Source organism: Mastigoproctus giganteus, chromosome 8 (assembly GCF_048544385.1).
Source record: "Mastigoproctus giganteus isolate SK-2022 chromosome 8, ASM4854438v1, whole genome shotgun sequence".
Taxonomy (NCBI): Eukaryota; Metazoa; Arthropoda; class Arachnida; order Uropygi; family Thelyphonidae; genus Mastigoproctus; species Mastigoproctus giganteus.
The window spans coordinates 152,309,707-152,381,795 of NC_143582.1; the positions used below are offsets into that span (position 1 = coordinate 152,309,707).

Here is a 72,089-nt window from a genome sequence, read left to right on the forward strand (position 1 = left end):
ATTAAGAACTCTTCTCGTATACTTTGACGACCCTGAAGAACAGTAAGCAGTCTGAACTGGATAATGCTCAAAACCCGGACAAGAGACAGCAAACCATAACTGAAATTATCAAAGAAGCTGCCAACACAGCTATCAGAAGGAAACGGCCATCCCAAGGCACTGTTCCATATATAGTGTACTGTATAGTGTGTTCGTGTATAACGGCACCAGGGGTTGCCCCCATCTCGCGTTGCTTTCATTGTGGGTGTAACAGTTCACTGTAAAGGCCAGAGATTTAAAAGTGTATGGATATTGTATGAGTGTAGTGTTCTGTATCGTTGTTCTTCTGGCCATTTAGTAGCTAGCTGGGGCCCAACGTTGTCCACACTATGCCTCGTGGAGGCAGACCAGGTCCACTAGTATTGAAACATTTACTCTGACAGTTCCTGCCACCTAATTTCCTGAGATTTCAGTAGCTAAGACCTAAAAAAAAAAAAAAAAAAAATATATATATATATATATATATATATATATATATATATAATAAAATAAAATAAAATTTTCGCTCAGTGGGGATTAAGAAAATTGAGTAGAAATGCCAAATGAGTTTAGTGTGAACGCAACTAAATTTAGTCATTATTAAATTTTAAGTTATGTGGGGTACACACTTGCATATTAGGTAGAGTGGGGGGAGACAGAAGGCTGGGGTGAAAAGACAGAAATATGGGGACGATACAGAAGGCGACCCCAGATAATCAGTGGGGCAGGCCCATGCCCCACCAGTCGAAGAGAAGAGTGGCAAGGAGGTGAGGGGACGGAAAATACCGTCTCCTCCCCCTGCCGGGAGAGAGGGGGAAAGATAGGACCATGCAAGGGAGCATGGGTTGAGAGCCAAGATGGCCAGCAGCAAGCTGCAGTTGGTCTTCAGTGGTATTGGTGTTCCCATTTGGGATATCACTCATGGGACCAGGTCCCGTCCAGTTTAGCCAAGTCAGTTCTTGTCCTTTATTAAGTAGATTCAGTTGTTATTCCTGGTTGTCATGTTCAGTTGTGCTCCATTGCAGCGAGCACTCGTCTTCTTGCGAAGAGCTCTTGGGCGTAGCAGGAGAAAGCCAGGTAGTCTTGTTTTGTATCCAGTATGTTGTGCTCCCGTCCTCTAGGACAATATAGAATCTTTGTTATTAGGATGTTGCGGAGGTCGTCATAAAGCTGGCAATCATACATTAGATGTTGCCAACTCTCCAGACCGCCACAAACACAGGTAGGGTCCTCTTCAATTCCCAAAAGGAAAAGTTTGGCATTGATGACGCCATGTCCGGTGAGAAGGTATGCCGCATGGAGTCTAGGTGAGAACCACGATGGGAACTTAGGGTAGACCCTGCCGACGTCAGGTATAAACTTTCTGGTTATCTCCCCTGTATGGGAGTTTGTCCATCTCTCTTGCCACACCTGCAGCAGGTGAGCGTAGAGCCTCTTTTTTTCAGCGGTGCGGTTATTTGCAGGACAGTTGTATGTCCGAGACAAGTCCTTGAAGTGCCCCTTGCCAGGTGGTAAAGTAATCCTTTGCCCACAATCTCCAGGTCAAGGGGGAGAGAACTCCGGTCAGACCTGTAAAGCGTGGGTAAATAGTAGTAAGTAAATAGAAGAATCGATCTTTGGGTTGAGTCGATGATACGTCGATTGACTGCAGTAGTAGCCTTGTGATACCACACGCCAGAGGCATATGTGATGATAGGTATGAATATGGCTTTGTAGAAGATATGTAGCGTACGCCGGCCAAGGGTCCAGTCCCTTCGAGCCACCCTAGCAACGAGGGCAGCATATTTCCTAATCTTGGTTCGGATGTTTTGTATGTGGTCTTTGAAGGATAGGTTGTGGTCTAGGATCACCCTAGATACTTGAGTTGTTTGGAGAATTTTATTGCCGTCTGGTTTATCTTAATTTGAGGAGGCCGTCGTAGGTCCAAGTTCCCTTTCAGAAAGGCTGAGTTGGTTTTTTCTGGTGATATTCTCAGGTGATTCTGTTTTGCCCAGTTCTGCAGTAGCTTCAAGGCCAGGTTCGCAGATTCTTCCAGTTTTGCCCTTGAGTTCGCCAAGACGGATAGAATGAGGTCATCGGCAAATGCTTGAGCATCCACTTCTCCGAGGTCCGAGACGAGGAAGCTGTCCAAGACGACGTTCCATAGGAATGGTCCCAGGACCGAACCCTGCGGGCAGCCCTGGTGGATGCTTCTAGAGAGGGTCTGATAGGGCGCATTCACTACTATGAATCTGTTGGGTAGGTAGTTCTGTAAGGTCTGATAGAGGCTGCTGGGAAGATTTGCCGCTGTAAGTCTGGCCAGGACGCTCAGCCACCAAAGTGTGTCGAACGCCCCAGCGAAGTCCACAGAGATCACCAAGAAATATTTTCTGTTGCAGTTGGTGGGTATCTATGGCAGAATGACCCTGTCGAAAGCCGAACTGGTTGGGCGTTGTTAGTCCTGCAGTATTGTAGTGACATTGGAGACGAGCATGTAATAGGCGCTCGAAGAGCTTGCTGACCACTGAGAGCAAGGCTATAGGCCTGTAAGAGTCTGGGAGGTTAGGCGACTTGGAAGTATTTTTTAGGATAAGTTTGACATTGGCAACTTACCAAGATGTTGGAAAGATTTAGCATCAGATCAGGGGCATCTTCCACTGTCTTTTTAACAATTTCTGGTTCTAGCAGGTCTGGCCCTGGGCATTTGTTTCCTCTGATAGTTGATGCTGCTGCAGTCAGCTCCTCCCTGGTGAAAGACATTTCCATTGCTTGGTTATTGTAGGTCACATTATCTTGGCACATTTTCTTCTGATCGTCAATCTGCGGTTCAGCCGGTGGTCGAAAGACCACGTCAAGAATATTGTTTATGGTGCACTGTTCCATGATGGAATGCAGACCTCCAGCGACAACGAAAGGAAGTCTAAGATAGACGAAAGGTCTTTCTGCGGGCCAGACGGACATGGCCGGCGAAGGAAGTTGACGTTCTCAGAAACCTGTATTGAGAGGCAAGAAATGCTTAGACCACGCTAATACGCAGAAGCAAAAAAGAATCCTGGGAACGACTGGTTACCACCACTGGAAATTCCGACCCTAGGGGTTGTATAAAGTGACCACCAACAAGCTCCCCAAGGGGAGGTCCTCGCATCCACTATCATTCCGCAGGGTTTTATGACCACCTCCTGGGAGCGTGTCAAAATCTTGGACTCCAAGTTCCAATCCCATGTGAGCCCACAAACTCAGGAGCAAATACAAATTTGTAAAGAAAACCAAACGGTAAACATCGAGCATCAATTCACCAGAGAACTTCTTGTGGCCGCGTCGCTCACCTGTGAAAGGAAGTGTCCGGGTCCGGACCTCCTCGAGCCGGAGATAATTAAAAACAGAAAAAATTGTGTACCGAGCACGCATAGCGGAAGTGAATTGATACTTCTTTAGGCAAACATTTATCACTTTACCGAGGATCCTGTATTGACCGTATGAATGCCGCAGGTGACGAATCTGCATGAATGGGAATCGCTTTGTTCTTGAGAGAGCCATGACAGCTGTTATTGGCCGACATTTGATTTACATCTTCATTTGGAAATGCTGCTTGAAGAAGAGCATGATCTCGAGCTGCTACAATCTTCACATCGTTCTTGAACCAAACACACGGAACCGAAATCATTATCCAGGAATATACGTTTAAACTGTGCGTGGATGTTTCGGTGTTTCTTAAAATCCTGTTGCTGCTCCAGCTGTGTAATACGGCCACTACGTGTTGAACGATTTGATGGAGTACTTCTGGCAGTCGGTTTTGGCTTCTTCGCTTTACGTTTACGACTGGGTTTCGAGGACTCTTCGTTGTTTTCATTTGCAGTATCAACTTCCATGACTCCTCCTTCCAAATTCATTTCTGGAGAGATGTAAGGCTCTGAAGATGTGGATGGACCTTCTCCGGCTTCTTCGTTCAACTCCATCGCATGCTGTAATTTCTTCCGCTGTCGAAATAGCTTAGATCTCTCCTCTGTACTATACGGAGGTAGTTTCTATATAGCACAATATGGAGGTGGTCGCATTGCACGTATACATGCTCTATACGCCTTACAACGCTCGCTACTAGTCTTCGACAAATTAAATTATAAATTTTTTTTCCGTCAAAATTTTTTATTAAATACGGTGGAGAATGACGAAAGAAATAGCATGGCACAATCCGTAGGGATACTGATTGGGTGATTTGTCGCTCGTACTTGGTACGGAGTGGTGGGGGATGAATCATTTCGTGTCGCATTTCCTTGGCGATTTTTGTCAATCCACGAACGCATTGCACGTGTACGTGCGCTATACGCCTTACAACGCTCACTACAGTTAACACCCCCCATTCTTTAGATTGGTTCACTGTACGATCAAGTCACTTTACGATGGACACTCCATAACAAAATACCGCTCACTATACGATATATAAGGCGCCTCCGTAGCCAGGAGCAGCAGTGAGTAGCACATGCTTCTTGATTAGACAGGGGTTCGAGCCCGTGACCACCAAATACGGAGGATGCGGAAAGGTCAGGGAATGACCCGCATATCCCCCCGGAGCAATATGGCCTTAGTTGTTAATGCTCCTAAAAACCAAATAATAACAACATCCGATATATAGTAAGCGCCGGTCATTGTGATCACGTTTACGAATTGAATTTTAATTCTATTAACGGCGATTCCAATACGCGAAAATAGGAGGAATATTTTCCACAGGTTAACAAAAGAAAGGAAGGCAAAAAGTCAACTACACCAGGCATTTACAGGTGATTACCCCCCTCCCAATTACTAACCATACCTAACGCTGCTGAACTTTTGTAATGGCACGAGAACTGGGGCATTTAACCTAGCACGATAGCTGGCTGCTTACAGTGGATGTAATGCGTTTGCTTATGGCAAGGGTCGCATTTTCGTTGCGTTTTTTGTCAATCCACGAACGCAAGTTACTATCATCTGAAAATTGCCTGGAGCGCGCCTAAAGAAGTTTTACTTCAAAATCTCGCACGTACTACCGTTCGAAGTTTGGTGGCATCGATAATCTCAGATTTAATATAGTTAACTATATTAAATTCAATTTGGAAAATTAAATGCACTAGGCATAATCCTTATGGGTTTTGATAATTAACTATATAATATCAGTGTAAATACACCATAGTTAACCCACAGATTTGAGCTACGATTGTAGCGTAGAAGGCATCGTTTTAATTGTATCTCATAATGTGGTTGCCTTCACAACAACATAATGTGGATATAACTTCGCAACTGAGATGGCTTGTTGTATTACCTGGGTACCTGCCCGCCCACTGATGACGAAGCCAAAAAGCTTCGAAACGATCGTCTGGGTGGTGGTGGTACCGCTGAAAATAAATAACAGTAGCCTTCTCTACTAGAGAAGCGTTATTTATTTGAAGTAATTCAATAGTAGCTATCTTGTTGTGAAGGCAACCACATTATGAGATACAATTAAAACGATGCCTTCTACGCTACAATCGTAGCTCAAATCTATGGGTTAACTATGGTGTATTTACACTGATATTATATAATTAAATTCAATATACAGTATATGGTGAACAGAATTATGGTATTGAGGAAGAAAAACACTTGCGAGAAGTCAGTCAGTATAGTGTTAGGTCATTGTGTGAGGCAAACAGCAATGTTGTTGTTGTTTGGTTTTTATGAGCATTAGCAACTAAGGCCATATTGCTCCGAGAATATGCGGTGGTCAATCCCTGACCTTTCCGCATCCTCCGTATTTGGTGGTGACGGGCTCGAACCCCGGTGTAATCAAGAAGCGTGTGCTACGCACTGCTGCTCCTTCCCACCTGACTACAGAGGCGCCTCAAACAGCAATGATTCGGAATCCACAAGACTGGGACCATCCTACAAAGATTTGGTATACCATTAGACGGGAAATTCACTAATTCATGTTGGCTGGACGGTGATTACGCATAATGTACCTTAGGCGCTGCTCCGGTAGCTCTCACAATTGTTCCATTTTTTTTTTTTTTTTTTTTTATGTGAACCCCAAACACGAGAGGTATTAGAACCTATAGTACTTAGTACCGTGCTTGGGTTGGAGGTTGAGAAGACGAAAGAAGATATTTGTTGACATTGGACTTGAACTTCTGTAGATTGTAATTTTCAGGAAATACGTATGAAGGAAGGTTGTTCCAGAAAACGGCAGTTGAATGAATAAATGAGGAAGATGAAAAGTTGGTTCTGTGGGTTTGAAGTTGGACAGTAAATGGATGTTGGCTGGTGGCGGCACGTGTTCGGACTGTTTTGAAAGAGAGAGCGGGAATTATAGAAGCCAATTCAGAAGAACAGTGCCCATGGAAATATCTGTAGAAGAGGCATGCAGCAGAAACAGTACGTCTATGAGAAAGCGAGTGGAGAGACTCCGTTAGAGATGAATCATTAATTAACCTAACTGCCCTCTTCTGAATGGAATCAAGAAGCCTGAGAGAGGTTTTGGGGGCACCACCCCAAATGTGGGAACAATATTCCATGGCAGGGCGGATTTGCGATTTATACAGAGTGAGCAGCTGTTTGGAAGAAAAGTAACGCTGAGAGCGAAAGAGAAAACCAAGTTTTTTAGATGCAGAGGAAGCAATATTTGTAATGTGCTTGTGCCAAGAGAGATTAGAAGTCAGGGTAATCCCCAAAAGAGATATATCCTTTTGCCTAGAAATTGGAGTGTCACTAAAGATAAGCATAGGAGCAGAAGAATCCTTTTTGCGAGATATAAGACAAGACTGAGTTTTAGAAGGGTTGAAATCAACTAAGTTGTCTTTGCCCCACTGGAGAATTACCTGAAGATCGGCATTTAAGGAATTGGTAGCAGATTTTCGAGAAGTTGAAGCTGATTGAGCAGGGCAAGGTTTCTCAAAATGGAAAGTTGAATGCAATGTGCTATCATCGGCAAAACTATGGATAGGATTTCCAGTCAATGGAAGAAGGCCCATTGATATACAAGAGGAAAAGAGTGGGGGAAAGAACTGAACCTTGGGGGACACCGGCATTAGTGGAGAAGTTAGAAGACAGAGAGCCATCTACCATCACCCTCAGTGAGCGATCAGAGAGAAAACTGGATAACCAATTACTAAAAACAGTTGGCAAACCATAAGATGGAAGCTTGTTTAGAAGACCTTTATGCCAAACACGATCGAAAGCCTTTGAGATGTCAAGAGCAACTGCTTGTGTTTCACCGAACCTTTCCATTGAAGTAGTCCATAAATGGGTAACATAAGCCAGAATATCACCAGTGGATCGACACCGACGGAATCCATACTGGCGATCGTTGATCAGACGGAAGGTTTCTAGGTAGTTTAAGAGTTGGCGGTTAATTGATTTCTCCATTACTTTAGAAAGAGTAGAAGTAATTGCAATGGGACGATAATTGGATGGGAGGGATTTGTCACCCTTTTTAGGAACTGGCTGGATATGAGCAAATTTCCAAGCAGAAGGAAAAACACCTTTGGAATAAGAAAGTGAAAAAAGGCGGCAAAGAATAGGAGTAAGTTCAGGAGCACAGATTTTGAGAACAAGTGGAGAAATACCATCAGGACCTGGAGCTTTCTTAGCATCAAGATTCATCAAAATCCTTCTGATATCCTTTTGACGGAAGACCACAGGAGGCATTGAATGGACCGTGTTGGGAATGGTGGGAGGTGTTTTACCAAGTTCATTAATACATGAGCTGGAAGAAAAATGGGATGCTAGCAGGTCAGCTTTATCCTTGGCTGAAGTGACAACAGAACCATCTGGTTTGGACAGAGGTGGAAGCAGAGATGGGCAAAAGTTGCGGCCAATAGCTTTGGCAAGAGACCAGAATGCTCGGCTACCATTAGGGCAAGAAGCAAGTTTTCTACTCTTAGCCTGTTCAAACTGTAGTTTGGACTGATTAATAACTGCTTTACAATTGTTGCGAGCTTTGGTGTAGGCAGAAAATGAAACTGAAGAATTAGAAACAAGCCAATTACGATATGCAACATTCTTCTCTTGAACAGCCTTAGCACATTTATTGGAAAACCAAGGTTTAGATAAAGGACGAGATTTTAAAGTGGAGTGTGGGATAAAGGATTCCATTCCTGCAAGAATAATTTCACTGACACGATCTGAGCAAACGTTGACATCAGGAGTTTTGAAACAGTAATCTGACCAAGGAAAAGAAGAAAAGAAGTCTCGCAGGTCATCCCATTTTGCATTCTTGTAATGCCAAACAACACGAGGTTGGGAATAGCCATGAGATAAAGGTTCCATTGGAGAAGAGACAATCACCAAGTTGTGATCTGAAGTGCCTAAAGGACCTCTCACTTCGACCGTGTACTTAGAAGGGTTGTTTGTGAGAAAAAGATCAAGCGTATTGGCTGTATGATTCGGATTGTCCGGTATTCTTGTAGGTAAATGAACAATCTGTGCTAGGTCATTAGTAATTGCAAAAGCCTCAGCATCTCGACCTGCTGGGTCGGTGTGACTAGAAAACGGAAGCCAGCTGGAGTTGTGAACATTAAAATCACCAAGGAAAATTACCTCACTGTTAGGAAAGTTGGACTGGAGAAAGTCAAGTTGCAACGAGAGGAAGTCAAAGAGCTCCAAGTGATTAGTGGAGTTGGGAGAACGGTAGAGACAACAGATGAATTTGACACAATGAGGTAGAGAGATTTTAAGCCAGAGAAGATCAAAGAGAGGAGATTCCAAATTGCCAAGTCTCTGACAGGGAATATCAGAACGGACATATGCACAAGTACCACCTTTGAGGCGAAAGGAATCATACAGCGAATAATTTGGGCATCTGAGATGAACAGTAGTTGAATCAACCGATAACTGAGATTCTGTCAGAAAAAGTACATGGGGTTTGGCAGACTGCAAGTGGAAATGGACATCGTTGAGATTAGAATTGAGACCACGTATATTTGTGAAATGAATTAGGAAATCCTTGGGAGGTTTAGATCTTTTCGCAGATAAGCTTGTTCTATTAGTTTGACAATTCATGGTGTATTCAATAGTAAGAAAAAGTGGGTGGGACATGCTGTATGAAGTAATGAAATTTTTGGATATGGCATACATGTGGGAAGAATATACCCAGATCCTTGACATAACGTGGCCTCGACAATGCTCCCCGCATACACACTACTCGGACTCCCTCCAGTCACTATCTGGCAGAGTAGAGTAGCAAGATTATACACTAGCTGATCCGGAAGCCTCCTAGAGAGTTACCAATAGGTTCGGTCCGGTGTACTAACTAGCGGCCGGCCTGCGAAAACCGTTTTAGAGCTGTACCCTCGAAATGTAAGGAATATTGGATCTCGCCACAACGTTCATCATAACCTCAAGAGTCATCAATCATACTGCATGATGGAAGAGATAGGGAAGGGTTGACCGGAACTTAGCTCTAGAGACTAAACATGGGTTCCACCACTTCAAGCCTCCAATAAGCAAAGTGGTGGTATTTCACCGGTTGATGAGAGTCATCTACCACCTAGTACTGCCTGGTAACATAGAGGGGCGGCATTCCTCCATGTGGTGTGGGCGCCACAAACCATGGAACTACTGTCAGGTAACTGTCACATGGACAACTTTATTCATCCATTTCTTCCAACCACTGCCTGACAGTACGAATCGCGTGAGGTACAGCAATGTCATCCTGCAAGCTCCTCCTGGACGGACAGAAATGATGCAACATGGAACAATGATCGCATAGATCGTCCCAGTAAGATGGCTGCCTATTCAGATGAGGGAAACCACTCCATGCCAGATAAACTTACCCCACACCATTTCAAAACCTTCGGTAGCTTTGACTATTGAAATTCGTAGACATTTCTTAAGGCACAGTTCCTTTATTTGTCATAAGGGCACACGTCCATTAGTAAAAAGGCTGAAGGATTTCAGCCTTTTTACTAAACCGGATATATTCAAAAAAAGTCAGTGTAGAACTAAAATTTGTGATACGTTAGTCTTAAACTTCGAGGATGCATAACACTTAGGGCTGCATTATGTAAAAGAATAGGCTACGCACGACCCGTAGGTTGGAAACTCCTGCCTTGGTGTTTCCCTTATTATCAACCACCTGTACTTAGCAAATTATTGATACCGAAAAAGTATGTACAACACATTATCGCTACTGTTATTTGTGGGTCTTGCGAAATGTGCTCTCGGCTGCAGATGCACAACCATAGTTAGGTCATTGTACTAACACAATATTACCAATCTGAAGCTTTATCACAATTCCGGCCTAACTGTAGCTGAAAATTTATATTCATGTTAGTAATGAAGGATTCAGGTAGTGTGAAGCCCTGGTACGTATTTTAAGACTGTTTTCTAACGTTTGGTGTATGGTTCTCCGTAGAAACTCAGTTGTCGCGATACATTGCCGTTTGCTACTCTTTTGGAGAACCCTGACATCTCTTTTGGAGATGTCAGGGTTCGATTCCAGTCGATGGCTGGAGGAATTTCTAATGGCCTCTTCAATCAAAATTGTAGTTTACTGATCTCAGGTGGAGGAGGGAATAGTGATTTTGGGGTTGTCAGCCTACACCATACCAATCGGCTCGTGAACACATTTCCGCACACATCAATATACTATTCAGATATGGACGATGAACTCGAGTAAGGCAAAATAATATTCTGCCACATACACAGGCATGCAGAGTATTTTTATACGAAAAAAAAAAAAAAAAAAAAAAATGGAGGACAGAAATAATTATATAATAAACGAAATATACAAAAAAAATAATAAAATTAAAAATGTGAAGAACAAACGAAAAGAAAACTACTTTCTCTCCTACAAACCGTACACCGTTTATTTCAGTCTTCTTTAAAGTACATGTATTCTATTTTTAATCTGCACTCAATGTAACAAAAACTACCCCACTCTAAAAGACATTTGTTGTGTTTTATGTAGGGCGGCCCCTAAACGTTAGTTCATCTCCGCCATGGTTCTCTGATGATATACAAAACTCTGTACATTGAAATGAGTGTAGCGCTATGTTTGCGTAGTGTGTCTTGTTGTGTTGTTTAATTGTTTCTGGCCGCTTAGCTACCAGAAAGCAGCGATCACCAGGAAGGCTGCTTACCAGTACCCGTCCACGCCACAAGGAGGCGGGCCCAAATATACACGCACTAAAATAAATGTAATATTTCCAGCGCCCATAGGAAGAAGCGCAAGTCATATGGGTGCAGCAATCTCCTATAATCACGTACGGTGGTGAATACCACAAAGAATCCCGCATCCACTGGGGAAAGTGTAATAGCAGTGGATGCCAGCAGATTCTCCGTACCCAGGAAGCCCAAATCTGGGTACAAGCAGGTGAAAATCCCGTCTCTAATAAACTGGAGACCAGCGAATCCTACCCCCGAAGGAGCTAGCATTAAAAAAAAAAAAAAGTTTCCAATATTTAAATAGACAAAATATTATTTAAGTTTCAAAAAGAAAAAAAATAATAATAATAAATTTAATTAGATAAAATGTTAAAATAATAATTATTATTAAAGAAAAAGAAATAAAATAATTAAGGGGGAAAAAAGAGACAGAGCGATAATAAAGGTTAACACGATCCTAGGGAAATAATGATGCTGAACTTTAACACAGGAGGGTCGTAAAAGTAGTTTTGTTGAATACAGAAGTCAGCTCAGTAATCCGCTTTGTCTGTTAAACACCTGTGTAGCAAATTCCTGTTGAGCTGAGAAGGCATTTTGATTTGCAATAAGATATCTTTCATTTCCAGAGGAGAAATTATGTACAGTATGTACTAGATAACGTTTGTTTTAAATCTTGGTAAACCGACCAGAGAATAAGACATGACTTCCAGTCTTCAGACGTGCCGCAAAAACAGGTAGCTAACGTAACTGGATTGAACTGAAGAAGACAACGAGCGTTCAAAGAACAGCGGCCGGTTAGAATGTATGATGTAACAAGGCTGGGGTAGAAACAAAACATTACTTTTTGAGGTAGTGAATTTAATATCAGGTATAAACCATTTGGCCACTGCTCCTTTGGTCGAGGAATTCCATCTCATTTGCCATCTTTTATGAAGCTCAGTCCAACATTTCGCTTTTTCATTTTTTGGATCGGCAGTGGGATCATAGGTCAAATCGGAAAAAGTTAGAGGAATATCCTTTAGAATATAGTAAGCAAAGCCTTTGTACGTAAGATACAGATCCAGAGGTAATAAGCCTACAATAGCTTGCAAAGATGCAGTTGAAACTGTTCTACAAGTTCTCAGGATAGTTAGTAAAAAGGTCCGTTGGATACTGTTTAGTTTGCTTTGAATTGTAATAAGTTTGGTTCTGTGAAACCATATGCTGGCTGCATATGTAACGATTGGAATAAATTGTGTAGTATAGAATTCTGAGGGTTCCATTTTTCAAAGCCCAGTCCTGCCGAGAGATTTTGAATAACATGGCCGTAAAAGTTTTCACTTTTTTGGAAAGATTCTGGATGTGTGGTAAAAATGACAAGTTTTCATCAAAATGATACTAAGGCGCTTATGAGTGGTAACAAGTGGCAGAGATACTCCATTAAACTTGACAACCGGAGGTCTATTATGCTCTAGTTTTCCCACTCTAAAAGAGCAAAAAATAACAGTATGAAATTCAATTAAACGATGAAAAACTTATAGGACAGCTTATAGTAACTTCATTCGCCCGAGGCTTGCGACCGTGAGGAGGGACCTGGAACAGTGGCTGCTGCAGCTCTTAAATGAGCTTTTCCAGCTATCTAGCCTTCAGAGAATAAATTACCGTTTGAGTTTTCTTTACTAATAGCATGGGATAAAATTTCTCCTATTGGAAATAAAACACGATAAATTTTGCTTCTTTATACTGACCAGGTGAGTAAATCAAAGATATTTTGCAGTCAAAGAAGTGAAGAAACATAGATGCAAAAAAATAATAATAAATAAATAAAAATAAATTTGCAATTTCAAAAAGAGATAACGCCAACTGGCTTTTTGGGTCAAATATATATTTTAAAAGATAAGATTTGCGATTTTATTTGCGGATATCTTAAATTTACGTATATGAAAAATAATTTTCAGTCTGACAAAATCACATACAATCTGCATTTGTTAACGAATCCTGCCTCTTCCAGTTGCCTATTGATGGTGATTCTTGATACAGAGTTTCCCAAAAGATTTAAGAATTTATCAACGGCTGCGCCTGCTGGGAAACACTGAAAAATTGCTCACTGCTATTGCCTACTTGAGTTCACCGCTATAGCCATTCTCTTAGCTGAATACTATTGCCTCCTTGATGCCCTACAAATCGTACATCTAACATTTTAAACCATGGTTAATTATTTTATTTTTAATCGTTACTGTGTCAGAAAAACTACTCCACTCTAAATGGAAATGTCTGAAAATTTGCATGCCAGTGAATTGCGTGATACTATCAAATGATCAGAGAGTTACAGCAGAATACAGAATGACACCAGAATGGACACTGCTATCATTATCCGTTTATCAAACACCCCTACACAAATCAATCAATACTTAATTAAAAAAATAACACATGACCATATATATAAATTAATACATACAATTATGTATTAGTTGGAAAAGAAATCCACATATTGACAAGTCAATTTGTAATTTAACAAATAGATATTTATTTAAAGTATACCCAGTATAAAATAAAATAAAATAAAATAAAATATTTCAGTAGCTTTCGGAACTCGTGTCCCTTCGTCAACTGACAAATTTGAATACATTACAAGCAGAGTGTGGCACGTTACTCATTCGTCATTGTTGTAGCACGGACGTGTGCTGCCTTGCGCCAGTGATCATCCATCAATAAAACGGTTGTCTCCAGGATTGGATGTATACGCATGCCTTTCTGGCGATTTAATGCCTTAGGGTTGTTCATTATGTTTAGTGACTCTAGCCATAGGCGGTGGCGAAAGTGTCGCGCGTGGTCCACTATCTCAAAGTCGCGCTTGGGGTCAAGATCGTGGTTGGTAGCCCAAAAATGTTCTGCAAGCGCGGACTGGTCAGTTTCGGCAAGCCGGATTGCTCTGTCGTGTTCCGTGAGGCGATCCTGGAGACGTCTCGATGTCTCACCTACGTAGCAACTGTTACAGGCCCTACAGGTGATACGGTACACTACATTGCTGCGTAAGACAGGTGTGACAGGGGTCTTCACACTGGAGACAAGTGAACGTAGGTTCCTACCTGGTAATTGTACACATTTGATGTTGTAACTTCTCAGGATCTTCGAGATACGTCCTGACACTCCTGGATAGTACGGAATGTAGGCGGATGATATGCCGACTTGCTTCGGAGGTCTTGGGTTGGAAGTAAGTTCTTGTGCCTGTAACAAGCATCTGTTTAGTACATGGGATGGATAACCGCATCTGGTTAGGTCCGCCTTCACACGGGAGATCTCGTTACGTCTAATTGTGTCGGTGCTGGAATGGCTCCAGGCCCTGGAGAACAGGGTGCGGGCAGTGCTATTGAGATGGCTTGGAGCGTGGCCGGACCCGTAGTTGGTGAATTGACCGCACCACATGGGTTTGCGGTATACTGAGGTCTCTAGATGTGGGCCTACGCGATGCACTAGCACGTCCAGAAACGGGAGCGAACCGTCCACCTCTGATTCTACGGTAAACTTGATGAAATTGGATAGAGAGTTGAGGTATTCTAGTAGTACGGTTTCAGAACCACGTGGTATTATGGTAAAAATATCGTCGACATATCTACACCACGTTGTAATAGGTGTAGGTGGGTTCTGGTGTATCTGCTTCTCCAGATCTTCCATGGCGATGTTAGCTACTACGGAACTGACAGGGGCACCCATAGCAGTGCCATGTACTTGTTTGTAGAGTGAGTCTTCAAAAGGTGAAGATGCTGCTAGAGATGCATAGGTTGAGGGCGGTACAGATGTCATCAGTGGATAGTGACGTCCTGGATTGGAGGCTTAAGTCGCTCTCAAGGAGCCTTCTGGCGCAGTGCACGGCCTGTTGGACGGGAATCGAGGTGAATAAAGAAACCACGTCAAATGATGCCATGACAGAGTTATCAGGGATTGAAATGTCCTAAATGGTGTTAATGAATTCACTGCTGTTTTTAACGGTGTGAGATGTATTACCTATAAGAGGCGAGAGGAGGCTCGCGATGTGTTTGGACAGTTCATACGTTGGGGCACTGCAGCAAGACACTATAGGTCTGAGAGGAATACCCGGTTTATGGATCTTTGGTAATCCGTAGAATTGCGGTAGTTGGCAGCCAGTAGCACGTAGAAGATGGTGAGTCGCGGTCGGGATCTTCTTATCTTTAAGCCATGCGTGGACAAGTTTATTAACATTTGCTTCCAGACGTTTCAAGACTTTAACGGGTGGATCAGGTAGAGGTTCATATACGTTAGGATCGAGTAATAGGGCCAAGGCTTTCTCTCGGTAGGCTGATCGGTCCAGCACAACAGTCCGGCGCCCTTTATCCGCAGGAAGTACAACGATGGAGTTGTCTTTTCTTATAGATGACAGGGCGGCACGTTGGCGGTGGTTGAGGTTTGAGCACGTTTTTCGAGTGTTGCGGAGGACTGCGGCAGTCTTGAATCGGATCTCGTTGGCAGTTTCTTCGGGAAGGTTGGTAATACTGGCTTCTATACCCATAGCGAGCTGTGTGATGGGAGGTTTCGATGGTATAACGGCGAATTTCATACCGTTTGATAAAACACTCAGCTGCTCGTTGGACAGTTGTTTGTTACTTAGATTCAAGACGAAAGAAGTCGTGTCGTCTGAACGAGTGTTCGTCTTTAAGGAGTTAGTTTCTATGCTCAAGTTTATGAACTTGCGCTGTTGGCGTAAACGGTAGGTATCCGAGGTCTGACTAGCCCGATGGCAGATGGTATGTATAAGGTTTGTAAATACAATAGGCGAGACCTTACCTTGTAGATGTTGTAACAGTCTGGACTTGTTGTAGTCAGCGTTCCTGATTTCACGGTGGAGATGGGATATCCATAAATTTAACGTGCGTAGGCTGAAGTTAAAGCAGGCACGATCCATATGAGAGTTGTGGAACGGGGCTTTGTATCGGAACCCTTTAGGTATAATTCGATTGCTTTTGCATCTGTGTGAGGAAGCACTTTTGCAACTGTGCACAATCGTTGTAGGTATTATGGCCATAAAGTGATCGAATAGTGACAAATGGGCCTGGAGTACTGGGGTCCATAGTTTAACAAATAGATATTTATTTAAAGTATACCCAGTATAAAATAAAATAAAATAAAATATTTCAGTAGCTTTCGGAACTCGTGTCCCTTCGTCAACTGACAAATTTGAATACATTACAAGCAAAGTGTGGCACGTTACTCATTCGTCATTGTTGTAGCACGGACGTGTGCTGTCTTGCGCCAGTGATCATCCATCAATAAAACGGTTGTCTCCAGGATTGGATGTATATGCATGCCTTTCTGGCGATTTAATGCCTTAGGGTTGTTCATTATGTTTAGTGACTCTAGCCATAGGCGGTGGCGAAAGTGTCGCGCGTGGTCCACTATCTCAAAGTCGCGCTTTGTGCACAGTTGCAAAAGTGCTTCCTCTCAATAGCTCGCTACAGGCAACATTTACGCTTCGCACACAGATGCAAAAGCAATCGAATTATACCTAAAGGGTTCCGATACAAAGCCCCGTTCCACAACTCTCATATGGATCGTGCCTGCTTTAACTTCAGCCTACGCACGTTAAATTTATGGATATCCCATCTCCACCGTGAAATCAGGAACGCTGACTACAACAAGTCCAGACTGTTACAACATCTACAAGGTAAGGTCTCGCCTATTGTATTTACAAACCTTATACATACCATCTGCCATCGGGCTAGTCAGACCTCGGATACCTACCGTTTACGCCAACAGCGCAAGTTCATAAACTTGAGCATAGAAACTAACTCCTTAAAGACGAACACTCGTTCAGACGACACGACTTCTTTCGTCTTGAATCTAAGTAACAAACAACTGTCCAACGAGCAGCTGAGTGTTTTATCAAACGGTATGAAATTCGCCGTTATACCATCGAAACCTCCCATCACACAGCTCGCTATGGGTATAGAAGCCAGTATTACCAACCTTCCCGAAGAAACTGCCAACGAGATCCGATTCAAGACTGCCGCAGTCCTCCGCAACACTCGAAAAACGTGCTCAAACCTCAACCACCGCCAACGTGCCGCCCTGTCATCTATAAGAAAAGACAACTCCATCGTTGTACTTCCTGCGGATAAAGGGCGCCGGACTGTTGTGCTGGACCGATCAGCCTACCGAGAGAAAGCCTTGGCCCTATTACTCGATCCTAACGTATATGAACCTCTACCTGATCCTCCCGTTAAAGTCTTGAAACGTCTGGAAGCAAATGTTAATAAACTTGTCCACGCATGGCTTAAAGATAAGAAGATCCCGACCGCGACTCACCATCTTCTACGTGCTACTGGCTGCCAACTACCGCAATTCTACGGATTACCAAAGATCCATAAACCGGGTATTCCTCTCAGACCTATAGTGTCTTGCTGCAGTGCCCCAACGTATGAACTGTCCAAACACATCGCGAGCCTCCTCTCGCCTCTTATAGGTAATACATCTCACACCGTTAAAAACAGCAGTGAATTCATTAACACCATTAAGGACATTTCAATCCCTGATAACTCTGTCATGGCATCATTTGACGTGGTTTCTTTATTCACCTCGATTCCCGTCCAACAGGCCGTGCACTGCGCCAGAAGGCTCCTTGAGAGCGACTTAAGCCTCCAATCCAGGACGTCACTATCCACTGATGACATCTGTACCGCCCTCAACCTATGCCTCTCTAGCAGCATCTTCACCTTTGAAGACTCACTGTACAAACAAGTACATGGCACTGCTATGGGTGCCCCTGTCAGTTCCGTAGTAGCTAACATCGCCATGGAAGATCTGGAGAAGCAGATACACCAGAACCCACCTACACCTATTACAACGTGGTGTAGATATGTCGACGATATTTTTACCATAATACCACGTGGTTCTGAAACCGTACTACTAGAATACCTCAACTCTCTATCCAATTTCATCAAGTTTACCGTAGAATCAGAGGTGGACGGTTCGCTCCCGTTTCTGGACGTGCTAGTGCATCGCGTAGGCCCACATCTAGAGACCTCAGTATACCGCAAACCCATGTGGTGCGGTCAATTCACCAACTACAGGTCCGGCCACGCTCCAAGCCATCTCAATAGCACTGCCCGCACCCTGTTCTCCAGGGCCTGGAGCCATTCCAGCACCGACACAATTAGACGTAACGAGATCTCCCGTGTGAAGGCGGACCTAACCAGATGCGGTTATCCATCCCATGTACTAAACAGATGCTTGTTACAGGCACAAGAACTTACTTCCAACCCAAGACCTCCGAAGCAAGTCGGCATATCATCCGCCTACATTCCGTACTATCCAGGAGTGTCAGGACGTATCTCGAAGATCCTGAGAAGTTACAACATCAAATGTGTACAATTACCAGGTAGGAACCTACGTTCACTTGTCTCCAGTGTGAAGACCCCTGTCACACCTGTCTTACGCAGCAATGTAGTGTACCGTATCACCTGTAGGGCCTGTAACAGTTGCTACGTAGGTGAGACATCGAGACGTCTCCAGGATCGCCTCACGGAACACGACAGAGCAATCCGGCTTGCCGAAACTGACCAGTCCGCGCTTGCAGAACATTTTTGGGCTACCAACCACGATCTTGACCCCAAGCGCGACTTTGAGATAGTGGACCACGCGCGACACTTTCGCCACCGCCAATGGCTAGAGTCACTAAACATAATGAACAACCCTAAGGCATTAAATCGCCAGAAAGGCATGCGTATACATCCAATCCTGGAGACAACCGTTTTATTGATGGATGATCACTGGCGCAAGACAGGACACGTCCGTGCTACAACAATGACGAATGAGTAACGTGCCACACTTTGCTTGTAATGTATTCAAATTTGTCAGTTGACGAAGGGACACGAGTTCCGAAAGCTACTTATTTTATTTTATTTTATTTTATACTGGGTATACTTTAAATAAATATCTATTTGTTAAACTATGGACCCCAGTACTCCAGGCCCATTTGTCACTAATTTGTAATTTGTAGGAAAAAGGTTTAAAAATGCGCTGACCACGTGTACAACTATTGCATGCCCTCCACTTTGAAAATATTGCATGAACTTTCTTCACCACATCTGATCGTAGTGTATAGCCACCGATTGCCCTAGATTAGTGAAATTGTTTGGAGAACAATAGAAAATGCGAAAATAGAAATGTGCGATTCCCTAGTGAAAAAGGTTTCGCACGTTACTCGTTTGGAGAAGTCTGAGTTCGACTCCTGTTACAGAGTAGCATAATTTCAAAATGGCTTTTCAATTGCGGTGTAGTTAGCAGATCTCAGGTGGCAGGGTTCTCACTGATTTATTTCAGGTTTTTTCATATTGGCTCGTGAACACACTTGTACATTCATAATACATAATAGCACAATATGATCTTAAACCATTATGCGCAAAACTTCGATTTGCATGCCTGTATTCAACAAAAGGATCACCATGAGTCACGATGTTTTGATTTTTGGCAACTCCAATCAATGTAATCAACTGGAATTTACATAATGTACACCCTTCTAGCCGAACAAGGCTGTTCCAGGGATGTCCACTGATGTGGAAATAAAATTATGTTAATGAAAATAATAATATGGGAGATCCTGTTCAAGATAATGTCACGGATCGACGACATTATGTGGAAAATGTATTCAGACCTGTCTTCGGCTATAACCCTTTATTCCAACAATACAGTTGGTGGTTCCGTACTGTTAATATTGTCAAACAGTTTCTCTGCAACGTCTATATGCTTTCCTGCTAAGTCCCCTGCCGTGTCTCCTGTTGAGTATGTCTCTAGTCTAATGATATAGCAACTTAGATTCATGCCCTAATACTAACTCCAAACGTAATGGTTTTAAGGAAACAGTTATTGAGTTATGTTCCTCAAAACAATATTGGGCGCTTTTCGTTTCTCCCCCCGCCATTCCATACCAAGATGCATAAAGGCTTGCATTGCTATCGGAGTCACATTTTGTACAAATATATGCTGGGTATTCACATTACATAAATATCTTTTTTTGATTAATAAATTGATTATTTGAACAATGGAATGATGAAATTTATTTTTTGATTAATTTATGTCAAAAGTGCATCTGGGGAGTGCTATGGTATATATGCAATTCAAAACAACAGAATTAAATTCAGTTTTGTATTGCAATACAGCATATTTCATATGAAAATAAAGTGTTTTTAATTATATGAATATTTTAATGTCGTACCCTCCCCTATTAAATTATACCACTCAACATGAATGGGAAATGAATACAAAGGATCTCATCTGAATGAGGATCTCATCTGAATGAAGATCTCACCTTCCAGGAACACGTCATGCATACCAGGAAAAAACCTATGCAGCCTTTTGGATTATCCGTGAACTAGAAGGTTGCCAGAACTTGACGATAATAAGCCAGTATATGAAGAGATGCTTTACAACCATACCACTATATCGAGATTTGGTTCCCAGCACACACATACATGTTACCAAAATTCCTAGCCATGTAATACTGGATCTTACGACGGATGAACCGTATGATGAACCTCAGTTTGTCTGTTAGATGGATCTCCAGATCCATCTAACAGACAAACACACAAATATGACAAGGTACATTTTTATCACCAAGAATATGTCCACTCTTGCAAAACTGTCTGGTCGAACAGGATTCCGCCCCCTCCTCTCCCAGCTGAATTATCTGGGGCAGAAGAACCACAGAAAATGACTAACCAAAATGGCACCTTTGCCTCAAAGGATGAAGCTTATAAACATTCCAAGTCATGTGTCTAGGGGATACCGTAAATCCTGATAAATTTATTAGTGACACGATCTACAGGCGAAAAATACTTAAAAATAGATATCAACAAGCCAGCCTATTTAAAGAAAAATCACCGGTAAGTTAATTCACCGGTAAGCTGAGCTGGCAGATTTGCTTTTTCAGAGATTGTATTATAATTTGGACCGGCTCAGCAAGAGAATAACTTACGTTATACTTTTGTCAGCAGATTTCTAAAAGGTAAAAGGTGTTAAATAATTATAAACTAATCTCTCTAAATGAATAAGAATATATGCACTATAGGTGACAACTGTATATACAAGTATGTAAACTGTATAAAATTATTGAATTATTCTATTAATTTTACACTTTAATTTAAATTTTTGCACTTTTAATTTTCACATTTTTAATTTAATTGGAACTTATTTTTTTATTTAATTTACAGTTTAAAATTAAAGGTGTAAATTTAACTTTTGCACTTTTTAATTTAAATCTGACACTTAATTTAATTTTTCATTTTACACTTAATCTATGTATAAGAATTTGCTCCTTACTCTGTTTTCTTAATATAAATTATGTATATATTTGAATTCTAGTTTTATATTGATTATTACTCTTTTGTATTCTCAGCGTTCTCGACAGTATTTAGAGTCTGTGTGCCCGTGAGTGAGAAGTATGTATGTATATATATAAATAAATAAATGTTGTTATTTGGTTTTTAGGAGCATTAGCAACTAAGGCCATATTGCTTCGGGGATATGCGGTGGTCATTCACTGACCTTTCCGCATCTTTCGTATTTGGTGATCACGGGCTCGAACCCCGGTCTAATCAAGAAGCATGTACTACCCACTGCTGCTCCTGCCCACCTGGCTACAGAGGCGCATAAATTATTGCATGTACATACAATTCAATAACTATTACAGGGGATATATTGTTATTATATAATCCTATTATAGTTTCATTGTTCCTAATACTGCACGTCCCTATAGGGTGTTCAGGAGATAACCAGAATAAAACGGATTTAATAATAAAACTTAAAAATTAAGAAAGCAAAGTTACATATGGAAAATGGTAGCAATACCTCCTACAGAAAACGTACTTCACACGAGATTTTCTGCTGCCCATAGTAGTATAGCATCTACAGTATAAAGAACAAATAAATGCTTTAAAAGACAAGCCGCATATTTAAATAATATTTGCTACAATTTTCCTTTATTTGTTTCAGATTTTCTGCTGCCCATAGTAGCATAGCATCTACAGTATAAAGAACAAACGGACAAAAAGACTTATGCAAGGCAAGTACTGCACAGGTTTCTTTTTTGTTTTTTTTTTAACAGAAAAAATTTAATATCTATTAATCAAACTGAAATACCTCGATAATTAAACTACTGTACTGGTACACAACATACAGTGGGATGGCAGGAAACCTCTCTGTTAATCATTTTACTACGACTCTTTCCTACTTCGTAAATTATCTTGGTAATAACTAAATATATATAAGCTGATGATATAAATAAAAAAAAAAAAAATGATTTTTATACTCCGGGAAGACAATAAGCTCAAAGGACTTCACAAGATAGAGAAATTACAGAAACAGCACTGTATTTAGTAGTCATGCCGGCTTGAATCACGGTCACTCAAAGGGCGTGTACTTATGCATCCTTCGGCTTAACCACTCGGCTAGCGCAGTGTTAGAAATCAGGGTAAATTTTTACGTCTATATGCTTTCCTTGTTCTGAAAATAAAATACTAAATGCTTTAAAAGACAAGCCGCATATTTAAATAATATTTGCTACAATTTTCCTTTATTTGTTTCAAAGTTACAGCAGTTGCACCAGAAAGAGATATCGTCTCTGCTCAATAATAAGGGCAGTCAAAATAACTCTCAGCGTGTGTGCATGCCCGGAATACGTTGTTTTAAGCTCTTCTCGGTGACTCACAATTTAAAAAAGAAAAATTTATTCCTTTGTAGACGTTTTGCAATGGATGGAAGGATAAGAAGATAAGATTCTTAAGGTTCACGTTTTATAGGATATTTTTTAAAATCTGATCCATCCAGCTTATTTAAAAATGTGACCAGTTTCAACAAAACTGGAAAGCTTTAAAAGAGCTTGCAGCAACCTAATGGAATTTAGTTACTTCGATAACACTACTCATTATCAATATGCGCGGAGATTCTATCCTATTACTTTAAAGGCAGTCATCAGAACCCAATCTTGTTATTATTTATATCTCTCTATACATTAAAAAAGTTTTCCTCCTAGTGATATTTATTCGGGTGAATAGGAGAAGAGGGCGGAGCAATTACGTCACTTATTCGAACCAATGGGAGAAGAGGGCGGGACAAATGCATCACTACAAATGTGCAGGTAAATAATTACATAGATCATTTCCTGATTAGATTTCGATCAGTGCGTTACAATGTTAGTATAATGTTATTATTATACAAATATATCATTATACAAATAATAACATTATACAACACAAATATTTACAAAAAACTAAACTATTTACAATTATACCATTACTATATCGGGACGTATCCCTTCATCAGCTGATATTAATATACAAAAAACGTTACAATGGAACATCAAATGATGCCGGGAGTGGTCATGTGTTAGACAGTGAAGCACATGCACGGTGAACGTTAAATGGAAGGTACACAAATGGGTTACTGAGCAGAATCAGTCGCTTGCTGTTGACAATGTAGAGCACGTACGTGGGGCACATTGCAAGACAACTGCCTCCATAACGAAGGAACCCGATATAGTTTGTATATTTGTAAATATTTTAGCCCTGTTCTTTCAGATGCAACAATATTCCTCATGCATTATGGAACCAGAAGCAAAAGGCCTTTTGCTGAGTGACCTATGTAAACGCAGGTAAATAATTACATAGTGATATTTATTCAACGTTGAAAATGCCGCGTGGTGGTGGTGGGGGGGGAGGTAGGATAGCCAATGGGAGAAGAGGAATGCGGGTCACGTCGTATAAGTGGGCGGGCCAAATTAAGTCACTACAAATGCACAGGTAAATAATTACATAGGTCATTTCCTAATTAGATATCGATCAGTGCGTTTCGACAGGTGTCTTATACGTAGAAAAGATTTGACTTACTCCGTCATACCTCTGCATTTTATGTAGAAAAGCGTGCGCGGGGATTGGCGAGCATGGCGAGCAGGGGGTGGAGCCCCTAGTAGCACACTATTTTCCAAACTGCATACAGCTGTGGAGCTATTTATATTGTATAACTGGAGATCCAAATTTCGATATACTGTATTTAGGGACTGTTTCTTTAACGCCTTTTGTGCTGCTTAAAAATACACAAGTATCAAAAAACAATACAATTACAAAAAAATTTTCACTCTTTTATTGGGTGTCCATTTTATAGCTTTTAAATAACTAATGCGAAAGATGATATTTTACATCACATGGAAAATTTATGTAAGGAGCAAAAGAAGACAATTTTATCCTTAAATCTGATTTAATATTCAAACTATATTTAGTTTTGAAGAAAATCAAAGACGAGAAACGACGAGAAACTAGTTTCACGCTCATACGACATGACTCGCAGCGCGGCGTTCATAAATGTTGCGCGATACTTACGATCATGTGGCTATTTGTATACTGGTACTCCACCACACTTTGAGAAACGCTAATATAGCATCTATGGCCATACTGTGCTGGTTATATAACGTCTGTATAAGTGTGTGTGTGTGTGTGTGTGCGTGCGCCCACGGCCATTGGTACTTAAAACATATCTTTGAGCCTACCATATTTACCTTTATCCGTATATTAAAAATCACCTAACACAGCCTTAAAGACCAGGAAGGGTACGCCATATACTATTACAAATTAGTTGTGTGTGTGTGTGCGCACACACACACACACCTCATGCATTCTCGCACATATCTCTCACTCTCGCACATAACTCATGCATAACGCGCGCACGCACACACACACACACACACACGGAATATATATATCCTGTTTTTGTCGAGGAAAAAAATGCAACATCGCATTGCGCACATCGTTTCCTAAGAGCTGTCATCGTTTCCTAAGAAGTGTAGACCTCTACACTTCACCAGTAAAACGTTGTTCCATAAGCAAAAGGAGTCCTGGTTCTTGTCAACAGAACATACCCCGTATTAAGCAAACACCGCCACCTGCCTGAATAATGGATACGACGGACGATGGCTCCATGTATAGTGTTACTTGCCTCACACAGGAAGGGGTCCGTCGGCGTGTGTGGAAAGGGTCCGTCGACATTCGCCGTCGACGATGATCAACGGTGAGAAGAGATGTCTCTTGGGTCATCTGCTGTGGACTCCCCCCCCCCCACACACGTCTGAGTGTGGGGCGCATCGTCATTTAGGATATTGTTCTTGCATTCCCCATATTGTATTGCGATGTTAACTATCGCCCAGTGATGTGCCGTTGAGCCCGTACAACGCACTGCACCCTTTGCTCTCACGAACATTCATCTTGAGTAATCCTTTACAGTTCCTTTCCACAGCGAAGGAACAGATGACGGCTGTGTGTCCATACGCCTCCCTTCCCATTCCACAGGTGTTCAATTGGATTGAGGTCAGGAGAATTTGGGGCCAATCAAGGTGGATGATACCTTCACTGTGTTCCTCGAACTACTCGTGCATAATGCCGACCGATGACACGGCTCATTAACGTCTCGGAAGATTGAGTTTCTGCTCGTAAAATAATGCAACATGGCAGGGTGCACATGGTCTCCTAAGAGCTGCCGGTCGACCTCACCAATGAAACGCCGATTCATACGTAAAAGCGGTACTAGTTCTTGCCAGCAAAACATGCCCCATATTACAAAAAACCACCGCTGCCTGGGCAGTGGGCGCCATGCATGATAGGTCCATGGACTCGTGTTGCTTGCGCAAAACATCTCATCCGACCAGCACACTCGTTTCCAGTCCTGCAGTGTCCAACCAGCGTGTTGTTGACACTACAGCATTCGCCGTCGACGACGATCAACAGTGAACAGAGGGTGTCTCTTGGGTCGTCTGCTGTGGACCCAATACGCCTGAGTGTGTGAAGCATCATCACTTGGGATATTGTTCTTTAATTTCTCATATTGTATTGCGATGTCAACTGTGACCTGCCATTGAGCTCGTACAATGCGCTGCACCCTTCGCGTAATACTTTACCGTTCTGTCGGTGGTTTGACTAGTTCGACACCATTCTTTGTACACCTTAACCACAGTGGACCGTTAGCAACGGACAAGACATGCCGTTTCCAATGTGGAAACACCCGAAGCACAAGCTCCCACAATCATGCCCTTTTGAAACTCTGTGGTATCTTACTACATGTCATAACTGCTACTTTATCACTTTGATTTGTGCGATCAGATGCAAATTACCACTGCTCTAGCTCAGGGAGCTGTACGGCGTTTTATACTGCGAGCTATGCGGTTTAGCCCATCACGGATAGGGCGGTCAAAACACACACAGTTAGCTTTGCATTAGAACACCTAGCTAATACCTTGTGGGACTACATATTCTCCGTAATACAGCCCGTATATGTCCGGACATGAACGCCACAAAGTGTTGCAGGGTGTCCTGTCGTAGTGCTACCTATGCGTTGCATAATGTGTCCAGTACTGCTCACATATTGTCAGGTGGATGACAGTAGCATCGAATGTCTTTTTCAAGTAGGTCCCACACATGCTCACTTAGATTGAGATCGGTTGAGCTGGGCGGCCATGCCATGGAGGAGCGCAGAATGCATTGTCATGTTCCTGAAACCATTAGCAACCTGCTGGACCTTGAAGCATGGGCGCGTTTACTTGTTGAGGGACATCAAAGTTGTCTGGATACGCTGTCATCACGAAGAGGTGTACTTGTTCGGCAACGATACAATGGCAGGTGTTCACATCAAGTCGTTGATGTGAACACCTGCCATGTTGTTGATGTGAATAACGAAGTTCAGAGGGCCCAGGACATGTCACGAAAACAGTCGCCAAACCATAACAACCCGCCCCTAGCGCCTGCCGAACTTGAACAGTGCATCCAAGTGCCATCATGGCCTCACGCTGCATTCTCTAAATGTGGATAAGTCCATCATCATTTCGAAACTTGATTAATCAGACCAGGCGACAGTTTCCACACGCTAGGTGGCCAGTTTTGGTGCTAACGTGCCAATGCAAGGCGCAGTTTCTTTGTGTCTCGGTAAATACTGTCTGTAAATTGCGTGTGTTCTATGGTTGAGTTTCTGTTTGCTGCACGAAAAACGTGAGTTTCCGGAAGGAAAAACTATGCTACCCTCGCCGGAGACCAACTAACTCAGCTACGTTGTGAAAAAGACCTATAAAAATTCCTCACGTCATTAACGTGACTCGAAATCAAGTTTTTTCCACCCGATGCGTAGAGTGGAACAGAACTTTGTTCTGTTCCACTCTCCACATTGGGTGGAAAAAACCTCTGTCCACATCGGGTGAAAAAAAAAAAGTTCTGTTCCACTCCCCACATCGGGTTATTCTGTGGTTCCATAAGTCATTCTGTTCCAACTTTGTTCTGTTCCACTCTACGCATCGTGTGGAAAAACATTGGGTGGTTTTTTCCACCCAATGTGGAGAGTGGAACAGAACTTTGTTCTGTTCCACTCTCCACATTGGGTGGAAAAAACCTCTGTCCACATCGGGTGAAAAAAAAAAAAGTTCTGTTCCACTCCCCACATCGGGTTATTCTGTGGTTCCATAAGTCATTCTGTTCCAACTTTGTTCTGTTCCACTTATAGAATAGAATGACTTATGGACAGTGGAACCGAACAAAGTTCGGTTCCACTGTCCAAAACTGTGGCTTAAGCGCCTAAGAACCATAACTTCGAAAATTGCCCTTATTAATCAGCCCTGGTACCCATATTCTTGCCACTTCTACCAGTTTAAAAGTTATTAGCTTGATAACCCGAATCAAACCCACTAGTAGGAGATTCCATGTCTTCCCAAATGAAGTTTCTTAACACTACTGTAATAACTTCTTTAATAAACTTGGTTAAGTATACTGAAAGTTCTTTCCTTTGCTATTTTCTTTTTGTATAAAGAGTTGTATAGATAATTGCATAAGCAACAGATTTGTATAAAACTTACTAGTAACAGATTGGATGTTTGCATTAACACATTAATAATTACAATTTGTTTCTCTGATGATGGGTTCGACATGATTCCCAAAACGTTACCTAATTGTACAGTAATTTAGTCAATGGGCTAAATAAACTAATAAAAAAAAACCTCACGCGGTTTAAAACAGAATATTTTCTTTTTGTTGTATTGCAACCTCCATACAAAATTTAATGCTTATGGTCTCATTTAATTTTCATTGGCTTCTACTGTATCTCCCTGGCTTCTACTTTAAGAAAATGAAAAAGCAGATTGAAAATATTACCGCTTCTCATTGGTGTTCCGTCATCTTCCCTGAGGTTTAAGCTGCCGAATCTTTTTCGAGTTGTTTGGTTTTAGACCATATTTAGTACGCATGTATGTCTGTAAAAGTGCGTGTTCCCAGACCGATCTGCACGTTATGCTGAAAAACCTACCAAAAAACACATAGAAAATGATAAAGTTACATACCTACAGGTGTCAAGTTAACGTGATTGTTAAGGGAAGAAACCATGTCCAACGCCAGAGAAAAGAGACGCGCGCCATTGACTAGATGGATACGGCGAGTATTAGAATGGAGCCCGATTTTAAAATTATGAAAAAGGATGTTAACTTTATACTAAATTGAAAATGGTGATCTATTAATTATGATTTGCTAAAGCCAATTAAAAATATCGATCGAAAACAAACGAGAGGAACAAATAGTAATAATTATAGTTTTTATTGTATTCTTTTAGAATTTAAGGTTACTGACCCCCCAGATTGAAACTCAGACATTCGCGTGGTGCCTTGCAGTAGCAACGTGAACATCTGCATTTTTGTTAGATGTTCGCGTTTAGCCGGTGAAATTAAATCATTTTAAAAACACCTGTCGCTGGCGTCTCATAGACACCATGTGGGTATGGGAGTTGCCTAAAAAAAGGTAGACGCTTTTCTTCACATAGCTCTGTTAAACCCCAAACAAAAATTTTGTTTTAATTAATAGTATTCACGAGAACGAAATGAAAACAAAAACGCAGTATAACTAGTTAGAGAATGTTGGTGGGAGAGGTACACGGGGGATCTGATTTTATTTCCAGATTTAAAAATATAAAAAAAAAAAACTTTTTTAAAAAAAGTAGCGTCTGTAAGAAGCCATGCTAGCAGATAAAGTTAAGCCTGTTGTGATTTCAAATTCGGGTAGAGCTGAAAAATTGAATAAGAACTGCATATAATTTTCGCCTGAGGGCAGAAGTGCTGGAAGGGCGCCTTACTTGTGGTATTCTCTATTCGAAATTATTAACATTGTTTATTAATGATATAGTAAAAATGAGCAAAATTGAGCAAACTTGTTAATTTTTACTTAACCCTTAATTAGCTAACTTAAAACGTAACTTTTCCTTAACATAAAACGCAATTAGCATTAGTAGTGGAAAATGATGCAAAAAAGCAAGCTTACAGCACAGCCAAAAAAAAAAATTCTGTGTATGTCTCGAGCATGCATAGCAGAAGTGAAGTGAAACTTCTTTGGGCGGACATTATCACTTGACCGAGGATCCTGTATTCCATACAGATCCCGAATCTGTATGAATGGGAGCTCAGAGATATGAGACGTTCTGTTACCAAATCTAGTTTCGGCAAGTACTGTGGCATCTCATGCTATTTAAAACCATTTGACTTCAAAAGAACCGGAATTACTTTGTTCTTGAGAGAGCCACGACAGGTGCTACAGGCCGACATTTGATTTACATCCTCATTTGGAAATGCTGTTTGAAGAAGAAGAAAAGCGTGATCTCGAGCTTCTACAATCTTCACATCGTACTTGAACCAAAGCCGATCACACACGGAAGAGACTGAGCCTAAATTGTTAACCAAGAATGTACACTTAAACTGTACGTGGACGCTTAGGTGTTTCTTAAAATCCTTCGGCTGTGTATTACGTCCGCTACGTGTTGAACGATTTGACGGAGTACTTCTGGCAGTCGGCTTTGGCTACTTCGCTTTTCGTTTACGCCTGGGCTTAGAAGACCCTTCATCGTTTTCATTTGCAGTATCAACTTCCATGACTCCTCCTTCCAAATTCACTTCTAACATTTCTGCGGAGATGTTAGGCTCTGAAGATGTGGATGGACTTTCTCCAGCTTCTTTGTTCAACTTCAGCTGTCGAAATATCTAAGATCTTTCCTTTGTACGGAGTGGAGGTGATTTCGGTTGTCGCATTGCACGTATACATGCTCAATACGCCTTACAACGCTCACATTAGTCTTTGACATGTTGAATTATAAATTTTTTTTCCGTCGAAATTTTTTATGAAATACAGCGGAGAACGACGAAAGAAATAGCATGACGCAATCAGTAGAGGTACCGACTGGGGGATGCGTTGCTCGTGCCTGGTACGGAGAGGGGGGGGGAATCATTTCTTGTCGCAATTTTTGGTGAATTTTGTCAATCCACGGACGCATTACACGTGTATGTCCGCTATACGCCTTCCAACGCTCACCACAGTGGACCTCGCTTTAAGATTGGTTCACTGTACGAGAACACCCCATGTCAAACACTTTACGAGACACCCCATAACAAATACCGTTCACTATACAATATGTAGTAAGCGCAGGTCATTGTGATCATGGTTACGAATTGAAAGTCCATTAACGGCGATTCTAATAAGCGAAAATAGGAGGAATATTATCCACAGGATATCTTTACTTTTATAGATTTACACTTTATTACCTTACCAATTAACAAAATTAAATGATACATGAAAATCGGAAGAATATTTTTCACAGGTTAACAAAAAAAAAGAAAGGAAGGCAAAAAGTCAACTACAACTGTGTATTCCCAAGTGATCACCCTTCCAGTTGCTAACTGTGTTTAACGCTGCTTAATTCCGGAGATCGCGTGAGAACCGGAGAGTTTATCGTAGTACGATAGTTGGCCGTTCAGAGTTTTGTAATGCATTTAGTTATGGAAACAGTCGCATTTTCGTTGCGTTTCTTGTCAATCTACGAACGCAAGTTACTCTCATCTGAAAACTACCTGGAGCGCGCCTAAATAAGTTCACTTCCAAAAAAAAAAAAAAAAAAAAAAACACTTCCCACTTCACCTAAATTCATGAAAGAACTAGAATGTATAAGTTTTCAACTTCCACAACAACAGATGGACGCTTGTTCCAGCAATCAACCACCCGCTGGTAAAGACACTTCCGTACATCTATTTTGCAACAGTCCTTTCTCAATTTGAATTTGTGGCCCCTCATGTGCGTAGTCTGAGCAAGAATCCCATCAGCACTTAATTTGCTCAATCCATTCAAAGCTTTAAACACCTCAATCAAATCTCCCTGCAGGTGTCTAGTCTCCAGACACTGCAATTTGCAGAATTGAAGCCTTTCTTGGTAAGAGCACCCTTTCGTTCCACTCCCCATCTTGTTGCCCCTTCTCTTTACTTATTCCAGCAGCTCTGCATCCTTTCTAAAATGAGGCCTTCAGACCTGTATGCAGTACTCAAGGTGCGGCCTGACCATTGCCAATGGGATAATCACCTCCCTGCTAGAAACATTCCCTGTACTGCTCATAGAACTTCATTCATATCTGACTGCACAATCCCTCCTAAGGCTTTTTCATTTTCCACTACCCTCAGCGTAGTACCACACAGTTAGTACGTTACTCTATCCATATACTGTACTGTGCATTGTCAATGTTAAACTTCAATTGTCATTTCTCAACCCATCTGCCTAACTTTTCTAGATCCTGTTGCAATAGCATACCGTCATTATTGCCATTAACCACCCTGCCAACCATTCCATCATCTGCAAACTTGAACATTAAAGCCTGATATGCCTTCATCAATATCATTGATAAATACAGAAAAACACAATAGGCCTCTTCTCCTACTCAACCATCCCTTTAATCAAAGCAGCAACTTGCCCTTAATGCCACACTGCTCCAATTTGTACAGCAGTCTTATGTGCAACAGTATCAAAAGCTTTCCTGAAATCCAAGTATATGACAACAAAATTGTTTTCTGCATCTAGTTCCTTTGTGACCACATCATAGTATCCAGAAGTACAATTGCATTACTTCTTTAACCAATGAATCCATTATTTTCCCTAGAACACAAATTAAACTAACAGATCTGTAATTACTCGTGTCACCCTTTGTCCCCCCTTTGTGAGTTGGAGATACATTCACACATCTCCAGTCATCTACTTCAGGTGCCTTCCTTATGTTTAACTTCAACAATTTCTCTTCTACTTTCCTCTCAATTATTAAATAATAAATAAATAATAAATTTTCTGTTTATACTCCGGGACGACCAAACAGTCAGAGGAGTTCACAAGATAAGACAGAATACAAGAAACAGCACCGCATTCAGCAGTCGCGGGCTTGAACCCCGGTCACTCAAGGCACGTGTACTTATGCACCCGCGCGCCTGACCACTAGGCTACGGCGGCCTTATTACAAAATCATTTAGCTCCCTTTTAGATGTTGATAAACTTCTGGCATCCACGTCCCTAAAGAATTTTGCATGTGTGAATGTAGAGGCAAAACACTCACTCAGTTTGTCAGCAACCTGAGCAGGTTCATCAACAATATCATGTGAACCAATTTGATTCATTCCCCTTCCTTTTAGTGTTTACATAAGTTGTGGCTTTGCATCCTTTGTCAAAGATGTCTCGTACTCTGTCTTCGCTTGCCTAATCGCCTTTGTGACATGATTACAGACTAGCTTATATCTACCATAATTTATATGCATACCATGCATTTTTCTTCTCTGCCACGAGTCTCATTAGTTCATCTGATACCCATTAGGCCTGTGCCCTAAAGGGTATTTGTTAGTTGGTTCGAAAAGCCTAGTAGATTCTGTGATTAATTCACTGAATGCTTCCTATTCAGAATTTGCTGATGGTAACACCCTCAGTTACTCCTATAATACAGAATTTAAAAACTGTCTGAGACCACTGCAGTCGCCTTTACGAAAGCAAAAACCCTTCCCTTTACCCCTGATGGTAAATCCCACATCAGTCAGTATACTGTGTCAATCCACCTAGTGGTTCCTTCATCTGCAGATTCCTTTATCTGCAGTGGTTCCTTTATCTGCATGAATAAACACTGCTGACAATCCAGCCAAAGAGTATTACTCCCTTTTGTTGCCTCTCTCACATGCTGTTGTAGAAAACAGTCATTAATAAATCCAGAAACATGTTGCCAGTGGCCAACCAACAAATTCTAATCAATATTTGGAAATTTAAAATACCCCATTACAGGGCTGGCGCTAGCGTTTGTGGCGCCTGAGGCAATCCTTGTAACGGCATCTAATTCACAACGTATCATAACATCGTATTTTAGGCGGCGCCTGTGCAAATGCCTCTCTTTCACATCCTTAGCGCCGGCCCTGCCTCATTATAAGACATTCTGATTTACTGGCTTACTATTTCTTGCATACAAGTTGTTCGTTGTACTTAGTCATTCAGCTAATTAATTAACTAATGTTGCTTAGTATCGCGAGGAAAACGTTCAGATTTAGTTCTGATGTGCACCAAGAATTTTTCTTTTTTTTTTGGGGGGGGGGGGTTGACGATCAGATCGTCAGTTTTGATCTAGAGAAATTTATTGTGAAATGCTGCTTTCAACTAGAGAAATTTAATATTTTCGTTCTGACAGTCATTGGGGAGTGGTTACAGCGTCCCCCGTTTTCGTTACAAACGGGATGGATACAATGAAATCTAATCAAAGTTGCTAACAATAGCGTCTATTATTTTCCGTAGCTTTTCTATATGCAAAAAAAGACAATATTACCCATACAAACAATATTATCACCATGGTAATAAAAATAGCATTACTGTAGTTAAAAAGAAACGATGGCTTAATTTTATGGTTATTGCTGTCAAATGATTATTTGCAGTTAATGTTATCGTAGATGGCAGCACTTTACTAGACTTTCATAATGATTACTGAGATTTAAAAGTTCAAGTTAGAATGACATGTTAATCAACAAGTCAGTAACAAATAAACAAACGAAAGGAAAAGAAAAAAAAAAAAAAGATAAAGTCCACTCTCCCTGCCAATGATGAGGGCGAATTTAATGATAATATCTACCGTTTTAGATAAAAATCAAATCAAGGCTGACTTGGCGAAATTACACAATATAGTAGTGCGCATATGGTTTTAATCGTGCCTAACACGAAACATATGTGAAATCATATCAGACAGTGAATAATTGCTGGGATTCTGCATGGATATTTCCCATGTATTTCTAGTTGCACAACAGTCTGCTACAGGCAGACCCGATGGTGTGCGCGAAGGAGGGAGGGGACAGCGTAGAGCTCCAAAACCACCACTCTTTTTCTGAAAGAGTTTCATGGGGACGGCAAATGACGACAGTTGATTACGGACTCTTTCGTATCCATGGCTGAAAGTGCCGTCTGGAGAGTCGTACGATAACATCTGAGTTCTTGAAACTGATATCCCGCCTACAGTTCTATTTTTATTTTAAAGGACTGTTCCTCGTAGTGGTTGGCAGGAGTGACTGCCTCCACGTGTAGCTAACTAAACCCACTTCCTAATAACATCTCGCTAGTTTTTATTCTTCATACTATAGTCATCCTCAACGCACGCGATGGATTTAAGCCATTACGTTGTCATTATGCTCTTGGCAACAGTGTTTAGTAGGTATTTACTACACTGAATAAAATTTTCTAGCGTATTATTGTATTCGAGATCTATAGTTCTCGGAAACAGTTAAAACTTATTACTTGCTTGAATCATTTGCAGAGGGAATTAATAAATGCTACATTTCTGCAAATTGTTTCATGTAAATCAAACAAATGATACAGTACTTTTTTTTACAAAACAGACCAGATGCTCAATAATTAGTAGTTCTTAATTTGATAAAGCCAGAACTCGAAATAGAAAATTTAACGGAACTCTCACCGGGATAATGCAGAAAAGGATTTGCAGACCATGCAAAAAATTACCGATACATATAACCAACCGAAACGGCGTTCAGGTGACACTTCCACGCTCTGGATAAACATAAGAACCATGGTGATGTTGTGTACACTAATGGCTTCATTTTGAGTTAATACTGCTAAATAAACAAGAAATATTTATGTTGGAGACGAACGCATCCATTTTGGAATGAGAGAGGTGAAATCCAAACAATTTATAACTTCGGATTTTTCTGTGCACGAATAAGATAAAACGCAAGGCACGACTAGGAACGCTAACATAAAATTCTCATCCATCTTGCAAAATAACAAATCATAATAATGCTTCTGCATAAAAACATACGAATAAAATAATTCAAAGCAAATATGTGAAACATCACACATTTACTTTGAGTTAATTATTGGAGTGGCAAATTCTTATTTTCCTGAATTTTGTGGTAAGCGACAGCAATTAATTGAATTTTGCCTAATCTAAACGAAATATGAATATAAGCTAAATTCAAATTTATTCAAGTCCATATTTATAACTAAATTAAATTTTACTAATTTCACTGAAAAACGCGGTAAATTCAAGGGAGGGCCTTTTTTTTCCCCTCCGCCTGAGATTGCCTCATTACAAACTCATTGGAGGAAGCCTTCAGATATTCCTCCAGCGTGTGACTGGACTCGAACCGAGATATCTCCAAATGGTGAAATCCTATACTGTTCCGGAGGACTGTATAGGATTTCACCTATAGTAGTATTTTATATGAAAGTAATATGCTGGAGCTTGAAAAGTAAGGAAACGTCAGAAATTACTTAAAACATTTTTACCCCCTTTTCGAACCACCATCCCAATCATTACGTAACGAAATACTTCAAGTCATATATATATTTTTTATTTTGTTTGTTTCTTTGTGTTTATTTTGGTAACATTCCTGCGACTCAGCCCCATATTGATTAAGCACTAACATTTTCTGCCCACTTGGGTAAAGTAATTTATGAATGACCCCCTAAAAAGCTAATGCAGTATGTTCTAAGCTTACAATCGCATAATTTATATTTTTAAAGCATTAAAAGATTTTACATAATATTTTAATTCACATCCAAATTTGAAAATATATATATATTGAAATTAATAGTGTGATTGTAAGATGGCAGGACACTTAATAACATGGCCTCGTTCACGTTATGCTTTATAACAACTACTACTATTAACTTAATTACTACAAAAATTTCAAACAGGATGTAATTTTAAAAAAGACACGGAAAAAAAAAAAAAAAAAAGAGAGAGAGAGAGAAGCGGGGGGAGATTTAAGACTGATTGCATAACTGGTGTAACGTACGCGGACACTGGTATGTACGTAAAATCAGCTTTTACGCTACCAAAGAAAATGCACTATTCTCTAATTGCTGCGTTGGTATATTGCCCGTAATAAAACTGTTATAATAAAGTTTAACTCCTATGTCCCTAGCCGTACCCTATAAAAAAAAATGGAAATTTATTTATTTTAAAAAAAATAAAAATTCCTCGTAAAAAAGAATGCTGTCTAGTTAACTTAGTGGAACGCCAAATTATCGCCGAAGAGGACATACACGGGGCCGGCGAAACACGATTAACTTCATAAGTAGGGCATAGGGGCGTCAAAATTCAAAATTTTTATTATAATAATATTTAATAAAAGTATCTCAAGGGTGCCAAATACATTTCTGCCTAGGGGCGCCAAAAACCCTAGGGACGCGTCTAGATATACAATGTCACTCTTTCAAAGCCTTCTTCGGTTTAGTTATACAGTATTTCCCTTTCTTTGTTTATCATGTAGGAGTGTAGCCTTTGAAATGATTACTAGCCCTACTGATAGAAAGGGAAGAAAGAGTTGGTACAACGTTGTACTCATTACTTCTGAATGCCTGCCGTGACTCGCGGTTGGCCTTATTAAGTTCCAAATAGTGGAGCCTTTCACTGTGTCGACCAACGCCGACGGCAAGATGTACGTGCTGAGCGTTGATAAACTTCGGTAATTCACTCTCATAAAAGGCCATCTGTCCACCGGGACTTGTGTTCGGCTGTCACGAGAAACGTTTAGCCTTTAAACTATTTTTCATTTAGGTTTTTTTTTTTTTTTTTTAATATAGATATATTTTTTATGGCCATTGTTTATCCTGGAACTATCTCATACGTATGAGGACTGAATACAGAGATCTCATACGGATGAGGACGGAATACAAACAGACTAATGTAGTACTTTATCGATATTCTTGACACTAGGTCCAGGAATCCTATGCAGCCCGATGCGCAAGTTGTTTTAATAAACCGTGGAATCAGTACAGGCTGTGAATAACAGCTGCACTATGAAAAAGAATTTACAAATTAACACGTTGAAACTGAGGACGGATATTCTTAAATCCTTCAGAGAGGAAGGGGAGACCGAGGCCTTATAATTTTTAGAGACGTTTTGTCTAATATTACCCATTTCTCCCGCTTCAAGTCTGCAACAGTATAACTATTTCGCTACTTTTCAACTATTTGGAGAAGTTATGTTCAAATCTATGCCTGAAGTTGGAGGAATTCTTAAAGGCCTCTTCAAAGAGGTTGTAGTTGGCCGATCTCAGACAGAGGGTTTCCTCTACGAGTTATTCCAGTTTTTTTCAGCCCGAACAACTTGTAAATCAGGTGCACCTTATCTGAAGTCGACCTAGGTGAAGTCATTAATCCACTCCTGGGAAAGCAAGATTCAGCCAAGTATTCCAACCAGGTATGTTTACTTTTTTTTATAAAAGCAAGGATATTTGTACGGAGAATCCATAAGTAATCGTTTTAGGAGCACCGAAAAGCATAATCATGTATATATGTTTATATTTAATTTAACAATGCCGCCAGATGTAAAGACACGCGATTCCAAGCCTTAACAATTACTTCATCTACAGCTTTCCACCGTTATGGCTGATTTATCAGCCCAGGGCTAGTTTAATAATTAAATAAAAAAAAAAAAGGCACGTGAAGCATGCAAACCACTTACTGACTTCTTATAATTGAAATACGCTTCGTACCAATTTTTCCCCCCATTTTATCCAGCTTTTTTCCCGCTGTAACGCACAAAAATTAGTTATTTTGTCTATTTCCTAAATATCATCCTCTCCTCCAAACAGAAATCTTGATGCACTGATTCCGGATTGGAAGTTGGGGGGGAGAAACAGAGAGAAATCATCGATCCTTTCCGGTATCCATGAAACCTTAATTTACGTCTTATTTCAAAATAACAGTGGTTTTTAGTCTATTTATAGTTTAGGCTACAAAGTTCATGCAACTTCCTCTAAAAGAGAATTCTCACTATAGGAACATCTAGAGGAAGCTTATTTTCGATCTGGATGCGTGTTAATTTCAGTTTTGCCTGCAAATGCTTAAGATTTTCTTGGACGCGTGCAAGGAAATCCAATAAATTCATACAATGGGTTTTACAGTATCCAAAAAATCTTGGACAATTTAAAACATACTGAATTTATTTGAACGAATAAAATCAGCTGTTGCGTAAAATAAAACGCAGAGCTCGTGCAAAACTACACAGTCTTGTCCTGTTTCCAATCCGACTTTACTTGAAGACGCCTACTATAATTAATCTAGCAGGTGTGTACATTTGCCGCATACATTGCTATCCAGTTTGTAGAAAACACGTCGCCCTTGAAGCAACCTTCGCTTGTCTTGGAGTTCCAGTCAGCGGTCGTAACAGGAGGTGATCGATTGACTAACATCCTGCAACGCTCGCCACGTCACCGTCAGTAACGTTCTTTCTTCCCCCCATCTCCCGTGTGTGTATGACTGAAACCCCCATTCACTTGTATCTGTGCCCCTTAAATAACTGGGATTTTTCATCCTTGATGGTAACGGATACTACTGCAGACAGTGACATACTCTCCCACATCAGGTTTGTGTCATGCGCACTTTCTCGTCACCCTCGCTCCGTCTCTCTCTCCATTTTAAGAACACACTACACGTCCATCCGGTCTACCTACCCAACTTCGCGCTGTTCCGTGGAGGGACGTCACGTTCTTGGCAGTTTGCCGCGAGACATCGTCCTGGCAGACGATCAATGCAGTGACGTCAGCAACGCAGTCAACAGCAGCTGGGTCCAGTGCTTGATTTGCACGAGGCTATGCTTCTTGGCTCTATGCCAAATGTCTTGGCGGTCGACGTTGAAGCAGAAATGCAACTCTGGGCAGGTCCATCGAGCCCGGATGGCTGAAAGCGGATGTCATTAGAAGGGTAGCATTGTAATGGCGACGTTCGGAATTGTTTCCTCGTTTGTTTTCCATCTGTTAAAGGGGTCAGGGATTTATCGGACAAATCCCTGAGGTTGCAGTAAGATATACCGGTAGCTTCCTGTCGATGAGGTAAATCGTCAGTTAACGCATTGATATAATAGAAACAAGAAAGCTAGAATAAATATAGCCCCAAATCTCTACACATATACTTCTTCATCATAATGAAGTGGTACATGATGATTCTGTTAAAATCACTAACTTATCATTTTTAGCAGAGAAATAGAGTAAATAAAGTTAACCAAAAACAGTCCCGATGGAAGTTGTGAAAACACTATCGTTATGAAAACAAAACTAAGATAGAACTGACATGAGTAAGTGGATTATAAATTATGGGAACTATCGTCGTGATAGCTATTAGCGAATTTTTGTCTGCCCTTCTCAGGGAAGGCCCGAAATGATACATTTTAAACAGGTGCTTTTTATAAAAATAAAAATTAATTTATATATGTATGTAAACACAGACAAACTAGTTTCCACCACGCCATGATATTTTCAATCTGAATTGCCGCTCTTCGACGACCATACCATTAGGAACCCTCTCCCAACTCGTTGTACCTCTTTTCATCACTGCTAGTATAGTAGTTCCAACAAAATATATATAGGAAAAGATTCAGTAATATAATTTTAATCTTGCGTATTAAAAAGGGGTTTTAAAAATAAGCAGTCACAGGCTTTCAACGTTTTGTGCAGATTGGTACATATCACAGTAGTGTACCAATTAGCCACAGAATAACTTCTTATTACATGAACAATGCAATGCATCTGGCGAGTACACAACCGCGAGCATTAATAACATTTAACTGCCCTTTGAAATACATGAGTAGGCACCTTCACAAAGCACTCTTCGTACTTATTAGCCACGCACAGTTGTATGTGATCCTATGGTGCAGAGGATCCAGGGCCCTGAGCTAAAGGGAAACACAAAAATAAAAATACAGAAAGGTACCTTTAAAATAATAATAAAATCCCTTGCACCAGGGCCTTAGCGCAAACAAATACATTCTAATGTATTTGTTACGAGCAGTACCAGAAGTGTGAAATATCAAACCAGAACGGCAATATTTACCATCAAAAATGCGATTAAACAATTATTTTCGTCTAAATTTCATTAAGCAGATACAAAGATTTCTCCCAAATTTATTGATTATGTCGGGTCGGATGCCACCACCATTTAATGACACCTCATTTGCTAGTCTTATCTTGCACACCAATACCTTCTTAATTTATTCACTTCACATTCCAAAATAAGAGCCAGCTGATGGGGGAAAGAGAATGAAACCTCTACGTCAAGAGAGCAACCATCAAGTTGGATCAGATCAACAAAGCAATGTTATTATCCTTATGGAAAAGTGTGCGGAGCAAATCGCGATTTTAAAGTTATGTACCTCGTTTAGAGAATTCTTACAATTTTGTAACGGAAATCACTTAAATTGGGGCACAGACTGCACAGACTCTTGAAACGACGGTTAATAAAATCATTTATTAAAGTTACTAAACTGAATGGACCTACTAATCTGTTGGAATCCGAAACACACGGATAATCGGATTAAAATACACAGACAATGGAGTCGGAATTAGTAAAGACTCGTTATGCTAGCCATGGACGGTATTAGTATGAACGAACTGATACAATTGATTTGCCATACAATAAGTGGCGTTCCGCAAGCACGGTGGGAGTAGCGTGAACTGTCTCATGCGCACCGTGACGTTGCAATGACCTTATGGAGTAGCGAGGCGTACCGAACCGTGTCGAAAGCCTGCAAGCGTTGCTTTAAGCGGTTCGCGTTGTTTTGCAGTAGTAACGCAGGCAGTAAACCAAGAAAGTGACTGTGCTTTCCTCCACTTCTTTCCCACCCTAAAACCTGCATCGCATCCCTTTCAGATACAGATTATGCAGCATGCATGGACGCAAAGCATGCAACCCTGCGACCCACTGCACTGCCTATAGAATTTCAGGAATGTTTTTGAAAGCGCGGCGCGTTCGAAAGTAGAGCAAGTTCGACATTTGCATCCTGAAGTAGGTCATAGCACGACTTCGTTGTGTTCAAATTCGTAGTGGGCACTAGCAAAACAAACTACAGGTTCTGGTGTGCAACGACAAAAACATTCCAGACAGATGTATTTTGCAGGATGTCCCGCATGCAGTCTACAGCCGCAAAAGATAAAAAGCGAACTAGTCAGTCAACCTCATTCTAATTATAATCGTCGTCCACTTTTCGATGCCCTCTGGTGGACAGAACTGGAAATGAGGTTGTAAATCAGATCGGTGACGCCGTAGCCATTTCGTTTCGTATGACATCACGCAGTAGTGGTACACGTGGACTGCCTTAAGCTGTTGTTGAATAAAGGAAGTTTCATTGCGCATGCGCGGGATACTCCTCGGTCGCCCTTCCATTCTGGATGCTTCAGTTCGCAGCCGCTTGTCGCATGGTTGGATCGTTCCCAGAAGCGTGAGTTTTGTGCAAGCGAAATATACGTCGCCGCCCAGTGACGGCTCTATCGGTACTGTTACGGCATCGAGTCCCTGCCAGCCATCCATGGTCAAGATGTCGGCTCTACCTCGCGGTCAGAGGCAGCACTGCTACCTCTGCGACCTTCCCCGCATGCCGTGGGCTATGCTACACGATTTTTCAGAAGCCGTGTGTCGTGGCTGTGTAAACTATGAAGGAGCGGATCGTATCGAACTCGTCCTGGAGACTGCTCGTCAGATGAAACGTGCGCACGGGTTCCAAGACAACCGCCAACCTTACAAGTCAGGACCATCGTCCGTCTCCCGCAACTCTCACGAGGCGATTAATGGAGTAGCGGTGTCAGCCGAAGGGGCCGTACTACCGCCGCACGCCAGTACCACCGTATCCAGGTCTCCCATACCCACCGCACTGTCCGTTGAACGCTACTCTGCTCACGACAGTCGAGCGCGCGCTGCTGCCATGCTAGAGTACAGCAACACCCAGCGACTGACCAACAGCCTTCACGGTCATAGAGTGGAAGAAGTGCCACATGATACGGCATCCCTTAACAGGGGTAGCCCGAGTTTAGCAGTTCGAGCCGTCGGAGTTATGCCTGTAGCACCGCCGCCGCCACCGGCTCCTCACATACCCCTCTCCACTACTCGCCAGAACTCTGTGTCCAATAAAAGAGCAAATGAACGGGAGGACGATGACAGTTCAAATCATTCCGCTGGATCGGATAGTGCTCCCAAGAGGCCTATGTTGGATGAACATGGCGTGCGTCCTCCCCTCACACGCGGAGAAAGTCTCCCTACTACTGTGATGGGAGTGCCATACGATGCCCGGTACAAGAAAGAGCACGCCATGGTTGGGCGGGTGTATTCGTTCGATGCTGCGACTAACATGAAAGCAGGTAAGACAGGTTGATTATATTTTTCCCTTTAGAAATAGTTACAGAAGCATTTATGATTTGTTTACTTCAGATACCAAATGTTTTCTTCATTAGTTGTGTTAGTCCATATCGCGAATCTTACTGAAGTGTCGCTATTTTTTTTTTTTTTTTTTTTTAACAACATTATCACCATATTAATACTTTAATATTAATGTTGGTAACGAGATGGCGCTTATGTACGAACTCGTTACGTAGGCAACTAGGCAAACGGATGGATCAGTTTTTATATACGAATACCGCACTTTTCTGAGTAGCCATTCGTAACAGACAGTTATTATTAAATAATGACATCACCGAGAAATTAAAAGCACATAATAAAGTGACATAATAATGAGTTTACCACATGTCACTCCTTTGGAAAGGGCTGGGTTTAAATCCCCGAATTCCTTCGTTGGAGACTGGAGGAATTTCAAAAAGCCTCCTCAGTGGAGGCTGTAATTAGCCGATTTCAGTTGGAGGAAAAATCCAGAATAGTTCTAGAATTATTCTAGATTTTTTTAACGCGGTTTAAACATGTTCATAGATAAAATACAAGAGAGAGAGAGAGAAAATAAGCAGTACAACCAAAATTAGTCGAAGTACCGAAAAAGCAACCAACCAAATAAAGGTGGTGTAAATTTTTGTTGTGCTCTGTAGACCAGGACTTGAAAAAGTCATATTTAAGAATGTTTCAGGTACTCATGACAACCCTGAATGAGCCCGCAGGGTTATTTCTAGGACAACCCTAAATATTACACGACAGACGTGAGAGGGGAAAAAAAAATTAACGCAATAATTTGACTTTTTTATCAAAATTATTTGGTCAAAAGATTATTACGCAGTGTGCATTGCTGAACACTTAAAATTGGAATTATCGTTACATTTTCAATTATTAGTGTAAATACCAAACATGTCTAACTTTTAATTGAATTTTCTGTTAGATTATACAGATGTCTTCTGCACAGGTTTAAACTTGTCTCGAGCAGGGCCACCTTTTGGTGACATTAAAATGTCCTTGAATTAATGTTGTTTCTAAAGAAATTTGAAACCGTTTCTTCATAAATTTGGTTTTGAAGTTATTTCCACAACACTTATTCCAGCATTAACTTAACTCGCAATACAAAGTTTCACGTTGACGTTGCAAACAAAAAACGCAGAAGAAAGAATTTTTTACAAATTTGTATTTAAGTTTCTAGAATTTCACTGCTCGAATAAAATTGTTGAATTATATATTTTTCTGACTCCCTTTTTTTTTTCCCCTTAGGCCCTAGGCACTGTGCCTAATGGAAAAGATGATCAGTCTCCAGAGCATATATAATTCAACGAATTTAATCCTTCGTGATAAATCCATGACTGAAAAAAAAAACAGATCAAATTTAAGTGATCCTAAATTATACCTCTTCCCCCGTATTTTCGAACAGCAAAGAAAACAGACAGAGAAAAAGTAATATTAATACAGCGTGGAAGAGCCGGGGAAAAAAGTCGTTACAAGATGGGAGACATTTTTAACTTATGTGAAGAGGAATAAAATTGTATTCTTAACCTGACAATCATGAAAGTACGCCACTAAAAGCTTAGTTATGCTACTGGATTCACCTGTACAAATGTTACCGAGGATACTTATCACTATAGCTAAATTTACTTTTGTCTGAATGTGGTGGACCGAATGAGTAAAAACGAGATCAATCTAGAAATATATGGTATAGTACATGTAATAATTACGAGTCCTACGTCGTTGTAAGCAAGTTCAGCCTTGCTGGATGTTCCCAAGAATTAACGGATCCTCCCTGGATTCATACTAAAATGAGTAAGAAGCGCTTAATGTTGAATAAACTTAAATTTTCTGTTTGCTCCGGGACGACTACACGCAAGAACATTCATACTGTATTCAGTAGCCACGCAGGTCTAAACTGTATGCACTCTTGTACCCACTGACTTGACCACTCGGCAACGGGACCTACTCTTTTCTTTTGGCGAGGATTTTCTTGCTCTTGGCAGAAATTTGTCAGCCTTTTACATCCCACTTAAACGGGATTAGCTTTCCATGGCGATTAAATTTATGCTTAACTGACCAGAAGGGCGAGGACTGCGTATACTTACGTTCCTAAATTGATTGTAGGTCTTCCCCCCGGGTGAAAAAGAATCTAAGACTGGTTAACTACAAATATACAGTGAAAAAGACCCGAAGTGCTTTCGATCACGCATATGGGAACGAACCTAGACCTTCCAAAGCGTGCATGACGAAGGCACTGTAAGTAGAGTCACTGTTTTTGCAATATCCGACTTTGTTCTGAAACAAATTGTGAGCAACAACAGGTGCGAGTGAGTGGATATCGGAGTTGCTAATTTTATTGTTCACGGTAGCTAATAGAACACTGTTCAGTTAATCATGACTTTTTTTTTTTTTTTAATGGTGGCATACTGAGCAGAACCAGCGACGTGCGGTTTTTTTTTTTTTTTTTTGTCTTACATATTATATCGTTCTGCAATAATATACAGTATTAACAAAAATTGATCGAAACTAACGCTGCACTTACCTGGAATCATGGGTGTTCTTGTCTCTTTGTAAAATATTATCTACACAGTAATCTGTTTTGGAACTCAGTTCGATTAATGTAGCAAATTTGGTTGAATAATCTCCAGCCATTTTGAGACTAACGTTCTGTTTCTGAAAGCAGAAACTTAAGGCAGTTCTGAAACGGGTGATTTCTAAAAATAACCAAAGGTAGGCGTCTTATACAAAACACTGCAAATAATCAGGAAGGAAAGCGAGAAAGTAGTCGGCAACGGGGAATTTTAAAATTGATTTAAGGTAATACGTACTGTTAACAAAATATATTTAAATATAATATGAAAGAGAGAGGGCGTGACAGTATACATGTACAGCTGAACCTGAGGAGTTGTAGATATGCATCAATTGAACCGGAGGGGTTGCAAGTTTTGCCGTATGACCTTCATTGAGTCTGCCAACGAATTTCGTTGTCTCCAAAGAAAAGTGTGCCCCAGGTCTAAAGAGACAAGCTTGTACTTCTGACCCAGTTTTACTGGATTGCTACTCTAGTCTGACCTGGCACGTGTTGTAAGGAGGACTTGTATTTCTGGCATTCGACCACCTGATGGATGTAACGTAAGCAACCCTTTAATACCACCCAAAATACCAGTCCAGAATACTAGATTTATTTAGCCTACGGCTTGTTTTTCTGTTTAGCACTGCATGGCCTCAATTATTAGCTCTTGGGATTCACTAGCATTAAACTGGTACTTTCCCACTTTTTTTTTTCCTTCCCTCAGTGAAATTTATTTGGAACCACCTTGTACAGCTAACAGGCACTGGGATTTTGAAAGTATTACTCGCCCAATGAAGAATTATTCCTCTAGTGTTAATGGAATAAAGCACTTACTGTCAACTGGGGTGCTGTAAACTTCTCAAAGCAGCGCCGCAAGATTAGGAAAACGCCAGTGAGATGGCAGTCACTTATCGAGGTGCGCATATATACCGTAAGGTTAATTCCAAAGCGTTGTGTCAAGAGAAGAAGCAAATTTTACCTGTGCCATTTAAGGAATTTTTTAAATTCCAAAAGTGCCTGGAGTGATAACATGGCACTATTTTAAATACTGATAACCGAAAGAAAAAAAAAAAAAGTGTGTTAGCCCATAATTTGTTACCGATAAGTTCATTTGTTTTTTTTTTTTTTTTAGTTGTTAGCGCATCGGCTTCTGTGGCTATAATGCACCTCCCAAAGTTTTTGCATTTTACTCTGATCCAAGCCCGAGGTGGGATTCGAACCCGCGACCTCTGGGTTGCCAGGCAGGTACTTTACCCACCTGGCTAGCCCGGTCGGCAAGTTCATTTGTAAATACATGTATTGTAACTTAAAACTTAATATGGAGAGAAATAGATAGTTGGGAAAACGTCTTCGATTCTTGCTAAGAACTATTGTAAGATGAAATGATAAAATAGATACGACAAAAATTCAAATCATTTCGATGGATCGGTAGTGCTACCAAGAGGCCTTAGTAGGACTATCAATGTTTGAAGGAATATCCCCCAAAACTGCACATTTATAAAAGCAAATACTTCATGTTAACTCCATATTAAAAAAAATATATAATACAAAGAGAGAGAGAGAGAGAGAGAGAGTTAGATTGATTTTGACCATTAAAAAAAAAACTGCACTTTTTGCCTGAATAAATTCTGTTTCGTCACTGGTGCTGAGCGATCGGATTCTGCACTGAGAGCCAACCGTGTTCCTGCCGTTCCAGTCCAACACTGGGTAATCAGCTGGGTGGCTCTGAGTCACGTCCAATCTTCAACGTTCGTGCAGCGTTTAGGCCCGTGCACACAGCAAGAGGAGAAAAAGGGTCAACGGGGGTAAAAAAATGAATGCATTTATGGAAATTAGGAATTAAGCAGTTCGTGCACATAGTGGCAGAGAAGCGAAGGATTTAACGCTGACGGGCTGTAAATGAATTCTTTCGCTGAGCACGAACATAAATTAAATTAAATTTTGAAACTATTCTTAATTTTGAAAATATTCTTATACTAATTAAGACTGAGCAAAAAAAGGTAATATATATCCTGTTTTAATATTAAGAAATCGTCCCAATGAACTGGATTTTCTAGTATTTCAAATCCCCTGTCCTCCACACGCCTCTGTAATATGTAACTTTAGATTTCAGCAGTTTCATACTAACAAGATCGCCATCTTATAAGATGTCCTATTAATTATCACGAAGCTTGTGATTCAGTTTGTCTATACTTGTTTGCCCCAAAGGCAGTTAATTTCAATGACCTGCACTGGTGTCCCTCAGACACTTAAAGTGGGTTCCGTTACAGTAAATACGGCGAATCACGTCTACTACTTTAGCAGGATAACGGATATTTCCTGTTTTATTGTGGGACAGTAAAAGAGGAAACATGATTCGATGCATAGGGCACGGCTAGTGTTTTGAATAGCTCGAAATCCTGTACTCAATTATATTATTCTATAAATAAATTGTGATAAAAAAAAAATTACACATGGATGATTTGCACAGACGCTGCTATTGATTAATTACGCTCCGGAGACATTTCCATGTTACATTCCGAAGCAATTTTTAAAATTTTTTCTTTGCATAGTTAAGAGCTATTACTTGAAGTTTAATGGGGGTGTATACGATGGCAAGCATTAGAAGTTAGTAACTCCAAATGACCTTAGTATATTTCGCTAACTTGGGTGTATCAAACTGATCCCAACTGTTTCGTGTCCGATCGCAATTTCCCAACATGCATTTCGTCACGATTGGTGAGGTTCGTTAGCTGAGCAAAGTATATTTATTGATTTATGAGTCTATTTTGGAGCGCATTGACTGAACGGGCAACAGGCCTTCCTTGTCTAGCTTGCACATTTCCCTGTTGTATTGTTGCCTGCGTGCGTTGCTTCTCACGTTACGAGCAGCTAGTATTAAAGATGAAGCATGCATGACGTCATTGGATTCCGGTTAAAGGTCAGCCAGCTTGTCAGGTAGCGGTAGTGCCTGGATGTTTGCACGTAGCACTCCTCTAGTAGCAAATGCCAACTTTATAACTTAGATTGGTGGTGTTATTTTGCAACAGCATAACTTAATTGAAAATGGAGTCAATTAGTCGGCGTGATTTACCAAGCCATGGGCTGTAAATAGTTAATAGAAAAATAAAGTTGTTTCGTGTGTGCATAAATTTTTACATTTAAGTGCATTATGATTTTACAATCAAATCCATGGGCGTTTTGAATTTTCTTTTCCCGTGAACACGTATTTTCTTCGTGAATTTCTTGAAATGTTAAAAAAAAAAGATTTTGAACAAGTATGGGAAGTTGTCAGTGTGTGAATCAATTGCTGTTGGCCAACGTGAATTAAGCATGTTAAGGATTTTTTTAATTAAACGCTAAAAGACCAGTGAATAAAAAATAAATAAAAAATAAGACACTTGCGTTACGTGTCTTAAGAGCGAGAAGCAACTATAGTATCTTAGTCTTGCTATCCTATATTGAGTAGTCAAATAATAAATCTATGAACAAAAATAATAATCCAATAAAACCAATTCGTTACTTTTGTGCACTTAATCCGTCATGCATATCGTCTTAAGATATAGGCGTAACGTGTTTCTAAAGGTTAGTTGTCTAGTTTGAAAAAAAAAAAAAAAATCTTCGGGTGAGGAACCATATAGCCTCCGCCTGAAACTGTGTGTAATATAAAGACAAGGAAAATGGACGAAATTGTTGTCAAAAGCAAGGTTGTCTCAGTCGTATGCGTACCACACGTTGAGAAGAAAATTAGACGAACTTGATTCAGGCTAGGTTGTTTGCAACATTTATGGAACATCGACGGCTTCGGCTTAGTGTAGTTCATATGGTGTGTCCTGGATTATGGCTACACAAACGTGTTTTTATATGCCGGTCTGATTGTGTAAGCTGAAACTCCTATTCCTTCCATTCGACATCGGTTAATTTTAGCCCCGATTTAAAGAGGCCTTTAATTAAAATTCTTCTAGTCTCCTATGCCATTTGAACACAGACCTCTCTAAAAGAGAAGCATCAGGTTTGTACCCATGTAGTGCGCTGTCCTCTGTCCATCACAGTCAGGATGCAGACAACTGTACAGTTAGGTTCACTGATTGTTGTGCAAGGTACAGTGAATATCAAACGGTTTCTCGCTGTCACCTCGTCTACAACGTATGTGATGAAAGGAGTGATTAATTTCAAAACAATGTTGAATCGCATCCCTTCAATATCTTGAATAAACCTAGTTGAACATTGGGAAATGAACAAGAATTTGTAGTTTCGCTACAAATCCTGCCATCCCCTGCAAGATTTGTAAACGCCCCTCCTGTACTCATTAAAAAACATACGATACAAGACTTCTTGATACTTCGCCCCTACTATGAGTGGGATGAAGAATCACGAAGTATGGTAATTTCGCCGCTGAAACGAACTCAACTAGCATATCAACCAAACAGGTCTCTGTCTCAATGTCAAGAACCGAAAACGAATGGAAAGTGTTGCTTAAGATTTTTCCAGAGGCAACTTGAGTTCTTTGTCATACTGCATTATTTTCTCCCCCCCCCCCACCAACACACCATTTGTCGAATAATTATAAAAGCGGCGGATATTTTGTGTATATTACTAAGAGAACTGTAAATTTTATCTGAAAAATTAAGTTTTGCAGTAATAAAGAAAAACTACAAAGGGGAGGAAGCAGAAATATTCCTACCTCATTTGGTTAAAATAAAAACAGTAATGCCCATATTCGTGTATGCAGGAGACAGCAATAAAGTAGACATCTTTTAGATTAGCAGAAGAGCATTCTCAATCTAGTCTTGAATTCTGAATTACCAGACTTGGAAATCGAAATGCATGCTATATGCAGGATTTAAGCAACCTGAGATAGTGCACTAGATTTGCTGACATGTAGGGTCTTAGTGCTAGTGGTGAGTTTCTGAAATTAGAGGATTAATTTTGTTTATCTTAAATAGCGTATATTTAAGGAAACTATTGTAGTCACATCCAATGAGTGAATGTTTCTGAAATGCATTCAACAGTCTTCACTTTTAAATTCTTGTAACGCGGCTACAGCTGCTTGTTTTTGTGATAGGTTTTGTGACAATGTTTTATTGGGATGAATACAAAGTCGAAGCATTTGCGACTGCGCCTCGCTGTCTCGTGGTGATATTTAAAGTAGTCTGTGCCATCTGCAGCAACTTATGGCGCAGCACAGGTGTCATAGATTGCTAACCCTTGTGTTAGGGTAAAGTAGGAATGGCCAGTTTCTATTACTCTAGAGAATTCGCTATTGTGAGATTTTTGTCGGCATATTAAAAAAAAAAAAATCAATTGCCACTTGAGCGAAAGTTAGAATGGAGAAGATTGAATGAACGGAAAAGTTTCGATAAAAAATTATGGTTGCGGTCTGCCGATTGGTTTGCCATTTGTTATGTAAAGCAATGAAACATTAAGGGGTAGCTACGAAACGAAATGGTTAGAGACAGGAAATGGCAAAACGTAGCATAGTACAGTGTATTCAGTATTCCAATCTCTTAAAAACAGTCTTGGGTCTGATATTTTCAGGGGCTCGCGAAAAATGTGCTACAACAGTTATAGATATATGCAATAAACAGTGTTAGTGAAAGGCGAAGTCGCGTTTCTTCAAATGATAAAAATATATATATATATATATATATGTTAACTTTAATATGAACAGTTTTTATATTACCAGCATATAATAATTTTAATTTTTATTAAGTTTTTCCATGTTAACTTTCGTTATATAATTGGAATCGCTGGTATTTGAATGACACAAGGGCGAAAGTATGAACACTGTAAGGACCGAGCCATTACACTGCCACAAAAAATTCACGGTCCACTGTTAACTGGCTTGTTAGTATATAAGCTTCAATAAAACGAGATAATGGAGCTGTCAATTTTTCTGGCCACGGCCGTACAGAGTATATACCGAATTATTGACTTTACTCTCTCTAAAGGAACGTAGTGTAGTGTGTTTAGTGTCAAAGGAACATCGTCTCATGCATAAAAATTGTCAGTGAACTCGAAGCTGTTGAGGTCATGACAAACTTCTCCCACAAGAACAGATGTTTTGGATCGCTGCGTAAAAACAGTTTAAGCACCACTGTTCTATACATTAAAAAGGTTCTCATTTTCACAGGCAAACAGTTTTTTGTGGTCCTTGTAAAAGATGACTGTGAAAAATGCATACTAAAACACACTTTGGATTAAACCGCTAAGCTTGTCAGAGAAGTCGTTTCCTGTGGATTCGTTTTAAAGAATAGCAAGTGTCACTTATCTTAAGATTTTCCGTGTGACGTGATTTAGGCTGGCATAAGTCCAACTGCCTCCTTAACGACTTGCAAAATCTCTGGAATACAAGTTCTGAGTAACACGTTGCACTAAATACCAGTCATTAATATAGCGTCCTTAGTGCAATGTCATATTTATAACTACTGTACTTAAGGATAGCAAATATTAAGAATTTTAAGGTGCGTGTTGACTTTACGCTTGATACAAGGTTACTGGATATAGATTAAAGCGAATGGAGATTTACAAAATTAATCATTTTAGTTGGCCAACTCCAAAATACTGTAATCAGAGCAATAGTTACGGCCTCTAAGAAACTACCAGCTACTAATGTATCGACCAGAATTCAGAGTACCACTGGAAGCCTGCAATTCAATAATTGAAAGATAATTTCAAAGGGGACATGCTTAAACATTTGATGTATCTACGTATGCGATTACTACAATTTGCTTGTCAAGTATAAGAATAGTGTTTAATTATGGATAGTACTGTTGGAATTCACTTCCAAAACAAGTTTTAATTCAGCTGCATGATATAGAGTAAAAAATTGTCTGAATAAGAGACATTTACTAGTCTAATCTAGCTGAAATAACAACGGAAAATTTAACTGTACGTAAATGACTGGTATTTTAGTCAGGACTTTATTATTATTAAGCATTTTAAGTGATGGAAAAATCATGATGCCATTTGGGAAGTTTGCATCTTATCTGTTGGATAATGTTAATATCCAGTTCAGCGTGACTAAAGTTTGTGGCGTCTCTTCTTTCTCAATTTCTACGTATCATTGCCCCTTTGAAAGATGTTTTATATCATTGGGGGAGTTTTTTTTAATTCGCAGATCTCTTTAAAATAATTGGTATCTTTAAATTTATGTAGCGCTCTCTCTCTGGACATTTCACGGGTGCAATATTCAGAGTCTGGTGGTATCACTGTTTTCGATGAATTTTAAGTGTAAACGCCCAAACGAGAACAAGAGAAGCTATATCTTTATTGTAAACATAGACAAGTCGAATACAGTAGTGTTTCAAAGGCCCTTTCCGGCCATATGCTTATAGAGGGTCCATTAGACTTTTAGCTACCCCCCTCCCCCAACTTTGCTCAAAGTGATTTTATTTTTTTAACTTAGCTTCTCAACCCCAAGTTATTATTTTTCTTTTTTTTTTTTTTTTTTTTTTCTTTTATGTCTGGTCTCATCTAGCACGGCGTAATGGAGTGTGTGAGATACGCTTGCAGCCGTATGACGTTGCTAAATACCGGTACATTGTCACGGCGGTTGCCCTGGGGAGTGAAATGCACAATGTGAGCGTGCGCACTGGAATGACGAACAGGTAGTGGTAGACCCAGTGTAGCGGCATGGTATCACTGGTCGGATGACTCAGTGTTCCATAGGAGATGGAAACGACCGTCTTAAATAGATGTTCGCTAGCCTATGTTGAAAGCACTTCGGTCACTCGGCTGTTGCTAAATGAAGTTTCTTGACCCAGAGCGCTTGGTGAGGGAACGGAAAACCAGCAGGGCTTATCAAAAGAGGAAATCCTAGAAAGAATTTCCTGTTTTGCATGTGCATGGAAGCTGACACATTTAAGTTTCACTGCTAAGCGAGATGTTAGTTGCTATTACCGTATTTGGCCCGAAGACTTATTGAACGGACCGTTTTCCAATTAAATTGGAAAACTGAATTGTTTTCTACTTAAATTATGCCTAGTAACGGAATTACAGAATCACGCAGCCAAGTAAAATAGCTTTATTAACAAGTAAATTTTGCACATTTGGCCGGAAAAAACTGAAGTGATCATTCGGTTGTCTATAAAATTGTGGTAATTAATCGGTCTACCACATTTGGACCAGAAAAATCGGATGGGTCTCCGTTTACCACAATTGATTCATAATCGCCAAGTTACTCAGACTTTTACATCGCTACACTGACGGGCTTTTATAGGTATGATATCCTCACAAATTACAAAGCGAAACGATGCTAAAGGTTGTTTGAGGCTGTACACACACTAAAAAGATAAAGTTGTACATGTTTCCTTCAAAGTGAACAGTCTCATTTTGGTAAAAACAGACACGTTCTTTGTTCGAAAATAGGGCCCATTTTGTTCTACACTTTTAAAATTAGCATAATATTTGATTAGCAAAACAAATATTGTTGGGCAGTCCGTTTTTTTTTTTTTTTTTTGGCATCTTATGATTTGGAAATGACCAAATATATTCTAGACACACAGCACAACAATATGAAAATAGGGGGTCAATTGATAAATTATGCTGTTAGATTTGAATTTGATTAAATGAAGAATTATCGATACCATTTATTTATTTTTGCCTCCGAATATCATTGGTTTCGTTCAGTTGCACAGAATTCTTTTTGTACAAAAGTTGTCGAAATCTTATGTACTCTATTTCTGCTTGGTTTACACGAAAGTAAGGATGTGTGTGTAATTTTCTTCAGGTGTGATATTTCGTATCAACAGATAAACTTGACGTATCATCACACGATAGAACTACTGTAGTTATTTTCATTTAAGCAACCATTTATCATACACATACATAATTAAAATTTATGCTTAAGACTAAAACCAATTTAGTGTTCCATGGGGAATATTCAGAAATAAGTTTCCGTATATCAGTAAGAAATACTCGACAACATTTGATTTTTACATTGCACACAGAACATTAAAAATTGCTCAACTTAAGGTTTTAAGGATCATAAATGATCTTAATACTGATCCTTTTGCAGGATTATGTGCTTTAATTAAAAATCTGTCATTTTAAATTATCATAAAAGTTCTATAGAAATGTTTTGTTATAGGATTTATGTTAAAAATTATAATTCACTTTGCACATTTTAATTGGGATTTTCCGTGTTTATATACATTAAAATGAAATAAAAAAAAAAAAAAGATGCATGAGTTACCATTGTAGTTGTGTGTAAGAAGGAATTTTCACATCTGCATAAAACAGGGTTTTTCAGCTGTCCCAACACCGCTGAATGATGCAACCAAAAGAAGCATACGAAGTGCCTGTCAGAGGAATACTTTAGTGGAGGTGATAAATATAGCTCACCTTAACTTTCTGAATGTAAATTGTTCGTTACACATGAGGAATGCAGTCATGCACGATATCGAGGTTGTGCTAGCTACGTATTACATATGCACCTGAGCGCATCACGATACGTGTAACATACTGTTCTAAGTGCAGTAGTTCGGAAAGAAAAATAAATCGTAATACTCAGACAATATACGGACATTTTTCTCTTGCCTTTTGTGTTGAAATACCAACAGCTGTTCGGTATGTTACGTCTTCAGATAAGCCACGTGTCGCAACGTCATAGAGACACTTGCGTTACGTAACTGCCGCAGTACGCAATTCACTTTCTTTACTATGAACCAGATCTAAACTGTTCTTGGATATTTGAAAACATCAGTGGACTGTGCTCTTGTGACTATTTACCTGGGTTATCTTTTGAAAGAGATGTTTTCTCTGCCTACAAGCTAAATGGAAAAGATAAGTACAGTGAATCATTCTAATATAGTATCTTTGATTACAGTTAAACTTGGCAGCTGTAATCAATAACATTTTCTGTGCATGTGTTCAAATTGACCAACTTGAAACAAAGCATTTCTTGAATGTTTGTTTCCCTAAAGAAGATAATCGAAACCACCTTATGTCCACGGATAGAAGAGGCTTACGCGGCGAAGTAATGTTAAGTTGGGCCGTACAACAGGTTTCAAAAAGGCAGAGATGGTCATGAACACCCTTAAAACAGTCGCCTGTCACCCATACATCTCTCTCTCTCTCTCTCTCTCTCTCTCTCTCTCTACATATATATATATATATATAGAGAGAGAGAGAGAGAGAGAGAAAATTTATTTATTTAAATTATTGAAATGCCGATTTGGTTTCTTTGGTCGAACAGCAGAAAACTTGGAACTCGATGAAAACAAAGTTTCTGACAAGACTGTGCCATGCAATGTGAACGATGAAAAGAAATAGCGAAAATTCCACATTTGTTGTAATCTTTCGAGGGAATTATGACAAATCGTGCTTTTGATGAAAATCGTAACTGATGATGTGTGTTCGGTATCTCTGAAACAAAGTTTGTCTGCAGTAGAAAACCCCGACGTCCCTGAGACCCAAAAAGAGCACATGTCAAAATCACAAGTGAAGACAGTGTTTGACTATGTGGCATCTACATTACTATTCGTGCAGAGCTCATTATCAAACAGTCAGAATTATTATGCAGACATTCTAGCGTTCGAGAAATTCTATGGGATGCAAAAAGAATAAGCCATGGTGCCTTCATCATGGCAGATTACCATCTACTAGTACGCTCTCTGTGAAGCTATTTTTCACCATAATTGGTATAACTTATCTAGATAACAATCTCATTCACTGTGTACTTAGTTTAGCGCGGCTTTTGCTTTAAAAAAATAAATACAATAAAATAAAAAGTGATTTGCCATATCATTGAAGACATTTAAAAAGAATGATGCAGAATGCATTTCAAGCCTGTGACTGCTAAATACGATGCTGTTTCTTGTATTCTATCTATGTTGTGAACTCCTGACCGTCTGGTCGTCCCGGATTATAAACAGAAAATTTATTTTTTATGTTCAAAAAGAAATATTTTGAGCAATCACAACATCGTTGGAATACGTGCATAGCTTCCCAAAGCGCCAAATTTGAAGGCATGTCACATACAAAAAAATCAGTCCCATTACTTTAGAACCAACACATCACAAGCTTTAGGTGTCTGGAGGCTCTGTAAGAAGGTAACTGCGTTTATTAGCTTAACAGAAAAACTTGGCAATAACTTTTCAGTGACTTCAAAAGAGGTTTGGCTGTTTGTAAGTACATCTAGAGAACGTTAACTGTGTAGAAAGGACGTCTGAACTTCCACGTGAATCAGAAGAAGTTATCTAAGGTGATATCGGCAAAATAACACAGCTAACCATATGCAACGTTGCGTATCCATTACAAACAACGAAACACCAACTTAGTGTAGTATATGTCTGGTGATATTCATTTCCACCACTGTTTAGGTTGTCGATGTCTCTTGAAGGGAGACATCGCACTTTATCACTCCATTGAGGGGAGTGATAAAGTGCTTTGCAACGTACCCCACATTATATGAAGTGCACAGTTGATGTGTTGTACTGTAGTGAGCATAGTCAACCAAGACGAGTTCATATGCCTCATCATAGTCTGCACACAGGTAGTAAAACAAATACTTTGTCGTTTATACTCCAGGACGACCGCACGATCAGAGGAATTCACAAGATTGGGAATACAAGAAAAACACGCGGGCTTTGAACCACAGTTACTCAAAACGCGTGTACTTATGCACTCGTGCGATGGAACACTCGACTTACTGTAAGCTGGGCATAGAACAGGTAATTTTGGAGGATGCATACTTCTGACTTAATGGAATATTTGGAGGGGGGAGGAATACAATGATTGAAGTCAGGAGGTGTAATTGTACTCGACTCTGCCTCTTCGTCGATTAGGAAATGTCCATTTCAAGTTATCTTGCAAATAGAGAGGCTTTCATATTGCTATTAGATTCGCTCCCTCCCATTAATCAAAACTTCACTTCGAAGAATGTATTCTTAAACTAGTTTCAAAAACAAATTTGAAATATTAACATTGAACAAAATACTCATATGTAAAAGTTAATGAAGTTCTATTAACGAAATATTTTAGCATAAACAGTTGATTTAAATTACACTTTGTGGACAACTATAAAGGAATAACTAAACTATAAAGGAACAACATATCGATTCATGTAGAATCGTGAATTTCTTACCATCAGCAGCTTACACACAACGATAAATAGGACGTGTTCATCCCTTGCTGCTATAAAATTCTCACGCTTAGCCCACATGCTATCAGCAAGGTTATTCAGGTGGTCTAGGCAAGAAATCATTCCTCGTTGAGGACATATTTTAATTTATGTAGTATTCCTTGGGGAAGAGAAACCTGAAATTCACTTTCCAAAGCATTCGACTCGATTCTCTGGAAATATCTTCCCTTTCCAGAAATTAATAAACCGACTTCAGCCCTATACAGAAGTCCGTTATCGTTCATAGAAAGCAACTTAGCGCCAACTGCACCCTAAAACAGCTTTATCTATTGGTCTAAGATAATCTCCAAATCGTATAGCATACAAGCTTCCGCCATCGAAGAATCTGTTTTTTTTTGGGGGGAGGGGGGGGGGAACATAATGCCGATATTCTTCCCATCACCCTAACTGTTAGTTATCTCTCTGTTAGTTCCCATCACCCTAACCGTTCTCTCTCTGAGTGTAGCACTGTTGAAAATCAGAGAACAGGACTTCAGTTTATTGTTAAAATAACCAATTTTGGTGCTCCATAATTCATGATAAACGGACACCTTTGTGGAATTGGATTAAGCCTGCGACCACTTTTGTATTCCTTGATACAACACCACTTATAGCTGATGAGAGTTGCAATGGGCTGATATGCCGACATTTTTATCGTGTTTGACTCTTGAAACTAAATATTTGTCTCTTTCGATATTTGTTTCACGTGGACTGCTTTCACAGTTACATTTTCTTGTCTACTGAAATTTTTTTTTTTTTTTTTTTTTGTACATAGGAACTGTATAGTTAACCTGTATTTTGTTATTTTGTCTGATTTACAAAGATGTGGGAATCTTACCATCGTATATTTAAGCATATATATTATTTTAAATATTGGTTTCCATTCTATACAACTGCATATTTAATCGCTTCCTCTTTGTTTTTTCAGCATTTACAGCTGTGAATAGCGTTCCCACCTCTGCACCAAGTTCAGTATCTCCTCTCAGCAACCGCACCACAACTCCACCAGAGGGCAACACGCCCTCAAGTACGCAGAATGGACCGTCGCCAATGGCAGCACTGATGTCTGTTGCTGACAACCTTCCTCCTAGTTCACCAAGAAATGGAGTTTCTACAGATGCTAACTCTGCTCCAAACGGAGGTAGTCGTCCTGGTTCTGCTCCACGACATTCACCAAATGGTGGGCCCCCAGGTTCTGGCAAGAAAACTCCCTCTGGTGGTCGTCATAGCACCGGACCCCCTGGCACAGAGTCGGAAAGTGCTACCACCACCACAACAACCACAGCTCCAGCCACCACCACAGCATCTGTTGAAGGTCAACTTTCAGCTCCTCCACTGAAGTGCACTTTGTGCAATGAGCGATTGGAAGACACCCATTTCGTGCAATGTCCTTCTGTTCCGCACCACAAGTTCTGTTTTCCCTGTTCACGGGAGAGCATCAAGAGCCAAGGGGCAGCTAATGGCAATGAAGTCTACTGTCCCAGTGGTGAGAAGTGTCCCCTTGCTGGCTCAAACGTCCCGTGGGCCTTCATGCAGAATGAGATAGCTACCATCCTAGGAGACGAATTCAAGATTAAGAAGGAACGCGAAACGTAAGACCAGCAATGAATCCATCCATTGGATCACAGTTGTTTCCCTGAAGCAAGGTAATGCTTCCGACCATTTGGGCTCTTCAGCCTTTAAATAGTTAAGGTTAGCGCGAGACAGGCCTTGGGTTGATGTCTTTGACAAATTTTGGCAGAGCGAGAGTTTGGGTTGAGATTCAAAAAAAAAAAAAAAAAAATCCTATAGAGGGGTCAATTGACCACAGAGTTTGGGACTGGTGTTTTTATTTCTTTTTTTTTATATATATATTTTTTTTCTTTCCTTCAGTTTAAAAGGGCTAGGGCTGCTCAAGGTTGCTCTTTACCTTGGCGCCAATAACGCACGATGCTTTATCGTCAATTGGTCTCGTGCATATGGACCACATAGGCTCTATTGTAAATCGTGGTGTACAGTTATTTGTTGTGTTGTAAAGAAAACAGTGTCCGCCCTTCCTATATCGTTACTTGCACGTTGTCGCGTGTTTCTTACTTTTTTTTTCTCTCCCTCCCTCCCTCCTTATTTCTCTTAACTGACATTGGGGCCGAAGATTTAGTGCTATCATCGTTTCTAGGCCATGTTGTACACTGTAGGGCAAACAAAGCCACCATTTTTGAATGTTATTTTTTTGTTTTCAGTTTCAGCTACTTGTTTTATCTTTTTGAATGGCTATCGAAAGCCATGAATACTCTGCTTTGTAACTAGTCACTGATGTCCAGTGTTATAGTTTATAATAAAACAGGGAATATGTCTGTTTTCCCCTGTCTATTGATTCCGAGCTCCAGTATGTATCTGTTGTTATTGTATCTTTGGGATATCCTGTAAATAAAGTCTGCTTAAAGTTACCTATTGGCATATTTATTTCATGCATCACTGAAACTTCCTGATATAACTTATTCGGGCTCGAACGTCAAAGCATAATTACAGGGTGTTTCAGAACTTCTAGGAGGGGTAGGGTACATCTTGACAACTCGAAATCATATAGCAATGTGGGGTCGGAAATGCTTTCCTGAAGCGGTGTTGCACACAGAAGCACCAGAAAAAGAAAAGAGACCGTAAGTGAGAAATCGTTTTAATAATACATGAAAAGAAGCAAAAGGTACATGGATTAAAGTAAGTGTTCGAAGTTTCTTCCACGGGCTACAATGCACGCCTCACATCTCCGACGCATGGACATCCGAACATTCTGGAATACTCCAGGCGAATTTCGAATTTCTTCGGCAGCTACTGCGATTCTTGCAACCAGCTTCTCAGCATTGTCAACAGGGGTGTCATAAACTAGCGATTTCATATGACCCCAGAAATAAAAATCAAGACATGATAGGTCGGGTGACCGAGCAGGCCAACGCACGGGACCACCACGTCCGATCCACTGTTGACCAAATGTGACATCCAGGTAGTTACGAACATCTCCGCTATAATGGGCAGGGGCTCCATCGTGTTGGAACCACATTGTCTGTTGCGTCGATGCAGAAATCTGTTCATCTCTCAAAAGTGGCAATACTTGCTGCAGAAAGATCAAGTAGATAGGTCCGGTTAGACGACACGGTAACAGGTAAGGTCCGATGAGGTGATCTCCCATAATACCGGCCCATACATTGACCGAAAATCGAATCTGTGCTGGACGACGTCGTATTGCATGCGGGTTCTCGACCGCCCAGATATGGTCGTTATGCGTGTTGAAAATTCCTTCCCTTGTGAAGGATGCCTCATCGGAAAACAACACTTCAGCAGGAAAAAGGGGATTTGTAGCACATTTTCAAGGTACCACTGTGCGAAAGCAATACGAGGTTGAAGAAACTTCGAACACTCTTTTTCTCTTTTCAGGAAAGCATTTCCGACCCAACATTGCTATATGATTTCGAGTTGTCAGGATGTACCCTACCCCTCTTAGAAGTTCTGAAACGTTTAACTGAAACACCCTGTATATCGAGAGAAGTCCGTTGCAAAGTCATGCCAACAATTTGAGAGACCAAGAGCTGTCATTCTTTGCTGAATGACACATTTAGCGTGAGATCTCACAGTTAATCTTGCTTAACCATACATCAGATTAAGTGAAAAAATATATACATATATACACTGGTGTTCAAAGAAAGTGCATCACCCCTTAAAATTATAATTGTCGTCCGAATAACGTAAGTATATTGCAATATTTCTTACAGATTGCACTGATAACATTGGCAGATAAGATTGACACGCGTAGGTGACGACGTAATATTGCATCAGCTGTTACTTTCAGCTATATAAGCACGCTCTGAAAGAGTTGCTGTCATTCCTTGCTTGTGCCAGGATGGCGGGTTACGTGCAGTTGACACCACGAAGAAAGAGTGCTATTGTTGCTTTACGTAAGGAAGGATGTTCTTCCCGTCATATTGCTTATAGAGTAAGATACAACACATGTCCACACACAGTGTCTTGTAATCAGTCGACACTGAGTAGACTTCTTTCCAAACTCAAGAATACTGATTCTGCTGATAGGAATAAAGGAACTGGACGCAAACGAGCCTACGCCAAAACAGGACCGCGCTTATGCCTTAAAAACCGTAAAGCTTCTTCGTCTGAGTTGAAAAGAGAATGGAAAGAACATACAGGAGTGGTAGTAGGTGCAGTAACAGTCAGAAGACGCCTCTTCAAAAATGGACTTGTAGCTCGTCGTCCTAAGAAGAAGCCCCTCCTCACACAAAAAATGAAAAAGGCCCGATTAATTTGGTGTAAGGCATGTCAAATGAACCCCAGCAGTGGAAGTAAAGTTATTTCTCGGATGAGAAGAAATTCAACCTGCATGGCTCTGATGGGAGACAATCGATTCGGCGTAAACGTGGCGAAGATTACCATCCAGACTGTATGGTGTCTACAGTGAAATTCTCTACCAGCCATGATATGAGGGTGCATTTCGTATCGCGGAGTAGGTCACCTACAGTTTATAAAAGGTTCCGTAAATGCCAATGGATACCTGGCTATATTATTATTATTATTATCTGTTTATTTCCATAAGGAAACCACCCCGGGACGGCAAAGTGCCAGGAGGGTGCTAAGTACATATCAGGGTACGAGATACTATGTGCAGTGGGTTACATATACTGAACACGTAGTCTCGTCCCGAAATATTATATACACATTTTATGTTTAATACATACAGTATTTACACATTTATGATTGTGTACAAACATTATACAGCTCATATATTTACAATTCATTAATAATTCCACATATAACTTACATATTAACATAACTGTTACAGAAGGTATATTTTTACAGTCAACAGATTATTATTGTTCTTAAAGCAGAAAGCTTCACTTTTATTCACAATTCTTTAGTACTTTGCGGCCGATTCATATTTCGGTAAGTCTGTACGAATCCTGGAAGATCTCTTTCCGGTATGTTGCATCCTCACACAGTTTTTCGGCATCTATCTGTAGTGAGTTAAATATTCTCGCTGCATTTGATGGGAAGAATCTTTGCAGGCTACTAAGATTGGAAGGCAAATTGCTGTCAACCATTAGAGACCATTTCAACCTGGCAAGTAACTGCATCTTTCAGGACGACTCTGCTCCTTGTCTTCGGGCGAAAAGTGTAAGTAGGCACTTCTGTAGTTACTTTAGCTTCATTTCTGCATTAGAGGTTCGACAGTAATGTGTTTACATTTGTTACAGGTGAAAAAATGATTGGAAGAACGGTCCATTACAACTGTTAGCTGGCCAGGAAACAGCCCGGACCTGAATCCTATAGAGAACTGTAGGCATCGTGTGGAATCTGCAGTTGTCAGAAAGAAACCAAAGACCCTTCGTGAACTTCAGGAAGCCATAATTCGTATTTGGAACCACCAACTATCAGTTGATTATCTTCAGAAATTGATCTTGTCAATGCCTCGACGGTGTGCTGCTGTCATCAAGGCCAGAGGGAGTTCAACTAAATATTAGTTTGCACCTGGTGAACTTTTCATTTTGTTTTCCATTTAAAATGATAAACTGAAGCAAACTGAGGATTTCTGATAACATTTCAGCCATAATTGTCGTGTTTACCAAAACTGTTGTTATAAGGTTGCAAATGCTCATTTTGAAATATTACTTAGCTTTCCTTAATTATTAATAAATATCTTTTGTTTATGTTGCTATTTGTGATGCTAGTCATTAATGTAACATACCATCGCGAAAAAGGGTTAGAAATGTGAAATTCCTAAGTGATGCACTTTATTTGAACACCAGCGTATATGAATATAAATTTATATACAAATACTCATATAGTAACAAACCATTATCGACTTTGGCAACTGACTGATATTTCTACAGGCCTAAAGCCATCATAAGCTCCTTTACTTAAAAAAAAAAAAAAAAAAAAAACATTTTAGTGACTACCAATCGGCATCTGTCATGTTGCAGTTCAAATCGCCACGGTTTTGCAAAGTATTGCAAGAAAGTCCTTGTCCACCTTCTGGGTTGCCAGTACCAACAAAACCGCTGTCAGGGTATTGTTACTACATTACGAGTAAAATTTAGTGGGTAATCTCTTTAAAAGAGACACATTTTATTTGCAAGAAAATACATGGCGGTATATGAATCGATAATTCAATCATTGCTTTTATTCAGTATTGAATATTGAAATATTAATAAATCCCTCCGATAAGAGCGTAGGTTAAATAAGCAGGTCTTGTGTGAAGCTTATTTTATTTTTTAAATTAAACCTAGTATTGTTATTCCATATTAAATATAGTGTCATGGATGCTTTTGGCTGCTTAGAAGCATCGTGTTCTAACAAGAAACAGTCCTCACTTCTAATCAAAGGACAGCTCTAATAATAATTTATATGTACTGTTTTAGCGTTCAAACAATTGCATGACTGGAATTAGCTGATAGCATTCGACTAATAAATAACAAAAATATATATATATATATATTTTTTTTTTTTGCTATTTATTTTCTAGAGAACAGTATTAAACTTCTGAGAAGGGCTTCATACTGAATAAAAGCAATGATTGAATTATCGATTTAATAAACAGAGCAATCCGAAATTAGTTTACTATTACTGATTAATGTATCCTCGAGCGAGGGTTAAGATAATTGCGAAAATAAAAAATGATAAGGAATGCTAATAAGATAGCTAACTTCGTTGAAAAACGCAGGTACGATAACTGTGTCATGGTATACCGTGAGAACGATACTAATCATAGTAGGAATTATAAACGGTATAGTTCACGGAAAACCGTAATCTCTTGTGACGCCACTTTGTGCACTCAAGCATGGAATGTTTTGCAAGACCACTAACGATTCGTCCTACCACTAAATAGCGGAATCATTCCGATACAGATGAATGGGAACTAGCAATTAAGATATGAAACTATTCAGTTTTTATCTGTTCCTTGCGGCCGCCTTTAACAATGAAAGGATTTTTTTTCCTTTCTAATTGTAGATGCCAAATACATTCATTTAGGAATGTATAAGCAAGCTGAAAATACGTAAAAAAATTATACTGAGAAGTGTTATCCTCTAGTTTTTTTTCTAAATATCTCGTATATAATATACAAGGAGACGAGTAGTGTTGTTATTATGTATAGGCACTCATCTCTGGACCTAAATTTAAGGGACTTCGACAAGCGAGCTCAAAATTATAACTTATGATATTACAGTACAAAATACATTTTATTTTTAAAAGCCGAGTTATTAAAGAGAAGATATATACTAATATAATCCAGTGACAACCTGTAAGCGCAGTTCTTATCTTTCCAGTAAAATCGAAACATCTGAAATTAAAAAAAAAAAAAAAAAATTTTTTTTTTTTCTTCCTTTGGAAGCTGGTCCCAAAACCATAAAGACGACACTGACAACGAAAATGACTGAAATGGAGGGAAGAAATACAGTTTCCAGTACTACAACAGAGTTCTTTCTTCAGTGCAGGGGTAGTTGGTAGCTACCGCAATGGGGTACAACTATTTATTAACTTTTTATCCCTTATCGATCGTACGGGTTCGGGCGGGTGGGTGGGAGAAATCAGCAAACCTCTCGATTCCCAAAGCCCGCAAATAAAGTAACGGGAAGGTTATGTATCTACTTTAAAAATACAGAAATGCAATATCCAAACAGAATTAGGAGAAACTAGTGATGTAAATTATACATATAAAAATGTTACCATTAATCCAAAAACTACAACATTTGAAAATAAAGCTGGTTTGTCGATAGCCGGAGGAAGAAATCAGTTTTAAGAATTGTATATTGAAAGCTGCTTATATTTCTCTAGGGAGTTTTTTTATATATATAAGGTAATATAACAGCTTTGAGTTTATCAGTCCCTACAACATGCGAACCTGCCTGTGAATGCACACTTGCCTGGACATAGACATGATAAACTATGTGAATCAGCCCATATGACCAAAACAATCGATGCAACAAAAATTCCCAAAACAAAAACAAGTATAACAAATTTATATCTTGTTACCAGCATTTTTTTAGAAATTTAAGCAGAAAGTAAGCTGAGTTTAAAATTTGTGCAATTCAATAAGTCTTACTGCTCATAGCCGACGAAAAGGGGACCCACCAGGAAGTGTCTCAGAGTTCAATCTGCACAGCTTTGGCGAGTACTAAATTGTAGAAATCAGCAAAATTTCACTACTATTACATGGCTCCGGTCGAAAGGCACATTTAATTCAAGTTGGTTCAATGAGAACTTGAATCATAACTTTGATCACAACGGGTCAAAATGTAATTTAGACACTCATCCACCCACTGGCTGTAGTATTAAAATGGTAATTAAAATACTGAATATATGCTTAGTTAGGATTTCGTTCTGTAGTTTTGAATCTACAAATATATCATATCATTCGAAAGACCTTGAAATAAATCCCTACAACAGTTTATGACATTAACCAGAATTAAATTAAACTTTTAATTGAGAAATTACATAATTAAATGCGATTTATGATCGCTTTCGGTTATATCTTATGGAATGTTAAGCAATTCGTTTTTGATTATTATGATATTGCAGTAGACTTTAATGCATACTAGAACGCTCACTGAGATTTGTCATGCCAATATCAGGTGACCAAAAAAAGGTTCGTAAGGTTTTTTTTTAAAAGTTAATATTTTCACAAAAATTACGTGGAAGTCATTGTAGATGGCAATTATCCATCGATGAACTTTGAAAGTACAAGCGATACTTGAGTCAACTGATGCCTATAAAATGTGAAGTGCGGTTCGAGAAAATAGTGAAAATGAGAATGACGGGTGCTCTAATTAGTGTTTCGAGCAAATTTATAAACTGGGCACACACGCAATCCGTAAGATACGCACGCAATTTCGCAGAAGATAGTGAGTAAACGCATAGCCAAAAATGCTTCAAATTTAAATCGGGTGAGAGCCTCTTGATAACGCCGTGAGGAACGACTGACCATTACTGGATCAGATTCAAGCCAAATGTGCCAAGTGCTTGCAAAAAGATTCAATGTGAGCGATGAAACCATTCTTTTGCATTGACTGTGATAAGTGCACAAACTAAGCAAATGGATTCCACAAACTCAAGGGGCTTAATTTTCTTTCGCGTCACGATAATAAGCACACTTTTAGAACATTAATGCACTCGCAACGATAATAAATATAGAAAACAAAAAGGAGCCTAGCAAGCAGCCCAAGGGACCACCCACTGCCACTCTATCTTCTACCATTAAGTTTAGTATCTATGGAAAAATATAAAGTATTTTGTTTTGCCAATGAATTGATGGTAGATGTATATCACTGGAAGCGTACAATCTAATTAACCATCCAAAGGAGAAAGAAATGGAACTGGAAGAACTGCATTGGATTTATCACCCTGTGCAGCACAAATCTTCACCACAAAGAGAATTTGCTGCGTGTCTGGTGGAAAGCAGCTAGTATTGTCCATTACGAGCTTCTGCCCTTGAGCCGAAAGACCACGACATAATAAAGTGTTTTTGTTAATTTTATGTAATGAAAGTTTGTAAGATATTAATCGGATGGATGAAAGAGTTCAGTAGAACCACCATATGTGTTAATTTAAAAATAAGCAAGATGTCGAGATCGACATGTAATAATTTCAAGTGTCTCTGCCTTATCGCAAAATTATAATTACAATTCATAAGTAGACATTCAATAAAAATACACTACACAGAAAAATATCCATTAGAGTTCAGGTAACAGAGGAAGAGATTCACGCATACAGGGTAAAAGGTGGTCCGCGAAAAGATAACAAATTTCAAAAAGTTAAGATTTCGGAGTTATATTTCGACGCAGGCATTGAAAAAAAATGGAAGCTAAGCCAGCTCGCTCGCGACGATTGACATTTTGTCTGTCATCACTGGCGAAATCAGTGTTTCACCTTGGTTTCGCCAACGATGGCGGTCTTTAGTTTCGGAAATTGAATGCACCAATTGTACAAGAATTTCAAAGTTTTTAATCATGTTATGTTAAATCGCAAATGAATTTCATTCTAGGGCGACAGATAGCTATGAGGACAAGTGAATGCATGCTGGAGGGAGTAGCTCAGGAGGGCTCGCGTGAGCCCCTTGCTAAAAAAATTTGCGACTATGAGAACCCCTTGTTAAAAAAAATTAGTTTGATAAAATTTAATAGACTCTTTTAAGAGGAGGCTACATTCAACATAACTCGGTATGATCCTTAGCTGAAATTCTTTTCGAGCGAGACCCTTGTTAACAAATTGGCAGTATGAGCATTTCAAGTTCAGTTTCCTTCCGACAACACTTCCACCAACGCATTTCATATTAATTGAAAATAACAGAATACCTGAATTCACATTATCCTAATCACTGTATTACGGTTATGAGAATTCAACAAACCTTGTCACAAGAACCCAAGCCCCTTCATTTCTTCTCGTGGCAAATGATATTTATCTATAAATTATTCTGATCATCTAATTCATAGATAAATTACTCATTAATTATTCTGTTCTTTTGATGCGGAACGAAAATTACTATCACCTACTCCTACTGTAAACTATTAAAGAAAATCAGAAATTCTTTGTTGAACTAAACAGGAAACAGAACAATCGAAATAAAATATAGAAAAATTAGTAGATCTGCCCTAAACGGAAAAAAACAAAACTTGGATGATTTTATGGGTGCATAAGATTAGAAGAGCAGAGCAGATTGTTGGTCAATGACATAAATAGATTAAAAAAAAAAAAAAAAAAAAATTCCAACTGCGTAGAAGCATGATGCAAACTTATGTGACATCAACAAAAAATAAAAGTACCCAATTTTATCTTTCCTCACTTCACTTACCCATTTCCTTTACGTATTTATACAACCTCTCCTTTAAATTTAGATAAACTTCCAACCTCCACAATAGTAGGTGGGAATTTATTACAACAGTTAATCACTCTTTGATTAAAGGAAAATTTTCGTTTTCTTTCTAAGATTATCCCTTCTCAATTTAAATTTATGCCCGTTGTGTATACCATGTGACTAAGAAAACATTCCCTCAGCATTTAGTTTACTCAAACCTTTGGAGACCTTAAACGTCTAGATCAGGTCACCACAAAGATGCATGGTTTCCAAACTCGAACTCGAAATTCTAGTTTCTTTTGATAAGAATGCACCTTTGTTCCCTTAACCCGGTGGTTTTCAACCTTTTTTTAATAACGGCACCTCTAAGTAATTTATTTTATTTTGCGGCACCCATACTCCATTTTCTGCCTGTTAGATCCGATTCTCTCTCTGTATATATCCGTGTATATATATATAGAGAGAGAGAGAATAATAAGTATATATCCAGTAAAAATATTTTAATTACAGATAACTACATCGGAGCTTTCGAGACAATCGTGTCTCTTTGTCAACAAATTTGAAATTAACGTATACAGTTATGCGTGCAGTGAGACGAGTGAAGGCGTTATTCATTAAATTGGTATCTATTGTTGCTGCACGGACATGCGCTGTATTACTTCAACGTTTGTCGAGGCATAAAATGGTTGTCTCTAGGATGGGGGTGCAATCTCATGCCTGTGCAGCGGTTCATGGCTCTCGGTTTGCTCAATATATTGCGTGACTCTAAACAAAGGCAGTGGCGAAAGTGCCGGGAGTGGCCTATTATCTTATAGTCCTGTTTGAGATTGAGGTTGTGGTGGGTAGCCCAGAAGTGCTCCGCGATTGCGGATTGGTCGATCTCAGCAAGGCGGATTGCTCTGTCATATTCGGTAAGGCGGTCTTGAAGACGTCTTGATGTCTCTCCTATGTAGCAGCTATCGCAGTTTCTGCAGGTTATGCAGTATATTACATTGCTGCATAAGAGAGGTGTGACAGGGGTCTTCACACTGGAGACTAGAGAACGTAGGCTTCTGCCGGGCAACTGTACGCATTTTATGCGGTATTCTCTGAGGATTTTTGAGATCCGTCCCGATATGCCTGGATAGTAAGGAATGTAGGCGGTAGGTAAATTGTCCTGGTTCGGGTTTCGGGTGGACTGTGAGCTCCTGTGCTTGGGTAGCCACAATTGATTAAATCTGTCCTCACACGAGAAATCTCGCTGCGTCTAGCTGCATCAGTGCTTGAACGGCTCCAAGCTCTGGAGAACTGAGTGCGGGCAGTGCTATTGAGATGACTGGGGGCATGGCCGAATCTGTAGTTTGTAAACTGTCCGCACCACATAGGTTTACGGTATACTGAGGTCTCCAGATGTGGGTGCACGCGTTTTACCAGGACATCCAGGAATGGGAGTGACCCGTTAACTTCCAACTCTAGAGTAAACTGAATGAAATCAGACAGGGAATTGAGATATTCTAGTAATGTTGTTTCAGAACCACGTGGGACACGTTGAGGTCTAGTAGGAGGGCCAGGGCTTTCTCAGACAGAGAGACCAACTCCTCAAGAGCGAACACCCATTCAACTGACACGACTTCCTTCGTCCTAAACCTGAGCAGCAAACAGCTAACCATGGAGCAGCTTAATGTCTTGTCCACTGGCAAGAAGTTCGCCGTCATACCATCTAAACCGCCAGTCACACAGCTCGCTATGGGAGTGGAAGCAAGTATTACCAACCTCCCTGAAGAAACTGCTAACGAAATTCGTTTCAGAACAGCCACCATCCTCCGCAGCACTCGGCCCACTTGCTCAAACCTTAACCATCGCCAGTACGCCGCCCTTTCCTCTTTAAGAAAGGTCGTCATAAATTGGTCTCCGTTCAGGAAGCTCAGGCGACCCTGACGGAGACCTGCCAGAGAATAAAATCAGCCTGGCTACCTCCTAGTGGTGTGTGCGGGCAACGTGGGGTCCATCAGGGATCCCGCGGCCAAATGCCAGAACACACAACAGAACCCAACACAATACTACACATTCAACACACTACACTTTTTCTGGCCTTTACAGTGTTCTGTATTTCTTCATAGTGTACATATGGCACAGATGTGGGAAACCACAGGTGGCACCCGACCCTAACACTATGCACACTATGGTCGGACCACTCTATGAGCAATATGTCGTCAGAAGATTTTTTACACACCTGTCTGAAGAAGGTAAAACACGTAATAATCTGCAATGGCGACTGCGGCCGATCCCTATGCGAAAATTGCTCAGGACGGTCACTAATTTCTAAAATGACAAAGGTAGCTAAAGAACGTTACGTTTGTGCCCAATGCCAGTGCAAACCTGCCCCAAGGGCCGCCACAGAAGCTAACGTGCTGCCAGAGCAGAATGACGACCCCGAAGACTCTACATCACTGAATACAAATGCTAACGCCATACAGTCACTAGATGGATCTATAACAGAACAAATTCATTCACTGCGCCTAAACCTGGAGGCGATAATGGCAGAACAGAGCAATCAAATCACTACCATTGTCAGAGGATAAATCATAGAAGTATGGTCACGAATGGAGCATGTTCTGATAAATCTTCATGTAGAACATGAGAGAAACAAAGCTAAGCTAGAAGCTTACCTTGAAGGAAGGGGAAAAGAAATGCCACAGCGCCCCCTATCCTACGCCCAAGCGCTGAGGATAACTCCAGATACAACCGCAAGCATAAAACCACCATCAACAAAGAAGAAAGCACTACTCAGCACACCACATCTGGTCATAAAAAAGCCAGTGGAAAACTTGACTACAGACAGTAGCGAAGCAGTAAAAACTATTGTTGTCCAGAAACTGGCCAAGGACTTTAAAACTACAAGAATAAAGTCCATTCAAAAAAACAAGAAATGTTGGAGTAATCATTGAAACAACAACCAAGCAAGAGGCTCACTCTATCATCACCAATCCAACAGTCAGCACCCTAGGTCTCACAGCAGAAATCCCTAAAAAGAGAGGCCCATCCATACATATATTTGATGTGGGCAAGGATATCACTCCAGAGAACATCACAAATGAACTCTTCAACATAAACTTCCAAGAATTAATTGACATAAGTAATGCCAAGGAACACATCAAACCAAAATATCACACTAGCTCCAAGTCTCCCCAGCTATACAATTGGATGGTGGAGCTTTCTCCACAGGCATGGAACATCCTCAAACTACAGGACAGAGTCTTTATGGGTTGGAGCAGTCACTGCTTCAAGGAGGACGTACCTGTTCCAAAGTGATTCCGATGCTGCTGTTTTGGGCACACCACCCACACACGCATGCAAACCTTGTCTACCTGTGAGCACTGTGCCCAAAAAGGGCATGACTATAATTCTTGTCCAAACAGATCCACAGATGCAGTTTGCGCAAACTGCAAAGCAGCAAAGCTTGATGCAGCACATTCTCTCAGGGACAGTAAGTTCCCTGTTTATCTAAAAGCTAAGAGGAACCAACAAATAAAGACCGATTATGGCAGCACGCTCTAAATCATTCAACAGGAATATCATAAAGTTTATCCAACTAAACGCCCAGCGAGCCCGTGCAGTAAGTGCCCAGATTAGAATCTGGGCCGAAGAGGAAAATGCTGCCATATTAATTCTACAGGAGCCATATACCTATTCAAAGCTAGTCAGGTGATACCCCCCCCCCTGACTTTCAAAATCATGCATACAGACGAAGACACGCCCTGGGCTGCCATAGCTGTCCGTAACCCTAACATCATGGTTACAAGGATTTCCTCCCTATGCACTGCATGGGCGGCGTGTGCCCATATAATTTGCCCGTTGGGAGCCTTCTACCTCATCTCCCTCTACTGCAGACCTGGCCAAGATATCACTCCAACAATAAATTATCTACATACAGTCCTTGCTACACTTCCCAACAGCAAGATTATCTTTGGGGCAGATGTAAATTGCCACTCTCCTACCTGGTACAGCCTGACCACTGATCG

The 72,089-nt window shown here is 40.1% G+C and overlaps 1 protein-coding gene across 1 annotated transcript; it reads left to right on the forward strand.

Annotated features, from left to right (window-relative positions):
- Positions 1–41,597: 41,597 nt before the first annotated feature.
- Positions 41,598–59,686, forward strand: LOC150081925 (interferon regulatory factor 2-binding protein 2-A-like). The gene is made up of 2 exons (XM_090378989.1): positions 41,598–42,572; positions 58,189–59,686. Exons 1-2 carry the CDS (start codon positions 41,747–41,749, stop codon positions 58,854–58,856), a joined length of 1,494 nt encoding a protein of 497 aa, XP_090235115.1. The 5' UTR covers positions 41,598–41,746; the 3' UTR covers positions 58,857–59,686.
- Positions 59,687–72,089: the final 12,403 nt, after the last annotated feature.

Coding starts and splice junctions, on each gene's coding strand:
- LOC150081925 (XM_090378989.1), top strand. CDS start 41,747: ATGGTCAAGATGTCGGCTCTACCTCGCGGTCAGAGGCAGCACTGCTAC. Junction 42,573..58,188: donor TGCGACTAACATGAAAGCAG/GTAAGACAGGTT, acceptor TTGTTTTTTCAG/CATTTACAGCTGTGAATAGC.